General features: G+C 38.7%; 2 protein-coding genes, 1 long non-coding RNA gene and 1 other non-coding gene across 5 annotated transcripts; 1 reads left to right on the top strand and 3 right to left on the bottom strand.

The window, feature by feature from the left end:
* The first annotated feature begins 33,111 nt into the window (after positions 1-33,111).
* Positions 33,112-47,046, top strand: LOC107826709 (uncharacterized). 2 transcript variants are annotated; one of them, XM_075222724.1, is made up of 5 exons: positions 33,112-34,489; positions 41,413-43,925; positions 45,911-45,974; positions 46,204-46,368; positions 46,441-47,046. In XM_075222724.1, exons 4-5 carry the CDS (start codon positions 46,296-46,298, stop codon positions 47,031-47,033), a joined length of 666 nt encoding a protein of 221 aa, XP_075078825.1. In that variant the 5' UTR covers positions 33,112-34,489; positions 41,413-43,925; positions 45,911-45,974; positions 46,204-46,295; the 3' UTR covers positions 47,034-47,046. The 2 variants fall into 2 exon arrangements, 1 of the variants encoding a protein (XP_075078825.1); XR_012695420.1 differs by lacking the exon at positions 46,204-46,368 and having other exon boundaries at positions 33,116-34,489.
* LOC142164615 (uncharacterized) lies at positions 35,943-41,406 on the bottom strand. Its single transcript, XR_012695421.1, has 2 exons — positions 38,079-41,406; positions 35,943-37,849 (listed from the first exon to the last, which is right to left on the bottom strand). It is a non-coding gene; the product is annotated as an uncharacterized LOC142164615 (long non-coding RNA).
* A 7,104-nt stretch (positions 47,047-54,150) lies between the features above and the next one.
* TRNAK-CUU (transfer RNA lysine (anticodon CUU)) lies at positions 54,151-54,223 on the bottom strand. Its single transcript has one exon. It is a non-coding gene; the product is annotated as a tRNA-Lys (tRNA).
* Positions 54,224-56,397: 2,174 nt separating this feature from the next.
* LOC107826708 (uncharacterized) lies at positions 56,398-61,938 on the bottom strand. The gene is made up of 5 exons (XM_075223677.1): positions 61,684-61,938; positions 60,168-60,379; positions 59,088-59,260; positions 57,603-59,040; positions 56,398-57,468 (listed from the first exon to the last, which is right to left on the bottom strand). Exons 2-5 carry the CDS (start codon positions 60,322-60,324, stop codon positions 56,900-56,902), a joined length of 2,337 nt encoding a protein of 778 aa, XP_075079778.1. The 5' UTR covers positions 60,325-60,379; positions 61,684-61,938; the 3' UTR covers positions 56,398-56,899.
* Between the last annotated feature and the right edge of the window lie 10,151 nt (positions 61,939-72,089).

Below are 72,089 nucleotides of genomic sequence, written 5' to 3'. Positions count from 1 at the left end.
AATCTCCCTCTTCAATTCCCGGTTTATTGTTGAATTTATGTTATGGCCATTTTACATAAACAGTCATTCTGAAGAGTTGCATCTCTTCAGTTTTGAGCTCAACATTGGCTATAAATACCAGTCCATTCTCTTAGATTTTCCCTACGATTTTTTTTGAGTTCTCCTCCTTTGTTCTGCATTGTTTTAACTTAAAAGAAAGCAACAATAAGTGTGATTTGCTACCGAACTTTGTGTTCGTTGAAATACTGGGGTTTAAAGTACCACTATACCAGTGTGTAATTCGTTCTATCCTGGAAGAAAATAATCTACAATCTTGGGTACTAGGAGGGGGTTAAATTCCTTAAGGAAACACTGTGAATTCAGTGGGCTCGGATTAACTTCTGTTTCATTTATATTTCTGTTTATATGAATTATTTTACAAATACAGTATACTAACAAGCTTAAGGAATTTAATTTTATTTTCTGTATTTGTGTTATATTCACTGTTCTGGAGATTAAATACTTTATGGTTTTCTACTTCATTGGAGATTAAAATCTACGTGATTTTAACATTTGTTTGTGTCATTCTTTTACAGAAATGACTAATGACAACGAGAACCAAGTTGTTCCGATGGTGACTGTTAATGTATCGACAAGCCGAACATCGGCGTTGACACCGGCGAAAAAACCCAAAAAAAATTTCGGGATTGATATCAAGCGGTGGCAGCAGAAGATGTTCTTCTACTTGACTACTTTAAGTCTATAGAAGTTCTTTAAGGAAGATGTTCCTGTTCTGCTTGATAAAACTCCAGAGAATGAACGCTTTCTTGTGATTGAGGCGTGGGAGCATTCTGATTTTCTGTGCAAGAATTATAATCTTAGCGGACTGGAGGACGATTTATATAACGTCTACAGTGGTGTGGAGACGTCAAAAGAATTGTGGATTGCACTTGAAAAGAAATATAAAACTGAAAATGCCGGGTTGAAGAAATTCGTTGCCGCTAATTTTTTGTAACGACCTGACCGGTTGTTTTGAGATTTTGCACTTCGCTCGCTAGTTCTCGGGATGACTAGCCTAGTGTGATGCATTATGACTTACGTAGATCGTTGGTTTTGGTTTACAGGGTAATCGGAATGAATTTGGAAGAACAGTTCTAAGTTTGAAGCTTAAAATTTGAAAGGTTTGACCAAGATTTGACTTGTTAGTAGATGACCTCGGATTGAAATTTTTATGATTTGGTTAGCTCCGTTAGGTGATTTGGGACTTAGGAGCATGGTCAGAATGTGTTTTGTAGGTCCGCGAAAGGTTTAGGCTTGAATTGGCAAAATTGAGATTTTGACGTTTTCTGTTTGATAGGTGAGATTTTGATATAGAGGTCAGAATGGAATTTCGAAAGTTGGAGTAGGTTTGTTGTGTCATTTTTGACGTGTGTGTAAAATTTCAGGTCATTCGGACGAGGTTTGATAGACTTTGTGATCGAAAGCGGAATTTGGAATTCTTAGGCTTGAATCCGCAGAGAAATCCTTCTTCGCGTTCGCGAGAGGGTTTTGCGTTCACGAAGGGTTAATGAGAGGGGTAGTCAAGTTGTTCTTCGCGTTCACGAGGTAGGTCCCGCATTCGCGAAGGTGTACGAGTTTTAGGCTACGCGTTCACGATTGGTGTTCCGCGTTTGCGTAGGGTCGAGATTTGTGGTCATCGCGTTCGCGTTTGGGTCCTCGCGTTCGTGAAGGATAGGATTTGGTCAGTGAAGCTTTGAGCTTCGCGAACGCGACGGTGATTCCGCGTTCACGATGAAGAATGCCTGGGCAGTAAGTATATATTTTTAAAAACGAGGGTTTAAGTCCAATATCATAAAAGCCATTGGAGAGCTTGGGAGAATGTGATTTGATGGGATTTTCAGTGGAGCAATTGAGGTAAGTATTATTCACTCATATTTGGTTTAATTCCATGATTTAGTCTTGAATTTCATCATTTAATTTGAGAAATTAGAGTGGGAATTGGGAAAAAATGGAAGAAAACTTTGAGAATTCTTTTGGGGATTTGAATGGGAAATTGAGGTCGGATCTTGATGAATTTGATATGGGTAGACTCATGAGAGGATGAGAATTCTATTGATGTGACTTTTATCGGATTCCGAGACGTGGGCCCGGGTGCTGGGTTTGAGCAATTTCGGAATTTTTAATGTAAATTGAATATTTTCGAGTGAGCTTTGTTCCCTTAGCATATTTTAATGGTTATGTACTGATTTTTTGTTAGATTTGGAGCATACGGAGGTCGATTCAAGAGGGCAAATGCATCGTAGGCTAGAGTTTGGACCGGATCGAGGTAAGTAATGATTGTAAATGTTTCTTGTGAGGGTATGAAATCCCGGATTTCACATCGTTGTGCTATATTGAGGTGACGCATACGCTAGATGACGAGCGTGGGGTCGTGCACCATTGGGGATTGTGACTTAGTCCATGCTGAATGATTGTTTTACCACGTATTTGATTGAAAACTGTTTGCTATCATCATGTTTTGGGCTGAATGCCATATTTGGGCCTCGTGCCAACTATTTGAACCCTTAAGGGATTTTTATTGATATTTCCTCACTGTTTTGACTTTATACTTGCACTCAGTCATGCTATATTCTATTGTTTTCATAACTCAGCCATGTTTACTTTGTTTTAATACATTAAATGATATTTTAAATGATAATTTGGGCCGAGCATCATGTTTTACTGTTGCTCGAGTGGCTTATGAGATTCTGACTGTGTAAGGCCGAGGGCCTGTGTTGTGAGGATACACTGATTTATGATTATGAGACCGAGGGCCTGAGTTGTATGCCACAAGGTGGCTTGATATGAGGCCGAGAGCCTTTTGATTATGCCACAAGATGACTCGATATTGCGCTTGCGCCGTAAGGGGTCCCTCCCGGAGTCTTTACACCCCTAGTGAGCGCGGGTACCAAGTGTGTTATGTGATACAGCCCGAGGGGCTGATGTTGTTCGGGTATCCTGAGCGAGTGATATATTGATTATGCCACGAGATGGCTTGTTATTGTGCTTGGGCCGTAAGGGGCCCCTCCCGGAGTCTGTACACGCCTAGTGAGCGCGGGTACCCAGTATGAGATGTGATATAACCCGTGGGCCTGATGTTGTTCCATGTTATTGCCCGAGGGGCGATTCTTGATTTATGTTATGCCCGAGGGGCTGATTACGAGTGATTGTGAGGTAGCCCGAGGGGCTGGTTCTGTTGATATTATACCCGATGAGCGGTTTATGGTACATGTTTTGCCCGAGGGGTTGTTCGCATTTCTATCATGTTTATTCACTGTTTTATCACTCGTTTGAAAACTATTGAAATTTTTTTTAAAAAGGATTTTACCGAAACTGAGCATGATTTACGAAATACATGATTTTTGTACTGTGTTGGAATTATCCTGCTTTTGTTGTAGTGTTTTGACGTGATTTATGTGTTTTCTTACTGCTCAGCTTTCATTTACCTTTACTACTTACTTAGTTGGAGTACTCACATTACTCCCGCACCTTGTGTGCAGATGCAGGTATTTTCTGAACCCGGTAGCGGGTGTCAATTGCTCAGAGGCAGAGTCATCGAAGTTTAGCAAGGTAGCTGCCTGGTGTTTGCATCACAACTTTTCTCCCTCTTGTTTTCCTTAGACTGTATTTAGTATATTTTCAGACTTTTCATTACATTTAGACCTTAGTAGATGCTCATGATTTGTGACACCCCGATGTCGGGCTGTATCTATTTTCACACTTGTTCTATTTCGCTTAATCTTAGGATTTCTTTCTTATCAATGACTTAAATTGACTTATTAAAATTGTTAAAAATAAAGAATTTGGGAATTGTGTCGGCTGACCTTGTCTTCATGAGAGGCGCCATCACGACCGAGTCCTGTTTGGGGTCGTGACAAGTTGGTATCAGAGCCTAGGTTACATAGATCTCACGAGTCATGAGCAGGTTTAGTAGAGTCTCGCGGATCAGTACGAAGACATCTGTACTTATCCTCGGGAGGTTGCAGAACCTTTAGGAAAAATTTTACATTCTTGAATTCTTATCGTGCGTCCTTGATTCAGCTTGAAATATAACTCTTTGAAATCCTTCCACGCGTCCGCATGAGCGCTCAGTATCAGATGTGCATCGATGGCTTGTGATTCCCCGATTGAGGGGCAAGATGTGATTTTTTGTGCGTTGATATTGGGCCAGTCTGGAGGACTTGAGGCCGGGTTTTGCCTGCGGCTTGAGCACCGAGGTGCTGATTGTATGAGTACGTGTTTTTGAACTTATATGTTCGGTAGTGTCCCTATTAGTAGAAGTGATGGCTGGATGGCTATGCAATGAGTATGTTATGACTGCGAGATGTATTCATATGATTTGGAAGCGATGAGAAGGGTCTACTGGAGGATAGAAGAACTATTAGGTGCTTGATTTCCATCTTGATTTATAGCCCCGAGTTATGGGTGTGTGAAGAATCTTTTCATGTTTTCTAGTTGAGGGAGTGAAGTGGATTTCACGTTGTGATATGAATTTAGACTTCGGAAGATCAAGTGACTGTGTAATGTCTATGACGGTGGAGGGTATAAAGAGATGCTAGTTGAGGCGAAGCAGGTGGGTTATCTCATGCGGATTGTTCTGAAGTTTGAGTAATCCTTTATGTCATTTATGGGAAGATCTCTGTTACCAGGGAAATATATGTGTTGCAATTTGAATTTGGGTCGCCTAAGAGAGTGGGTTTAACTGTTACGAGAGTAAATGCGAGATTTGCAAAAGATTTAAAACACTAGATGGTATGTTTTTCACGAGCTTATAAAGGATTGAGTTTAATCTCACTATGGTATTATGGCATGTAATAGAGTATATGCGTTATGAGTTATTGTATGTGTTTTGATCTATGGCTTCCAGCCAAGTGAGGGAGTCTGCTATTGATTAATTGGTTGCACAGTTATGTGCTATGTTGGTTCCAATTTGAGGTGTACGGATGAATCAGTTATGGCTTACGGAGATTGAGACCGAGGATGGCTCGGGTAAAGGAAAATTTTGACAAAGGTTATATTATGCTTCATAGGTGTATGAGAATCACGGAATGTCTTGAGTGGTTATTGGTAAAGGATGTGCGGTGCATAGAGCAGGGAGTTGCTTGGTTGTAGGTGAGGATACATCCTGCGGTGTCAGAGTAAGGAACAGGTTGTTCGGTTCATTTAATCAGTCTAATTGAGGTTTGAGTAGAGTGGATGACTCTCGAGAATGATTCTAATGAGTTCAAGATTTTACATGTAGTAATTGGAGGTTTTCAAGTTGTATATTTGGCTAGAAACTAAGTTTTTCATTGGAGGGTGTCAAGACTCATGATATTTCTATATCATCATGGGATTCTATATATCAGTATCAAGAAGGTGAAGGAAACGACTTTGGGATCGCAAGAAAAACCCTCCAGGGTAGGTATATTGAATGTGGTGCTTTTGGAAATATTTAAGAAAGTATTCAGCTGCTTATGAGCCTTAGATGGTGTGGTTTTATGCCTGGGTCTCATGTGGTGAGTCTGAGTTGAGGAATTGTGGTGTTATAGCAAGAAGAGGTATCAAGTTGAAGGTAAACCAGAAGGAACTTGGATAGATGGGATAGCTTGGTGGTAGGCCGGATCGACATGGTAAAGATATGATTAGTTCTTTAGATGCTTATAAGGTAATGAGTTTCTACAGGTGTTTCGCATCAATTCTCTTGGGTTTTAGTGGCATGTGTAGCTTGGTTGAGTTAGAAGGATTCAGTCCTGACGGTATAGTTTTGTGCAAATGGAATTCGGAGAGTTCTTGATGGTTTCTACCACAGTTAGAGAGGTATATTTTCCTACTGGCGTGAGGAGCATGAGATGCATAGTGATTTTCTTCTAGATAGGATCAATGGAAAGTTCTTGGCTAGTTGAGTACGTAGCTGCTTGTGGCCCGGAAGGGGTATGAAGTTCTCATGTATATCCTAGGATGATATGGTCTGTGCGATATGTTGTATAGTATTGAGATTTGCCTGTGTAAGGTCACGGTTCAGATTTGAAAGGAAGGTCACAAATTCTTAGATAGCATGAGCAGTTTCAGATGACTAGATAAATGAGATCATGAATTGGTGTGGCTTGAGGAGGGTGTACATTTTAGAAAGGGCGATGTGTTTGAGTTGATGATGCATCATTAGTATTGCGTAACCCTCTTGAAGGATCGACTACCGATATTCGAGTTTGCTTGGTGGCACAGAAGAATTATAGTAGTACCTCTCGTGGGATGATTGTGTATTAGAGGTATGTTGTATATTCGGGCAGCGGAGTTGGGATTAGACATGGTGATTCATGTGCTATATGGAGTTGGAGACTGGGAGTTCTCATAGACTGGTTAGGTCGTGGTTGTGGATCGCATATATCAGTCTTTTGTGGTAACTATGGGAGGTTGGAGACCTTAGTATATCTTTGTTGCTTGGTATGTTAGGTTTTGGAGGTGATATTGGGTATAAATTGGTTGTCTCAGTGTTGTATTATTCTAGGCTGTTGCGCTAAAGCAGTGGTGTTGGCTATGCCGGGGATGCCACAGATTGAGTGGCGAGGTTTAACGGATTATGTTCTCAGTAGGGTGGTTCCATTTTTAAAGACCCAGCCGATGGCTGGTTGTCGTTCCTATTTGGCCTTCGTGACGGATGTCAGTGCAGAGACTCCTACCATTGATTCAATTTTGGTGATGAGGGGTTTTCCGGATGTGTATCCTACTGCCGGTCATGTTGCCGAATGGGGTTGTTGATTTTGGTATTTATTTGGTGCCGAGCACCGTAGCGTATGGCACCGGCGGAGTTAAAGGAGTTGAAGGAACAACTTCAAGAACTCCTTGATAAGGGGTTCATTGGTAAACCTTTATGGATGTGTGTTCTGCATTGAGTCGACTTGGTTGACTCCGAGTTGTATTGTTGAGGGATATGTTGATTCAATTGTTATTGAGCTTATTAGTGATCTGGAGAGATTTATGAGTTACCTTTCTGTGTTGCGAGGCATTGGGATTTGTTGGTTGGAGGCACTTGTGGTGCGGTTTTATTGGGGTCTCTCAGTTGAATTCGAGCAGGAGGAGTATTGAGTATTGCTCGGCGAATAGCATATCGGTTGTATCCTTTCGGGTTTGTGTAATATTAAGTCAATTGCTTCGCAATGGCTATGATGATTTGCTTTAGTTCTAGATAGCGAATTGCGCGTGATTATCGATTTTGAGCATAATGACTTGAGGTGTTTCATGTGGACCAGTGTTTGGATAGGGTCGCGCATTGCAACAAAGCTATGTGGAGGTATGACTATTCGGGTTAGATTTGTGTGTTATGTTTCTACAATGTGTGATGGGTTCTCAGCATTGTGTGTGGTGGTACTGGTGAGCTCGCGGTACAGCTCTCTTATTTGAGTCATTTTCCATGATTTGAGTACGTTCGGATTGTTGCTTATTGGTGCGCGGGTTGCATGAGTTGTGGCTTTAGATTGTATTGATGTGTCATGTCACCAGAGTAGTTGTGTTGGATTAGATGAGATCGTTGGGATCTAAGAATACAAACGGATTCGGTTTCAGTATGTTGGAAGGATAATATTGATGTTCGGCTCAGAAATTTGCTAGGGTCCTTGCCAAAGGAGGAGTGGCTTCACGAATGGTTGATCTGAGGAATGGTTTTTAACTTTCTACATGTTTCATTTATTATGGGCAGTATATGAAAGTGTTGGAATGAGACTCTAGTTAATAAGAAGTTTACTATCGGTATTCGATTGTTGTGTGCAACTGTTGTGATTAGAAGTTATCGCTATAAGTGTTTGAGTTATGTGGTATATCATGTAATTGCACCTGAGGTTGCAGGTATGGGTTATTACAGTTTGTTCGGGCTTATTCAGAGTATAGATGTGAGATTCTAATCTTGTGGATGATTTCAGAAGTGGAAATGTGGTTCTAAGTTTTATGGGCTAGGTTGGATTGTGAAATTTTAGTTATATTGTGTTATCGGACCTATATGAGATAGGGTGACGTGGGATCATCCCCGGGTATATGCATGGTAAGGTTATTCAGCGATTGGTTGGCTTTTAGAACAACTCTGGGCACGATCGAGGATGAGCGTATGTTTAAGTGGGGGAGGATGTAACGACCCGACCGGTCGTTTTGAGCTTTTGCACTTTGCTTGCTAGTTCTTGGGCATGACTGAACCAGTGTGATGCATTATGACTTACGTAAATCGTTGGTTTTCGTTTTCAGGGTAATCGGAATGAATTTGGAAGAACAGTTCTCAGTTTGAAGCTTAAAATTTGAAAGGTTTGACCAAGATTTGACTTGTTAGTACATGACCTTGGATTAGAATTTTTATGATTTGGTTAGCTCCGTTAGGTGATTTGGGACTTAGGAGCATAGTCGGAATGTGTTTTGGAGGTCCGTGGAAGGTTTAGGCTTGAATTGGCGAAATTGAGATTTTGGCATTTTTAGATTGATAGGTTAGATTTTGATATAGGGGTCGGAATGGAATTCGAAAGTTGGAGTAGGTTCGTTGTGTTATTTGTGACATGTGTGCAAAATTTCAGGTCATTCAGACGAGGTTTGATTGATTTTTTGATCGAAAGCGGAATTTGGAAGTTTTTGGAATTCTTAGGCTTGAATCCAATGCAAATTTGGTGTTTTAATGTTGTTTTGAGCATTCCGAAGATCAGAACAAGTTTGAATGATATTATGGGATATGTTGGCATGTTTGGTTGAGGTCCCGAGGGCCTCGGGTGTGTTTCAGATGGTTAACGGATCAATTTTTGGACTTGGCAGATTTTCTGGTATTGTGTTGTGGAGAAATCCTTCTTCGCATTCGCGAAGGGTTAAGAGAGGGGCAGTCAGGTTGTTCTTCGCATTCGTGAGGTAGGTCTCGCGTTCGTGAAGGTGCACGAGTTTTAGGTTACGCGTTCGCGGTTGGTGTTCCGCATTCGCGTAGGGTCGAGCTATGTGGTCATCGCGTTCACGTGTGGGTCCTCGCGTTTGCGAAGGAGAGGATTTGGTCAGTGAAGCTTTGAGCTTCACGAACGCGAGGGGGATGTCACGTTCACGATGAAGAATGCATGGGCAGTCAGTTTATATTTTTAAAAACGACGGTTTAAGTTCAATATCATAAAAGCCATTGGAGAGCTTGGGAGAAGGTAAAATTTGAGGGGATTTTCAGTAGAGCAATTAGGGTGAGTATTCTTCACTCATATTTGGTTTAATTCCATGATTTAGTCTTGAATTTCATCATTTAATTTGAGAAATTAGAGTGGAAATTGGGAACAAATGTAAGAAAAGTTTGAGAATTCTTTTGGGGATTTGAATGGGCAATTGAGGTCGGATCTTGATGAATTTGATATGGGTAGACTCGTGAGAGGATGCGGATTCTATTGATGTGACTTTTATCGGATTTCGAGATGTGGGCCTGGGGCCCAGGTTTGAGTAATTTCGGAATTTTTGATGTAAATTAGATATTTGGAGTGAGCTTTGTTCCCTTAGCATATTTTAATGGTTATGTACTGATTTTTGGTTAGACTTGGAGCATACGGAGGTCGATTCAAGAGGGCAAAGGCATCGTGGGCTAGAGTTTGGACCAGATCGAGGTAAGTAATGATTGTAAATGTTTGTCCTGAGGGTATGAAACCCCGGATTTCACATCGTTGTGCTATATTAAGGCGACACACACGCTAGATGATGATCGTGGGGTTGTGCACCGTTGGGAATTGTGACTTAGTCCATCCCGAATGATTGTTTTATCGCGTATTTGATTGAAATTTTTTGCTATCATCATATTTTTGGCTGAATGCCATATTTGGGCCTCGTGCCAACTATTTGAACCCTTAAGGGATTTTTACTGATATTTCCTCATTGTTTTGACTTTATACTTGCACTCAGTCATGCTATATTTTATTGTTTTCATAACTCAGCCATGTTTAATTTGTTTTAATACATTAAATGATATTTTAAATGATAATTTGGGCCGAGCATCATGTTTTACTGTTGCTCGAGTGGCTTATGATATTCTGACTGAGTAAGGCCGAGGGCCTGTGTTGTGAGGATACACTCATTTATGATTATGAGACCGAGAGCCTGAGTTGTATGCCATAAGGTGGCTTGATATGAGGCCGAGAGATTATTGATTATGCCACAAGATGGCTCGGTATTGCGCATGGGCCGTAAGGGGCCCCTCCCGGAGTCTGTACACCCCTAGTGAGCGCGGGTACCTGATCAGTGCCAACCCTGCACTACTACAAAGAAGCGAGATTGGTAGAAGCATCTTTTATCCGAGATGTTCGGGATCGATTTCCACAGAGAGCTAGAAATGGGAATTGTGTTCCTATCTAAATTGGAGATGCGTAATTGCTCTTAGTTGCACTTCTAATCATAATTGATCTTTTGATTACTTCTAATTTTATACTAATAGGATGCTAATTTAAGCTAAGAATAAGATACTTGAAATGTTGTCTAAATAGTTAAGAATGCACTAGGGAAGTGACTTTCACCTAGGTGGATACTTAACGGGTTCTCGAGTCTAAGGCATGGTTGTCATGTTGGGGATTACGGTATAACCAATGCACTAAACTTCTCACTTTATACCTCTCGGTAGTTTGAGTGATTTTACCCTAATTGACTTTCTCAAGACCAATTGGTGATGATAAATTGTGCAAGCAATTAAGGTTCAAGTCGGTATTACTATCTCTAGGTTTAACCCCTTTAATTAAGGCTATCAATCTCTTGAATACGCCCCAATTCCTTGTTGGACTAATTTTCCTAGACTCAAGTTCTCTTTCTCAAGAAGAACCAAAGTCAAATACGCACAAATTAGTGTTTGCAACCACTAATTTAACATGGAAAATACAAATTAGTCCAAATATTAAACACCCATAGATATTCAAGCCTTAAAACTCAAGACCCATCAAATACCCATACCAGGTTTGAGCCATAACCCTAGCTAATGGGTTTATCTACTCATGATAATAGAAGAAAACAAAGAAATAGATGAAGAAAAACCCATAATATTTAATTACAAGCCAATACTTGAAGATTCAATGATAAAACTACTCTAAAATTACTCAAAAAGGTTAAGAAACCCTGTTCACGAGCGCTGCTCCCCGTTAAAATACAACTGATGACCTAAAAATGGGAAAAGAAACTCTTTATACTAGGCCGAATTTTCTGGACAAAAATACCCCTACGGGGGTAGTGCGGTCCGCACAAAATTGAGTACGAACGCAGTGAGGCTTCTTGGCCTTAAACTCTACTCTCTGAACTAGGCCACCATGGGCTACACAATATGCACCGCGGCCGCGGTGAGTTCTCTTGCGGTCCGCACAAAAAGGACGGTGGACTGCATTGGCATTGATTCTCCAAAGTGGCAACTCTATGAACTCCGTCTTTGCGGACCGCACAATATCGAGTGTGGCCGCGGTGAGTCCATTTTTGGTCCGCACAAATTGCTTACTTGGGTCTGCGAAATAAGCACCTCTCTTAATCTCCTCAATGTGCACCACACTAAATGGAGTACGACCGCAGTGGACCTGTTGCACTTTGCTTGGACTTGTTCTTGGTACTTGTGCATGTTTCACTTCTTTTTGAGTTAGTTTTGACAAATTGTCTCCTTTTTGACCAAACCCTGCAAACAAGTACAACATGTAAGCCTTTGGGACTTTTTTGTATACATTTTTAATCAAAACTCAAGTAAGAAGGAGTGTAAAATGAACCATAATCCCTAGTTATCAACTCCCCTAAACTTAAGCTTTTGCTTGTCCTCAAGCAAACAAAATAAGACCCACCCCTTAAGAGTAAATTCGAGAAAATTCAGCTGACCTAAAGTGATCTCATTAAGCATCAATTGGGACTAACAATTGCCCTCAATTCAAATGAATCATTAACAACATTCGACCTTCTAAGCACCATGGATTTAGTGCGACATAAGAGCATCAAGAATTGACTCAACTCATCAAGGGAAACTTTTTCTACTACTTTGGTCATTGTGGAACCCAAACTCACACATCCTCAACTTTTCCGAAGCAAACCTCACTTTTAGATTGTAGCACTCAGAACGAGGATAGTGGATACACACTCATCTCTCTCAAAGAAATGTCACAAGTCCGACTCTAAGTACCATAAACTTGCCCCCTATGTGAGTCACCACTAATGTAAGCTTCATTCAACTCAAGATCATATAGGGTTTTTGTGGAGATATAGTGAAGGCTTTTGGTTCAGGGTAAGAAATGTTTGGTCTAAGTAGGTTCCATCTTCCCTTTAGCACTTCTTTTGCTTCATTTGGCACATATTCTCTTGACTTTTTACGTCATTATCTCCTTTCTTAGGGGTTAGAGAGACACACTGTTACTCTTTCTTGTTCATTTCAAACCTTTTTCTCCTTTATCAACTTTTCACACCTTTTAGCTCTTTACTTTTATTGAATCCCTTCATTCTTTTCTATATTGATCATTCTTTTTGTCTTTTTGATTTTCTTTCTTTTTCATTGCCTTTCCTTTTCTTCATTTTTGTACCTTTTACCACTTTGTTGCATTCCTCGTCTCTCCCCAAACTTATGCTTTTGCCTTGTGCTGAGGAAAGATCGGGTGCCAAGAGAGGAAATTTTTAGAATGGGTAAAGGCTTGTATCGTGGTTTTTAAAAGAAAAAGGTCTATGGCTCAAAATGATTGACTAGTGATATTATCATTGGTAGGCTAAGGAAGTGTTCAAGATATCATTCGGATCAAGGAGAGCCTATAATCACATCTCAATTCAAATTACAATTAGGATTTCGCCTAGACAAACATTCAGGGCAAGTTCTAGACTAATGGCTCGGAACTTGGACTTGCAGTTCAATATCTCACCACACAAGCTTTGGGATTGCTAAAGAGATAGAACCGGGGGCCCACAACAACCTTAGCTACGATTTGAGCAACACAATGGTCCCGAAAAACCACTTGATGATTATCGGCCAACACAAGAGTCTCAAGGTCACCATTTTCACCATCCTATACACAACAATTTGTTTTTGATCATAGGATCAAAGGCAAATGTGTTAGGCTCAAGTGAAGCTTTGTTTGAGGCACCCTTACCAACTAGCTATCATTTACACTAAAAGCAAAAAGAAAACAGACTCAAACCGTTAAGAAGGTTGTCATGACATCCATCATCGGAAAGAGCCATCCGGTTCACACAAATTCCACCTTTGGAAAGAACCGTGGCATTAAGAAGCAAAGGCTTATTGCAAAAACTCAAAATAAGAAACTAAGAACATAAAATAAGAAGCTACGAAAGGAAAAATGCGGAAAGTAAAATGAATATATACAAGAGGGGATTTAGTTGAATATACATAAGGGAGAATGAATATATACATTAGAACGTATCTTTATATACAGAACAAAAGTAAAAAGTGCAAAAAGTGCAATAAAATGATAAAATTATGTATAAACAAAAGGTAAAAAGAAAGCATAAAGAAAAAGTAATGTCATATATACAGTCATCCAAATAGGGCTACCCCCTCAAATGAAAGCTAGCATTGTCCTCAATGCTAACTGACCAAAATAAGCACAAGAAAAGAAAGAGAGGAAAAAGAAACTCCCTATTGGCCCTCCGTCTGCATAGGGTCCTGAGTCTGGGTCCCTGGGTCCTCAGTCTGCTCGGGAACCTATGACTGGCTCCCTGAAATCTCAGTATCCATTGGGACCTAGACCTAGACTGAGTCCTAGGCCTGTACTGGATTCTGGGGCTAGTTAGAGGAATCTCCCTGCGGGTCCTCCAGCTCTATAACTGCATCATCAGTACGGGGAATCACCCCCTTCCTCTTGGATGGCCTCTCTGCCTCCTACTCTAGTTGGGGCTGGGCTGGGCTGCTAGAGCCGGGTCGTGCAATAGAAGATCCAGCGACAAGTGATCAGCCTTCAACCTCTCTACCTCCTACCTTAACTCCTTTACCGACTCCTTTGAAGCACGAGTCTTCCTCATTTTCTTTGCCTCCCTAGCAAGCTCTTTCAGCGCCTTTCCATGAGAATCAACAGCATCCATAATCAATTTCTGGTTCTCTAGGAGCTTCTTCTGGTTGTCCAGAAGCTCCTTGAGAGTGTCCTCCACTGACTGTGGGACCTGCGGTGGAGGAGGTGCAGAATGGGCTGCCACTGAAGTAGAAAGTACAGACAGCTTGGAAGTGGCTGTCTGCATCCAGTTGTTGATACTGGCAAGGGTCTGGCTCAGGCGGTGGGCAGTCAAAGGATATGCTATGGATGATAGTATCTCCAGAACTATAGAAGTAGAGGGTCCTGGGGCCATGTCTGGAGTGGCAGAGGGAGGCTGAGTAGAAGACACTACTACTACTGGCTCTTCAGACTGGCCAATTGAAGTAGTGGCTTTGCCCTTAGGGTCCTTGGGGTTGTCAGGACCCTTGGTGCTGTACCAGGAGAACGGTGCCTTTGCTTTCACTTTCATATCAAATATCCGCTTCTCCACATCTAGGTCTTCAAAGTACATGGTCAGGAAATTGAGGAAGGGGTAGGACCTATCACCTTCGTTCACGACTCGTATAATCACCCTCGACATCACATTTTCGATGTTGATCGGGTACCCCGCCATGATCGATGCTACTAATATAGCCCGGGAGATAGGAAGGGAGTTTTCATGAGTGGTGGGGTCTAGCCGGCTACAAACAAATGTCTCCCACCCCCTTGCTTCAAAGTTAAGGGTCCGCCTCATAATATTTACCCTCGCTGTCAACCATGCTGGGGTGGTTCCTAGGATTGCCAAGTACTCAGCTAGCCACGGCTGGGCATCCTCCCCCAAAGCTACCTTGTCTAAGTACAGGGTCTCATCCTCCTCGGAGAAGCCCAGGTAGTCATTTATAGTTTTGCCATCAAATTTCACTTTCAAGTTCCGCACTTTAGTCACTGTGGTACCCTTTTTGATGTGGGCAACATTAGTGTAGAATTCTTTGACTAAGTGCTCATTGGCATCCTCCACATGTCCTATGAAGTAGTCCCAGCCTACTCTTTCTCTGAACTGCCTCAACACATTGGGGTTGTGAGACATAAGGTCCCAGGTGATGAATTTTTGCTCAGGTATTAACTTTCTCTCAGGCCACCATTATCTGAACTTGTGGTTGGACACTTCACTCACGAACCTGTCCTGCCATGCCTCCGGTTTCCTGGTTCTCTCTACCCCTCCTACTTGGGGCTCACCCCCTCTTACTTCTTCTCCTTCTTCTTCTACAGGCCCCTCCCCAGATAGTGAAGCTGTAAGTGAGGTGGAATATTCATTGCCACTACCTGCACCTGAGCCCTCAGACGACTCAGAAGATATGCGCACTGATGCTTGGACAGTGGGAGATCCCGGAGGTGTATCCCTCAATTTGTTCCTCTTCGGCTAGTCAGGAACATACTCTGGCATGGAGTCTGAGTTAGATGCCTCCCGGGAAGGCTCATATTCACTCCCAGATTGGTCAATAGCTCTATCAACAGCCTTTATGAGCCTTCTAGTGTTTTTGATGATTTGCCGGGCTTGCGGGGTCAATCTAATCATGTCTTGTCCCCTACCCCGGGAGGAATCTCCTTTCCCTTTCTGTTTATCACCTCTGCCTCGTGATTTTACCATGATCTGCAAAAAATTCAGTTGAGCTTTGTTAGTATCAACAAAATCAGTGAAGCATTGCAGATTAATATTGAAGACAGCTTCGCGGACTGCAAAAAATGAAGTGCGGCCGCAAAGAAGCTACCGCAGACCGCACAATAATGCACCGCGCTATGCACTGAGGTGGGGATCGGACTACCCACTCTCTGATTCTAGGCACCGCGTACCGCAACAAATGTGTTGCGGTGTGCATTGAAGCACCGCGGACTGCACAAAAACCATCGCAGCTGTGGTTCTCAATCATCAGCTTTTAGAATTTTCACCACCGCGGTCCGCACAAAATAGCATTACGGACCGCATAAAAGCACCGCGGACCGCACAAAATCCACCGCGGTTTGCGATGAACACCCAACAACAATACCGACCTAGGGTTCACATTTTTCACATTTTAGTTCAATTTTTCACCTATTCTTGATCCCCTAGGTGTTGAATTAGTGTTATTAACTAACTAGTCCTAATTTAAATATGATTAAACAAATCTACTATACAGAATTGAAAGAAAACGGGAAGAAAAATAAAAGTTAAAAGAAAATAGCAAAATTAAACAACTAAGAAGGAATTAAAGTTACCAGAAATGGGATGCAATGTTGATTAACGAGACTTAGCAGTTGAATTCGTGCAATTAGATGATATGAACAATGATTTTTTATCTTTTGAGTGCCAAGGGTCGAAAAGTTTAAGTTGAGGGCCTCAGGTCCTATTTATAGAAAAAGGAACTGGGGCCCATCTCACCTACCCACCGCAGACCGCACAAAATGGCACCGCGGTTCGAGCTACTCAGAAACAAGTGGCACTAGGGATATGACCACTGCAGACCGCAAAAAATGCAATATGGCCGCAGTGGTCCACCTTGGACCGCACAAAATACATTGCGGCCGCGGTGGAAAACTTCAGAGACTCCTCATTTTGTACCCATCAACTCTGTAGTCCGCATTGACTTTTTGCCCCCGCAAAGAGGCCACTACAGTTTGCACAAAATGCATTGCGGCCGTAGTGCAAACTTTAGAGAGTGTGCCAAGAAGCGCCTGATTTAATGTCGCGGCACGATGCAGGTTACCATCAAATCACTTTAGATGAAGTAGTGCCACCATATGGCTATCATCAATCTTACCCAGGTAGTGTTTGACCCTGCACCCATTAACTCTGAAAACCTCCCCATTTTTGTTCTTCAAGTCAAGTGCACCATACGGAGTCACAAACACCACTTCGAAAGGTCCACTCCATTTTGACTTAAGCTTTCGCGAAAACAGACGCAATCGAGAATTGAACAAGAGAACCAAATCACCCACTTTGAACTCCTTGCCACGAGCATATTTATCATGAAGGTACTTTATCTTGTCCTTGTACAAAGACTAAATGGAGTAGGCATGGAATCAGAATTCATCAAGTTCATTAAGCTGCTCCATACGAAGATTTGCTGCCACATCCCATTCAAGATTCAGCTTCCTCAAAGCCCATATGGCTTTGTGCTCTAACTCAACCAGGAGATGGCAAGCTTTCCCAAACACCAACCAATACGAAGATATACCAATCAGAGTCTTGTAAGTAGTCTTATAAGCCCATAGAGCATCATCCAACTTCTTTGACCAATTGGTCCTATTTGCATTGACCGTCTTTGACAATATACTCTTGATTTTCCTGTTTGAGGCTTCAACTTGGCCACTCGCTTGAGGATGATAAGGAGTAGAAATTTTGTGATTGACACCATACTTTGCAAGCAAAGTGTCAAAAGCTCTATTACAAAAATGAGACCCCCCATCACTTATGATTGACGAGGAGTGCCAAACCTTGTAAAAATTCTCTTCTTGAGAAACACAACAACACTCTAGGCCTCATTGTTGGGTAAAGCCACGGCTTCAACCCACTTTGAAACATAGTCAACCGCCACAAAAATGTATGTGTTCCCGCATGAGCTAACAAACGGTCCCATAAAATCAATGCTCCATACATCAAAAATATCAACTTCAAGAATGGTATTCGTCGCAACTCTTCACAAGTTCACTTGATTCTTTGTACAAAGTTGGCCAATAAAACCCGCAACTAAGAACTTTTGAAGCCGTCCTCACCCCGCCATGATAGCTACCATAGGGAGAGGAATGACAAGCCTCTAAGATACTCAATTGCTCCTCCTCCGGGATATAATTTCGGATCACACCATCCGTGCAAATCTTGAACAAGTACGTAAATCCCAATAGGAATCCAAACTATCCCGTTTGAGCTTCTTCCTTTGGTTAGAAGAGAGCTCACACGGGATTATACTAGTCACAAGGAAATTAGCCACGTCCGCAAACCATGGCATACCATTCACCGACACAGAAAGGAGTTGTTCATCGGGAAATGAATCATTGATCTCTAGTCTATCACGAGGCCTCCCCTCCTCCTCCAAGCGGGACAAGCGGTCCGCCACTTGGTTTTCACTACTCTTCCGATCCACAATCTCCAAATCAAACTCTTGAAGTAACAAGACCCATCGCATCAGTCTAGCTTTGGAATCCTTCTTCGTCATCAAGTACCGGAGTGCGACATGATCGGTATGAACTATGACCTTGGAACCCATGAGATACGGCCGAAATTTCTCCATTGCGAATACAATATCCAAAAGCTCTTTCTCGGTCGCCGTGTAGTTCACTTGAGAATCATTCATTGTCTTGCTCGGATAGTACACCACCACATGAAATATTTTGTTCACTCTTTGACCCAAAACCTCCCCAATCGTAACATCGCTCGCATCACACATGAGCTCAAAAGGCAAGCTCCAATTGTGTGCGGTGATAATAGGGGTGGTGGTCAACTTGTTCTTGAGAAGTTCAAAGGCTTGCATACATCTCTCATCGAACATGAACTTGGCATCTTTTTTTAATAACTTGCATAAGGGATTCCCTACCTTCGAAAAGTCTTTGATAAATCTCTAGTAGAACCCCGCATGCCTATCGAACGAGGTTTGATAGACTTTTTGATCGAAAGCGAAATTTGAAAGTTTTTGGAATTCTTAGGCTTGAATCCAATACAAATTTGGTGTTTTAATGTTGTTTTGAGCATTCCGAAGATCGGAACAAGTTTGAATGATATTATGGGATATGTTGGCATGTTTGGTTGAGGTCCCGAGGGCCTCGGGTGTGTTTTAGATGGTTAACGGATCAATTTTTGGACTTGGCAGATTTTCTGGTATTGTGTTGCGGAGAAATCCTTCTTCACGTTCGCGAAGGGTTAAGAGAGGGGCAGTCAAGTTGTTCTTCGCGTTTGCGAGGTAGGTCCCGCGTTTGTGAAGGTGTACGAGTTTTAGGTTATGCATTCACGATTGGTGTTCCGCGTTCACATAGGGTCGAGCTATGTGGTCATCACGTTCACGTGTGGGTCCTCGCGTTCGCGAAGGAGAGGATTTGGTCAGTGAAGCTTTGAGCTTCAAGAACGCGAGGAGGATGTCGCGTTCACGATGAAGAATGCATGGGCAGTCAGTTTATATTTTTAAAAACGACGGTTTAAGTTCAATATCATAAAAGCCATTGGAGAGCTCGAGAGAAGGTGAAATTTGAGGGGATTTTCAGTGGAGCAATTGGGGTGAGTATTCTTCACTCATATTTGGTTTAATTCCATGATTAGTCTTGAATTTCATAATTTAATTTGAGAAATTAGAGTGGAAATTGGGAACAAATGTAAGAAAAGTTTGAGAATTCTTTTAGGGATTTGAATGGGCAATTGAGGTCGGATCTTGATGAATTAGATATGAGTAGACTCGTGAGAGGATGCGGATTCTATTGATGTGACTTTTATCAAATTTTGAGACGTGGGCCTTGGGCCTGGGTTTGAGTAATTTAGGAATTTTTGATGTAAATTAGATATTTGGAGTGAGCTTTGTTCCCTTAGCATATTTTAATGGTTATGTACTGATTTTTGGTTAGACTTGGAGCATACAGAGGTTGATTCAAGAGGGAAAAGGCATCGTGGGCTAGAGTTTGGACCAGATCGAGGTAAGTAATGATTGTAAATGTTTGTCCTGAGGGTATGAAACCGCAGATTTCACATCGTTGTGCTATATTAAGGCGACACACACGCTAGATGATGATTGTGGGGTTCTGCACCGTTGGGAATTGTGACTTAGTCCATCCCAAATGATTGTTTTATCGCGTATTTGATTGAAAATTGTTTGCTATCATCATGTTTTGGGCTGAATGCCATATTTGGGCCTCGTGCCAACTATTTGAACCCTTAAGGGATTTTTACTGATATTTCCTCACTGTTTTTGACTTTATACTTGTACACAGTCATGCTATATTCTATTGTTTTTATAACTCAGCCATGTTTACTCTGTTTTAATACATTAAATGATATTTCAAATGATAATTTGGGCCGAGCATCATGTTTTACTGTTGCTCGAGTGGCTTATGATATTCTGACTGAGTAAGCTGAGGGCCTGTCTTGTGAGGACACACTGATTTATGATTATGAGATCGAGGGCCTAAGTTGTATGCCACAAGGTGGCTTGATATGAGGCTGAGAGCCTATTGATTATGCCACAAGATGGCTCGGTATTGCGCTTGGGCCGTAAGGGGCCCCTCCCGGAGTCTGTACACCCCTAGTGAGCGCGGGTACCTGATCAGTGCCAACCCTGTACTACTACAAAGTAGCGAGATTGGTCGAAGCATCTTTTACCCGAGATGGTCGGGATCGATTTCCACAGAGAGCTAGAAATGAGAATTGGGTTCCTATCTAAATTGGAGATGCGTAATTGCTCTTAGTTGCACTTCTAATCATAATTGATCTTTTGATTACTTCTAATTTTTTATTAATATGATGCTAATTTAAGCTAAGAATAAGATACTTGAAAGGTTGTCTAAATAGTTAAGAATGCACTAGGGAAGTGACTTTCTCCTAGGTGGATACTTAACGGGTTCTCGAGTCTAAGGCATGGTTGTCATGTTGGGGATTACGATATAATCAATGCACTAAACTTCTCACTTTATACCTCTCAGTAGTTTGAGTGATTTTACCCTAATTGACATTCTCAAGACCAATTGGTTATGATAATTTGTGCAAACAATTAAGGTTCAAGTCTGTATTACTATCTCTAGGTTTAACCCCTTTAATTAGGGCTATCAATCTCTTGAATACGCCCCAATTCCTTGTTGGACTAATTTTCCTAGACTCAAGTTCTCTTTCTCAAGAAGAACCCAAGTCAAATAGGCACAAATTAGTGTTTGCAACCACTAATTCAACATGGAAAATACAAATTAGTCCAAATATTAAACACCCATAGACATTCAAGCCTTAAAACTCAAGACCCATCAAATACCCATACCAGGGTTGAGCCATAACCCTAGCTAATGGGTTTATCTACTCATGATAATAGAAGAAAACAAAGAAATAGATGAAGAAAAACCCATAATATTTAATTACAAGCCAATACTTGAAGATTCAATTATAAAACTACTATAAAATTACTCAAAATGGTTAAGAAACCCTGTTCACGAGCGCAGCTCCCCATTAAAATACAACTGATGACCTAGAAATGGGAAAAGAAATTATTTATACTAGGCCGAATTTTCTGGACAAAAATACCCCTGCGGGGGTAGTGCGGTCCGCACAAAATTGAGTACGGACGCAGTGAGGCTTCTTGGCCTTAAACTCTTCTCTCTGAACTTGGCCACCATGGGCTACACAATATGCACCGCGGCCGCGGTGGCTTTTGTTGCGGTCCGCACAAAAAGGACGGTGGACTGCATTGGCATTGCTTCTCCAAAGTGGCAACTCTCTGAACTCCGTCTTTGCGGACCGCACAATATCGAGTGCGGCCGCGGTGAGTCCATTTGCGGTCCGCACAAATTGCTTTGCGGCCGCATTTCTTGGGTCTGCGAAATAAGCACCTCTCTTAATCTCCTCAATGTGCACCACACTAAATGGAGTACGACCATAGTGGACCTGTTGCACTTTGCTTGGACTTGTTCTTGGTATTTGTGCATGTTTCACTCCTTTTTGAGTTAGTTTTGACAAATTGTCTCCTTTTTGACCAAACCCTGCAAACAAGTACAACATGTAAGCCTTTGGGACTTTTTTGTATACATTTTTAATCAAAACTCAAGTAAGAAGGAGTGTAAAATGAACCATAATCCCTAGTTATCAACTCCCCCAAACTTAAGCTTTTGCTTGTCCTCAAGCAAACAAAATAAGACCCACCCCTTAAGAGTAAATTCGAGAAAATTCAGCTGACCTAAAGTGATCTCATTAAGTATCAATTGGGACTAACAATTTCCCTCAATTCAAATGAATCATTAACAACATTCGACCTTCTAAGCATCATGGATTTAGTGCGACATAAGAGCATCAAGAATTGACTCAACTCATCAAGGGAAACTTTTTCTACTACTTTGGTCATTGTGGAACCCAAACTCACACATCCTCAACTTTTCCGAAGCAAACCTCACTTTTAGATTGTAGCACTCAGAACGAGGATAGTGGATACACACTCATCTCTCTCAAAGAAATGTCACAAGTCCGACTCTAAGTACCATAAACTTGCCCCCTATGTGAGTCACCACTAATGTAAGCTTCATTCAACTCAAGATCATATAGGGTTTTTGTGGAGATATAGTGAAGGCTTTTGGTTCAGGGTAAGAAATGTTTGGTCTAAGTAGGTTCCATCTTCCCTTTAGCACTTCTTTTGCTTCATTTTGGCACATATTCTCTTGACTTTTTACGTCATTATCTCCTTTCTTAGGGGTTAGAGAGACACACTATTGCTCTTTCTTGTTCATTTCAAACCTTTTTCTCCTTTATCAACTTTCCACACCTTTCAGCTCTTTACTTTTATTGAATCCCTTCATTCTTTTCTATATTGATCATTCTTTTTGTCTTTTTAATTTTCTTTCTTTTTCATTGCCTTTCCTTTTCTTCATTTTTGTACCTTTTACCACTTTGTTGCATTCCTCGTCTCTCCCCCAAACTTATGCTTTTGCCTTGTGCTGAGGAAAGATCGGGTGCCAAGAGAGAAAATTTTTAGAACGGGTAAAGGCTTGTATCGTGGTTTTTAAAAGAAAAAGGTCTATGGCTCAAAATGATTGACTAGTGATATTATCATCGGTAGGCTAAGGAAGTGTTCAAGATATCATTCAGATCAAGGAGAGCCTATAATCACATCTCAATTCAAATTACACTTAGGATTTCGCCTAGACAAACATTCAGGGCAAGTTCTAGACTAATGGCTCGGGACTTGGGCTTGCAGTTCAAATTCTCACCACACAAGATTTGGGATTGCTAAAGAGACAGAATCGGGGGCCCACAACAACCTTAGCTATGATTTGAGCTACACAATAGTCCCGAAAAACCACTTGATGATTATAGGCCAACACAAGAGTCTCAAGGTCACCACTTTCACCATCCTATACACAACAATTTGTTTTTGATCATAGGATCAAAGGCAAATGTGTTAGGCCCAAGTGAAGCTTTGCTTGAGGCACCCTTACCAACTAGATACCATTTACATTAAAAGCAAAAAGAAAATAGACTCAAACCGTTAAGAAGGTTGTCATGTCATCCATCATCGGGAAAAGCCACCCGGTTCACACAAATTCCAACTTTGGAAAGAACCGTGGCATTAAAAAAAGCAAAGGCTTATTGCAAAAACTCAAAATAAGATACTAAGAACATAAAATAAGAAGCAACGAAAGGAAAAATGCGGAAAGTAAAATGAATATATACAAGAGGGGATTTAGTTGAATATACATAAGGGAGAATGAATATATACATTAGAACGTATCTTTATATACAAAACAAAAGTAAAAAGTGCAAAAAGTGCAATAAAATGATAAAATTATGTATAAACAAAAGGTAAAAAGAAAGCATAAAGAAAAAGTAATGTCATATATACAGTCATCCAAATAGGGCTACCCCCTCAAATGAAAGCTAGCATTGTCTTCAATGCTAACTAACCAAAATAAGCACAAGAAAAGAAAGAGAGGAAAAAGAAACTCCCTATTGGCCCTCCGTCTGCATAGGGTCCTGAGTCTGGGTCCCTGGGTCCTCAGTCTGCTCGGGAACCTATGACTGGCTCCCTGAAATCTCAGTATCCATTGGGACCTAGACCTAGACTGAGTCCTAGGCCTGTACTGGATTTTGGGGCTGGTTAGAGGAATCTCCCTGCGGGTCCTCCAGCTCTATAACTGCATCATCAGTACGTGGAATCACCCTCTTCCTCTTGGGTGGCCTCTCTACCTCCTGCTCTGGTTGGGGCTGGGCTGGACTGCTAGAGCCGGGTCATGCAATAGAAGATCCAACGACAAGTGATCAACCTTCAACCTCTCTACCTCCTAGCTTAACTCCTTTACCGACTCTTTTGAAGCACGAGTCTTCCTCATTTTCTTTGCCTCCCTAGCAAGCTCTTTCAGCGCCTTTCCATGAGAATCAACAGCATCCATAATCAATTTCTGGTTCTTTAGGAGCTTCTTCTGGTTGTTCAAAAGCTCCTTGAGAGTGTCCTCCACTGACTGTGGGACTTGCGGCGAAGGATGTGCAGAATGGGCTGCCACTAAAGTAGAAAGTACAGACAGCTTGGAAGTGGCTGTATGCATCCAGTTGTTGATACTGGCAAGGGTCTGGCTCAGGCGGTGGGCAGTCAAAGGATATGCTGCGGATGATAGTATCTCCAGAACTATAGAAGTGGAGGGACCTGGGGCCATGTCTGGAGTGGCAGAGGGAGGCTGAGTAGGAGCCACTACTACTACTGGCTCTTCAGACTGGCCAATTGAAGTAGTGGCTTTGCCCTTAGGGTCCTTGGGGTTGTCAGGACCCTTGGTGTTGTACCAGGAAAACGGTGCCTTTGCTTTCACTTTCATATCAAATATCCGCTTCTCCATATCTAGGTCTTCAAAGTACATGGTCAGGAAATTGAGGAAGGGGTAGGACCTATCACCTTCGTTCATGACTCGTATAATCACCCTCAATATCACATTCCCGATGTTGATCGGGTACCCCACCATGATCGATGCTACTAATATATCCCGGTAGATAGGAAGGGAGTTTTTATGAGTGGTGGGGTCTAGCCGGCTACAAACAAATGTCTCCCACCCCTTTGCTTCAAAGTTAAGGGTCCGCCTCAGAATATTTACCCTCGCTGTCAACCATGCTGGGGTGGTACCTAGGATTTCCAAGTACTCAGCTAGCCACGGCTGGGCATCCTCCCCCAAAGCTACCTTGTCTAAGTACAGGGTCTCATCCTCCTCGGAGAAGCCCAGGTAGTCATTTATAGTTTTGCCATCAAATTTCACTTTCAAGTTCCGCACTTTAGTCATTGTGGTACCCTTTTTGATGTGGGCAACATTGGTGTAGAATTCTTTGACTAAGTGCTCATTGGCATCCTCCACGTGTCCTATGAAGTAGTCCCAGCCTACTCTTTCTCTGAACTGTCTCAACACATTGGGGTTGTGAGACATAAGGTCCCGTGTGATGAATTTTTGCTCAGGTATTAACTTCCTCTCAGGCCACCATTCTCAGAACTTGTGGTCGGCCACTTCACTCACGAACCTGTCCTGCCATGCCTCCGGGTTCCTAGTTTTCTCTACCCCTCCTACTTGGGGCTCACCCCCTCCTACTTCTTCTCCTTCTTATTCTACAGGCCCCTCCCCAGATAGTGAAGCTGTAAGTGAGGTGGAATATTCATTGCCACTACCTGCACCTGAGCCCTCAAACGACTCAGAAGATATGCGCACTGATGCTTGGACAGTGGGAGATCCCGGAGGTGTATCCCTCAATCTGTTCCTCTTCGGCTAGTCAGGAACATACTCTGGCATGGAGTCTGAGTTAGATGACTCCCGGGAAGGCTCATATTTACTCCCAGATTGGCCAATAGCTCTATCAGTAGCCTTTATGAGCCTTCTAGTGTTTTTGATGTTTTGCCGGGCTTGCGGGGTCAATCTAATCATGTCTTGTCCCCTACCCCGGGAGGAATCTCCTTTCCCTTTCTGTTTATCACCTCTGCCTCGTGATTTTACCATGATCTGCAAAGAACATTCAGTTGAGCTTTGTTAGTATCAACAGAATCAGTGAAGCATTGCAGGTTAATATTGTAGATAGCTCCGCTGACCGCATAAAATGAAGTGCGGCCGCAAAGAAGTTACCGCGGACCGCACAATAATGCACCGCGCTCCGCATTGAGGTGGGGATCAGACTACCCACTCTCTGATTCTAGGCACCGCGGACCGCGCAAAATGTGTTGCGGTCTGCATTGAGGCACCGCGGACTGCACAAAAACCATCGCAGCTGCGGTTCTCAATCATCAGCTTTTAGAATTTTCACCACCGCGGTCCGCACAAAATAGCATTGCGGACCGCATAAAAGCACCACGGACCGCACAAAATCCACCGCGGTTCGCGATGAACACCCAACAACAATACCGACCTAGGGTTCACATTTTTCACATTTTTAGTTCAATTTTTCACCTATTATTGATCCCCTAGGTGTTGAATAAGTGTTATTAACTAACTAGTCCTAATTTAAATATGATTAAACAAATCTACTATACAGAATTGAAAGAAAACAGGAAGAAAAATAAAAGTTAAAAGAAAATAGCAAAATTAAACAACTAAGAAGGAATTAAAGTTACGAGAAATGAGATGCAATGTTGATTAACGAGACTTAGCAGTTGAATTCATGCAATTAGATGAGATGAACAATGATTTTTTATCTTTTGAGTGCCAAGGGTCGAAAAGTTTAAGTTGAGGGCCTCAGGTCCTATTTATAGAAAAAGGAACTGGGGCCCATCTCACCTACCCACCGCAGACCGCACAAAATGGCACCGCGGTCCGAGCTACTCAGAAACAAGTGGCACTAGGGAGATGACCACTGCAAACCGCAAGAAATGCAATGTGGCCGCAATGGTCCACCGCGGACCGCACAAAATACATTGCGGCCGCGGTGGAAAACTTCAGAGACTCCTCATTTTGTACCCATCAACTTTGCAGTCCGCATTGATTTTTTGCCCCCGAAAAGAGGCCACTACGGTCTGCAAAAAATGCATTGCGGCCGTAGTGCAAACTTCAGAGAGTGTGCCAAGAAGCGCCTGATTTAACGTCACGGCACGACGCAGGTTACCATAAAATCACTTTAGATGGAGTAGTGCCACCATATGGCTATCATCAATCTTACCCAGGTAGTGCTTGACCCTGTGCCCATTAACTCTGAAAACCTCCCCATTTTTGTTCTTCAAGTCAAGTGCACCAAACGGAGTCACAAACAACACTTCAAAAGGTCCACTCCATTTTGACTTAAGCTTTCGCGAAAACAGACGCAATCGAGAATTGAACAAGAGAACCAAATCACCCACGAAGCTGCTCCATACGAAGATTTTTTGCCACATCCCATTCAAGATTCGGCTTCCTCAAAGCCCACATGGCCTTGTGCTCTAACTCAACCAGTAGATGGCAAGCTTTCCCAAACACCAACCAATACGAAGATATACCAATCGGAGTCTTGTAAGTAGTCTTATAAGCCCATAGAGCATCATCCAACTTCTTTGACTAATCGGTCCTATTTGCATTGACCGTCTTTGACAATATAGTCTTGATTTTACTGTTTGAGGCTTCAACTTGGCCACTCGCTTGAGGATGATAAGGAGTAGAAACTTTGTGATTGACACCATACTTTAAAAGCAAAGTGTCAAAAGCTCTATTACAAAAATGAGACCCCCATCACTTATGATTGACTAGGAGTGCCAAACCTTGTAAAAATGCTCTTCTTGAGAAACACAACAACACTCTGGGCCTCATTGTTGGGTAAAGCCACGGCTTCAACCCACTTTGAAACATAGTCAACCGCCACAAGAATGTATGTGTTCCCGCATGAGCTAACAAACGGGCCCATAAAATCAATGCTCCATACATCAAAAATATCAACTTCAAGAATGGTATTCGTCGCACCTCTTCACAAGTTCACTTGATTCTTTGTACAAAGTTGGCCAATAAAACCCGCAACTAAGAACTTTTGAAGCCGTCCTCACCCCTCCATGATGGCCACCATAGGGAGAGGAATGACAAGCCTTTAAGATACTCAATTGCGCCTCCTCCGGGACATAATTTCGGATCACACCATTCGTGCAAATCTTGAACAAGTACGTCAATCGCAATAGAAATCCAAACTATCCCGTTTGAGCTTCTTCCTTTAGTTAGAAGAGAGCTCACACGGGATTATACCAGTCACAAGGAAATTAGCCACGTCCGCAAACCATGGCATACCATTCACCGACACAGAAAGGAGTTGTTCATCGGAAAATAAATTATTGATCTCTAGTCTATCACGAGGCCTCCCCTCCTCCTCCAAGCGGGACAAGCGGTCCGCCACTTGGTTTTTCATTACTCTTCCGGTCCACAATCTCCAAATCAAACTCTTGAAGTAACAAGACCCATCGCATCAGTCTAGCTTTGGAATCCTTCTTCGTCATCAAGTACCGGAGTGCGACATGATCGGTATGAACTATGACCTTGGCACCCATGAGATACAACCGAAATTTCTCCATTGCGAACACAATAGCCAAAAGCTCTTTCTCGGTCACCGTGTAGTTCACTTGAGCATCATTCATTGTCTTGCTCGGATAGTACACCGAATGAAATATTTTGTTCACTCTTTGACCCAAAACCGCCCCAATCGTAACATCGCTTGCATCACACATGAGCTCAAAAGGCAAGCTCCAATTGGGTGCGGTGAAAATAGGGGTGGTGGTCAACTTGTGCTTGAGAAGTTCAAAGGCTTGCATACATCTCTTATCGAACATGAACTTGACATCTTTTCTCAATAACTTGCGTAAGGGATTCACTACCTTCAAAAAGTCTTTGATAAATCTCTGGTAGAACCCCGCATGCCCAAGAAAACTTCTAACTCCCTTGACAGAGGTAGGGAGATGGAGCCTTGAAATCACATCAATTTTTGCTTTGTCCACCTCTATACCATGCTTTGAAATTTTATGCCTAAGAACTATGCTCTCCTCAACCATGAAGTGGCATTTCTCCCAATTAAGAACAAGATTGGTTTCTTCACAATGGGCCAACACTCTATCAATATTTTTCAAACATTCATCAAATGAATCACCCACAACACTAAAGTCGTCCATGAACACCTCCAAAATATCTTCCACCATATCGGTGAAAATGGCCATCATACATCGTTGGAATGTAGCTGATGCATTACACAACCCAAAAGGCATCCTAGAGAAGGCAAATGTGCCATATGGACAAGTGAATGTGGTCTTCTCCTGATCTTTTAGAGCAATCAAGATTTGGTTGTATCCAGAATACCCATCCAAGAAACAGTAGAAGGCACGCCCAGCAAGTCGATCTAACATATGATCAAGAAAAGGCAATAGAAAGTGATCCTTCGGGTCACTTTATTCAACTTGTGATAGTCCATGCATACCCTCCAACCGGTGACGGTCCTGGTAGGAATCAACTCATTTTGCGAATTTGTAACCACGGTCATGCCACCCTTCTTCGGCACACATTGCACCGGCAAAGTCCAAGAGCTATCAGAGATGGGGTACACAACCCCGACATCCAACCACTTGATCACCTCCTTTTTTACAACTTCTTGCATTGCCTCGTTCAACCCCTTTGATGTTCCATGGATTTGAAGCACCGCCAATGTGGCCTCAACCTGCATGTTAGTAAGACAAGAAGAAAGAATAACTAGCAAAGTTGAACTAGGGCGTAAGAACTCATACCTAAGGTGTGGAGGCAACGACTTTAACTCCAACACTGGAGGTTCCTCAATTGAAGGTTTTGTTGGTGGAATCTTCTTATTTTCAAGATCCAAAGAGAGTTTCCTAGGCTCATAAAAGTAAGATCCCATTCCATGTAAAGCATTCACGCACTCCACTCGGCCTTCATCCTCGTTTACATCAAGATTCAACAATACTATCTCTAGAGGGTCCTCCACATTGATCATTGCACTGGTATCATCAACTATCACTGCTGTGACAAGGTCCACAAAAGAGCACACTTCAAAACTGTTGGGCTGCTTCATTGACTTGCACACATGAAAGAACACTTTCTCATCACCCACCTAGAAGGTGAGTTCCCCTGCTTCCATAAAAGATAAGGTCTTCCCAGTAGCAAGGAAAGTCTCCCTAATATGATTGGAACTTCATAATCTACCTCACAATCCAAGATCATAAAATTAGCTGGCAAGATAAATTTGTCCACCCGGACAAGAACATCATCAATAATACCCAATGGTTTCTTTGTAGTTCTATCCGCCATTTTCAATCTCATGGAAGTCGGCCTCGGTTTCCCAATGCCCAAAGTCTTGAAAACTGAGTAGGGCATCAAGTTGATACTTGCCCCAAATCACATAGAGCTTTAGCAAAGTCCGCGCTACTAATGGTGCAAGGAATGGTGAAAGCACCAGGATCTTCAAGCTTTGGGGCCATTGAGTGCACTATTGCACTAACTTAGTGGGTCATCTTGATAGTTTCGCAATCCATGGATTTTTTCTTTGTCACCAAGTTCTTCATAAATTTAGCATAGCTCGGCATTTGTTCTAGAGCCTCCCCCAAAGGCACATTAATGGATAAGCTCTTCATCATGTCAATAAAATTTTTAAACTGATCTCATTTTTCTACTTCGGGAGCCTTTGAGGATAAGGTGGAGGTGGCCTTGGCAAAGGAGCCTTGGCTTTAGGCACAACCATTTCCGGCATGTCTATTACGTGTTCCCTAGACGGGTTCACGTCATTCTGAGTCTCCACCTCTGCATCTTGAATATCAATCCTCACTTCTTCATTTATTTTCTCATCAATCGCATTTTCAACCACCAAAGGAATCTCATCTTCTTGCAACTCAACTTCATCACTCAAAATTGCTTTTAGCTTGGAGGCATTCACATCACCGCCTCGTCCACTTCTTGAAGTTACCGCCACAACATGATTGTTCCCACCCTTTCGGTTAACTACCATATCACTTGGTAGAGCCCTCTTAGGTCGAGTATTCAAGGATTATGAGATTTGGCCTAATTGAACCTCCAAGTTTCTGATTGAAGTATTGTGGGAAGCCAACTGAGCATCAGAGTCCGCATTATTTTTCATCATCTGTTCAAACATCATTTCTATTCTCCCCATTTAATTGTTGGAAGAACTCGGACCTTGGGATGGAAATGGGGGTGGATTGTTTGGTTGTTGATACATTGGGGGCCTTTGAAAGCTTTGCCCCCGATTTCCCTGATTGACATTGTTCCAACCTTCCTGATTGTTGTTACCACCCCAGTTGTTGTTGCCATTCCAATTACCCTAAATATTGTTATGATTGCCCCAATTGGAATTTTGGTTGTTGTTCCCCCAATTATTATTCCCTTATTGTTGTTGATTGCCCCAATTGCCTTGGGGTCTCCATTGTTGTTGGTTGGAAGAATTTCCCCTCTGGCCTTGATAGTTGTTCGCGTATTACACCTCTTCATTCTGTCCATCATAACCATCATCTTGGAATCCACTACAATCATAGTCAAATTGATTCGAACTCCCTTGGTTTTGTTGACCTCTTTGTCTTCTTTTGTTCACTAGCATGTTGACACCCTCCATAGCATTTACTTGGTGCGGATTTTGAACCTATTGTAATTATGCCTTTGCTAGATGGTTCATTGTAGTTGTCCGCTCTGCTATAGCCTGCCCATGGTCATGTATCTCTTTATGCAAGTGAGTGACCATGGGATCACCCTATTGGACATTGGCTCTACTTTGCCAAGCGGAGGACGTGTCAGCCATCTCGTCAAGAATGTCACAAGCCTCATCATAAGACAGCTTCATGAAATTGCCCCCAACAAGTTGGTTCACTATGCACTAGTTTGTTGTGTTAATACCCCGATAGAAAGTCTGTTGGATCATTGCCTCAGTCATATTATTGTTGGGGAATTCCTTTACTATGATTCTATATCGCTCCTAAATCTCATGTAGTGGTTCGGTGGGCTCCTGCTTGAAAGCTAAGATCTCATCTCTCCATGCTTCCATGTGCCCCGGTGAGAAAAACTTTGCAATGAACTTATCCGCCAACTCATCCCAAGTAGTGATGGAATGGTTGAGAAGTCGCTCAAGCCAATCCAATGCCTTCCCTATAAGTGAGAAAGGGAATAGTCTCAACCAAAGTGCACCCTCAGACACATTAGTTTGCTTGCTCCCCCAACAGGTATCCACGAAACCCTTGACATGTTTGTAAGCATCCTGATTGGCAGCGCCCGTGAAATACCCACGCTGCTCCAGCAATGTCAGCATCATATTGGTAATTTAAAAATTGCCCACCCGGATCCGGGGTGGGACAATTGCACTAACATATCCTTGGTTTGGAAGCACTCGAGGAGCCACTCTTGGAGGTGGAGGGGAAGGGTCTGGAATATTATTATTGGCACCGTGGCCTCTCCTTTGGACTTGAGGTACAATAGGAACCTCATCATTAAAATTGTCATCTACCTCCTCCCATGGCGGAAGATCTCCAAGAGGTGCGTTGTTTGCTGCCATTTTGTACCTGAAGTTGTGACACACACAAATTAGTAACACAGAAGGAAAGAAAAATAATACACAAAACTATTTAGATAGATAGCCAAAACCGTTAGCTCCCCGGCAATGCCACCAAAAAGTGATCGGTGCCAACCCTGCACTACTACAAAGTAGTGATAGTGGTCGAAGCAGATTTTACCCGAGATGGTCGGGATCGATTTTCATAGGGAGCTAGAAATGGGAATTGGGTTCCTATCTAAATTGGAGATGCGTAATTGCTCTTAATTGCACTTCTAATCATAATTGGTCTTTTGATTACTTCTAATTTTATACTAATAGGATGCTAATTTAAGCTAAGAATAAGATACTTGAAAGGTTGTCTAAATAGTTAAGAAGGCACTAGGGAAGTGACTTTCTCCTAGGTGGATACTTGACAGGTTCTCGAGTCTAATGTAAGGTTGTCATGTTGGGGATTACGATATAACCAATGCACTAAACTTCTCACTCTATACCTCTCGGTAGTTTGAGTGATTTTGCCCTAATTGACTTTCTCAAGACCAATTGGGTATAATAATTTGTACAAGCAATTGAGGTTCAAGTCGGGTATTACTATCTCTAGGTTTAACCCTTTAATTGGGGCTATCAATCTCTTGAATATGCCCTGATTACTTGTTGGACTAATTTTCCTAGACTCAAGTTCTCTTTCTCAAGAAGAATCCAAGTCAAATAGGCACAAATTTGTGTTTGCAACTACTAATTCAACATGGAAAACACAAATTAGTCCAAATATCAAACACCCATAGACATTCAAGCCTTAAAACTCAAGACCTATCAAATACCCACACCAGGGTTGAGCCACAACCCTAGCTAATGGGTTTAGCTACTCATGATAAAAGAAGAAAACAAAGAAATAGATGAAGCAAAATCCATAATATTTAATTACAAGCTAATACTTGAAGATTCAATGATAAAACTACACTAAAATTACTCAAAATGGTTAAGAAACCCTGTTCACGAGCGCAGCTCCCCGTTAAAATACAACTGATGACCTAAAAATGGGAAAAAGAAACTATTTATACTAGGCCAAATTTTCTGGACAAAAATACCCCTGCGGGGATAGTGCGGCCGTAGTGAGGCTTCTTGGCCTTAAACTCTGCTCTCTGAACTTGGCCACCGCGGGCCGCACAATATGCACCGCGTCCGCGGTGGCTGTAGTCATGTAATTTTTGACCCTCCCCAAGACTTTATATAATTTAGTATTTAAATATTTAGTTTAGGTCTAGTATCATTATTTTAATTAGTTTTGACTCTTTTACTTTATTTTAAGAACAAAAATTGAAAATTACAAAAAAAACATTAGTTCCATATTTCTCTATTTAATTCACGCATTATGTATTTTAGAAGGATATATTACTTTAAAAATATTTTATTTTAATATAATCTTTGAAAAAACCAAAAATAGTTTCATATTTTATATATAATTTAGTTTAATTAATTAGATTAATTTTTGCATTATGTAATACATTTATCTTATATTAAAAGGAACTTAAATAAGATTTGGACATTCATTTTAGCCCAATGTTAAAGCCCAAATTTGAAGCCTAACCTCCCTTACCTTTCACTAACCCAAAGCCCATAGCGCCATAAGATTTTATAGGAGAGAAAACCCTAGCTGAACCCTAATTGGACACCCATGGCTGCCTTCTTCTTCTTCTTGACACCCAAAACCCAAAAAATCAGCGGCATCCAACACCCCTCCCAGCCGTGACCCTTACCCAAAAACCTTTCTTCTTTGCGCCACCCAACAATACCAGCGACCATACCTTCTTCCTCACCCCCATCAGCGGCCATCTCTCTCGCACACAAAACCAGAGGCAGACCACCCCCAAGAAGCAACAACCGCTCTAACAGACAAGAGCAGTGAGATGAAACGGACAATAAGAAAAGTCAAGCAGCAGTCTCTTCTCTATTCACTGCCTTAGCGTTCTTCCTTATCTCATTAATCACCATTTCAAGTTAATTCCTCCAATGCCTTTCTTCTGATTGGCAAAACCTGCGTGATTCCTAGACCCGCTAGCGCACAACTTCTCGGGTCTCTAGTTAATGGGTTGCATAAATGTAAGTGGAGGAATATATTATAGTGCTGGGTTTGTGAAGGTCCAAATGCTTGAATTCACGTCAAATTGAGCAGAATCGTTTATGAGAAATTTTATTTGGGAAAGAATTGAGTTAGTTTTCAATTCGGAGATCCGTTGAGGGTCGAAGTTTTATTTTAGCTACTGATTTGTGGTGCTGTTCGAGGTTAATTCCGTGGTTCACGGTCCAAGCTCTTGCTACTATTTCGTTTCCTGGTCAAATTTGGTTCGCCGAAGTTTGCTATAACCGAGTTCTTGTTAATATAGTTGAGGTCTAATTCTAAACTCTTCCTCATTTATTATTTCTCATGTGGATGTTTTGTGTCTGTTTACTACCGTATTCTAGTCATTGTCATGTGGGTAATTTGCCTTCTGTGCTTCATATTGGTTTGGGTAATCTTTATTTTTTTAAGTATAAGAAAATGTCCTGCATATATAAATATGTGTTGAAGAACAAAACTACTTAACGTGCTAATGAGTTCAGTTAGAACATTTTATCAATGTGTATTTGATTGTTTCACTTAAGCAAGTCGTGAGGCCAGTGTTTGGCAAAAAGAGATTCTTGTTAATTGAAATTAAGTGAAATATGAATTTTGATCTCAGTTTATGCAATAAAATGGATTTAACACTAAATTTAGTAATGTTTTATTTTTCAAATGATAGAAGCATGTGTTAGGTCATTATTACTTGGGTAGGCAAGTCTTAGGATTTTTGTTTGGATTTCGAGGTGAGAGGTCGTTCCCTTTAGTTAAATTTATCCGGGGAATGCCCCGAAGGATTTGTACATATTTTATTCTGGGGAAGGCCCCGTAGGATTCTGTAATTGGAGGCCGTGGCGAACATCGTAGAAGAAGTAGCATAGGATAATTTAGAACTTTAATTTTCCTTTTTTTTAATTTTCTTTCATTTAGGTGGGGACGACCTCGAGCCTCGTTTGTGTTTATTTTCCTTTTATGTGATTTTACCCCAATTTGAATGTTTTTAAAGCCAACTAGATCGAGTACACAACTGTGACTTTCACGGGACTTGGGGAGTGCCTAACACCTTCTCCCCGAGTCAAATGAACCTCCTTACCTGAATCTCTAGTGCAAATCCAAAGTGTTTTTAAAGGAAAATCATTTTTGAAAACGGTGACCTGGCACACCGAAACCAACGTCAGGTGGCGACTCTAAGTTATTTCCTTTTGAACACAATTTTGTCACTTTTTAATTAAAGACCCTTTTGAGCTTTACAAAATCTTTTTATTAATATAAGAGGGTTTAGTGAAGTTGGTAAAAAAGGGGGTGTGACAGCTCTGGCGACTCTGCTGGAGAGTTGTAGGTTCGAGTTGATACTTGATCTTGTTGGCTTTTGGGATATTCGGTTGAGGTGTTTTTTTTATTTGCTTTGTTTAGTTGGTTTGTTTGTCTTATTTCCCGTTTTGTTGGTTATTTGTTTATCGTTTTTTCTTATGTGTTTACCGCTTTATAATTGTCATCATTTGCATAACTATGAGTCTTCTTTCTGCAACAAGTCTTCCGGAGTACGTTTGAGCGTACACGACCTTTTGTGAGTCACCCGAGTTTTTAGGGGGTGGCATGGGAGCGTGGAGTGGGCGGACAGCTAGATCAGCTGTTATCGACCACGTGCTGCCCCGAATTGCCTTGTTAGCGAACCCCAAACTTAGGTCAACCTTTAGGTCATTTTTATTTGCATCATGTCATTTACACCTAGTAGGGCTCGGTCCCAGGCACCGCGTCCCTTTGTAGGAAGCCTATCCAAATTTTTTCAAAAATGGGCTCGTGTCCCAAAAAGACATTCAATCATCCCTATGCGATACATGTTGCATTTTTAAGGGTAAAAAGGTCATTTGGCGGACCGATGCTTGGGAAAGAAGGGTGAAAAATAAAGCAAGTAGGGCCCAGTTGTATTTTTCTTTCACAGCTTTTTAAAAAAAAGACCAAAAAAAATGAAAATGGAAAAAATCCAAAAAAAAAGATTTTACAATTTCCCATCATTTTCAAAAAATCAAAGAAAGAAAGAAAAAGAAAATCCGAAAAGATTTTACACTTTCCCATCATTTTCCAAAAATTCAAAAAAAAAAAAAAGAAGAGAAAAGAAAATCCAAAAAGATTTTAAATTTTTCATCATTTTTCAAAAAGACAAAAATATATTTTTTCCAAATTAGTGTCATTTTTTAAGCTTTCTCCCATGTCCAATCTTCCCGAACTACGCATACTTGATTCTCGTCTTTCGGGGCGGGATACGCAGGCAGCCCAGATAGGGTTCACACCTATCTCGACTACTACCACTCAGGTCTCATTGTTTGATCATTCCTATCCACCTGGGTTCAGCCTTTATCCTAACTATACGGCTACAGTTGGAACTTCTATTGCATGCTTCCAAAGTGTGCCATTGACAACCAATCAGATAACCACTACTGTTATGCCTGTTTTCAGCGTCCCACAACCGACGATGGTGTAGAGGAAAACTCACGAGTCACAATTTGCTACCGAGCAAGAACAGTCCCACTCTCCTGAGTACCACTCATAACTATTTGATCTTCCTGCAAAGATTGAGAAGCCTACCTGAAAGATAGCACCGAAAGAAATAACCCAATGACTGAAAAGCTTAGAACAATAGTTGAAAAACATATAAGGGCTGGCAGGTCAGAAAAGCATTTCCTTCAAGGATCTATGTATGTTCCCTGATGTTCGTTTGCCACTTGGTTTCAAGATTCCCAAATTTGAAAAATATGATGGACATGGAGACCCCATAACCCACCTGAAACGGTATTGTAATCAACTAAGAGGTGCGGTAGGAAATGAAGAATTACTGATGGTTTATTTTGGGGAAAGCCTTACGGGTATAGCCTCTGAATGGTTTATGGGTCAAGAGACATCTTGCTAGTATATCTGGGATGACATGGCCCAGGCCTTTGTCAAACATTTCCAATATAACATTGATATTGCCCTGGACTGTAATTCCCTTTCAAATCTGAAGAAGAAACCAACTAAACATTTAAGGGAATATGCCATTAAATGGAGAGAACAAGCAGCTAAAGTTAAGCCATCCATGGATGACCACGAGCTAATCACTGTCTTCCTTCAAGCTCAAGAGCTCGATTACTTTCAAAACATGATGTCCGCAGTTGGAAAATCATTCTCGGAAGCAATCAAAATGGGAGAAATGGCAGAGAATGGCCTTAAGACAGGCAAAATTATTAGTCAAGCAGCTCTCAGAGCTGCAACTCAGGCTATCCAAATTGAATCTGATAATTTTAGTGGCACGAGTGAGAAGGTTGAAGAAAACATGATGACATCAAGGTCGAGAAGAGGTCCTAGAAGAATATCTCAAAGGCATGACCAGCCTCGTTTGTTTTTTGATGATTCCCTTGAGAACCCACAATACTCTGTTACTCCACCCTAGTATGTTATCCAGCCACCAAGATACCCCAGAAGGCGAGCGCCAGCACCGCAAAATCTCCATCAGCCTTATAACCCACATCCAAGCCAGGAGTATAGAGGTAAACAAAGGTTGAAAGATAATTTTACTCCGATAGGAGAGTCCTATGCAAGTTTGTTTGAGAAATTAAAGTATTATGACTTGATTGCACCTATTCCTCCGAATCATGTGGACCCGCGTGCTAGAAACTTTGACCCTTCTAAAAGGTGTGAATACCATTCCAATGCCCAGGGGCACAATGTCAAAAGTTGTCAGGATTTGAAAAGAGAAATAGAAAGAATTATTCAAGAAGGGATAATTGTGATCTAGGGCAGTGACACCTAGAACATCGCGCAGAATCCTTTACCTGTACATGATGATGCACACTTTGTGGGGAGTATGCATGGTGACAAGGAGTATAAGAATCCTCTTGGAAACTTGCTGACTGAAGTTAATGATATTGAGATTGGTGAAGGTCCCAGTAATTTTGATGTGCAACCCAGCGGCTAAGATGTAGAGCTTGGTGAGTGGAAAGACACTCCTTTCCTGGCTAGCTAGGGAGGAGTTTTGGGGGTTTATTTTGTTGTTATTTCCGTTTGTCCGGGTTATTTTAGGGTTGTAATCCGGACATTATCTTGTTGGCTCAAACCCTTCTGCTTCTTATTTTCCTAGTTCGTTTAGTGGTAGTAACTTGTCTAGTGTTATCTAGGATTGTTCCAGGGTTGTAACCCATGTCTATTTTGCTTGTTTTGTTCAAATCCTTTTCACCATATGTCTAATGCAATCTCCTATTTTCTGTTAGTTCTAGTCAGTTTTTGTTTAGGTCACTTTTCCTTTTATAGTTATTTTCATGCTGACTCTAGTGACATGACATGCACAAATAATTCTCAGTTTGGTCTTGAAAGTTAGTTAATCATGAAGCAATGGCACAGTTTTAAATATGATAAAAAGATGCATTTGAGGAAACAAGTAAAGATTCACGCATTCTAAGATAACTTGAAGCTTGAATTGAGTGAAATTGAGGCAATTAGTTTGGGAAATCAAGAGGTTGATAAGAGCATACAACAAGAAAATGTCTCTCAAGTAGTTTGAGGTAGATCAGTCAGTGCTGAAATGTATTCTTCCACATCAAGATAAGGTTGAGTCAAGTCTGCTTCGAATTGGAAAGAGTCATTCATTGGGACAAAGGTATTGCCCATTGACACTTTTTGTTTGTGTTGATGCCATCAATAGATACTATGTATGATTTCTTTGCTCATCTTTGATTGCATGTTTGTACTTGGCATTCTTAAAGTTTGGTATGACGAAGACATTTTATTCTGCTACCCAAATACTTTTATCTTTTGCTACCCCTTTTGAGCCTTAATTCGTTTTGTTTCATACCCCTCTTTTGGAATCAGAAGTAGAGTTAGGAACTAGAAAATAAAAAGCAAAAGAGAAAAAGAAGAAAAAGACAGGAAAAGAAAAAAAAAGAAAAGAAAATAAAGGAAAAAAGAAAATAAAGAAAAGGAAAAGAAAAACAACAAAATAATCCAACATCGTGTTTGAACTACGTTCAACCTGATTCTTGTCACCACAAGATACGTAGGCAGCCTTAAGGTTCGGTCGCACCAAATAAAATATTTCATAATCTCATGAAGTCAAGAGTGGGGTAGTATTTCTTAGAAATTCCCCTCAAAGCAAAAATCCAAAAAAAAGAATTCCCAAACTCCAAGAAACTGGGGCAAAAGTTTTAATTTTGCCAAAAGGACTGATTCCAAAAGTTGTAATTTTGAACCCTTCCATCTTAAATTATTTTGAGCCTTCATGTCACCCATTCTTTCCAACCCTGTCCAAAAGCCTACATTACGATCCAAGAAAGACCTTCCTACTAATCTTTGAGGATGTCAAATCAAGTGTGTGGTGAAAGTATGATCTTCTTGCATCATGGTTAATACTTTTGTTCACAGCACCAAGAGAGAATGATAAAATGAGAGAGTCTTATCAATGAAAACCCTCATGGGCACTGTAAGACGACGGTGGGTTGAGAAAAGAGCAAAATGAGAGAGGCTTGATGGTGAAAACCCTTTAGGGCACTACAAGTCAACTGAGGATTGTGGATCAAATATGACAATTGGAGCGCTGAAGCCCAGTTTCACAACTTAGAGGCATAACACGAGTTAAATATTAGACTCGCTTGACAGATCAGGCCGCTTAATCCAAAATGCATGTCATGGTCAGTGGAGATAACCTTCAAATCGTATTAATTTCTACTTTGTTCTTTTTCCTCGGTAAAAATATTTTCTTGTTAGATACCATCTCTTCTCGTTTTTTCCATTATTTTGTTCCTCTTGTTTTGTTTGAGTCCCTTTGAGTCTGTTTTTGCCGAAACAAGTGAGAAATGATTTCAAAATCTGCTACTAGCTTTTTAATCACACAAGTCTCTAGCAAGCATATCAAATTGGCATAAGACACAGGAGAATATTGTGTGCACTGAGTTGGTGATAGTAAATGTTCTCTGGGATTGATGTGAAATGCAAAGATTGGGTGAATGTTATAACACGAGTGCAATGCATCGGGCATAAGGTATTGGATTTGAATGAATCAGGAATATATCTTGTGATAAGGGTTGTCCGAAAAAGCAGTCAGTCGATAACAAGCACTGTCTTCCAAGTTGAAGTCCAAGTTGATCGTGACAAGTGCAAGAGAAATCGCCCTTGTAGTCAAGGTCACAAACTAGCCACCACATTTTTAAACTCACAAGTTTTCTTTGTTTGAAACAGGAACAAAACAGTGCAAGCAAGTTGGTTCAAAAACACAAAAAAAACAAAAAGAAAAAAGAAAAAAGAATAGAAGAGCGGACAAAGGGAAGTTTCTCAAATCTTTGCCTTTATCTGTCTTGCTAGTGCGCATAAAATGTTGCCATTGTTCTTCGCATTTTTCCCTCCTAGGATAAAAGTCCTAGTCTGATGAATTTTCCTCCCAATCAAACCTTAGTCTAATGAATCTTTTTCCTAAGATAAGAAACCTAGTCTAATAAATTTTCTCCTAGGATAGAAAATCTTAGTCTCATGAATCTTTCTCCTAAAATAACAAAAAATGGACTTAGTCTGATGAACTTTCTCCTAGGATATAAATTTTAGTTTGATGAATTTTTCTCCTAAGATACCAGAAAAAAGAAGATAAGAGACCTAGTTTGATGAATTTTCTCCTATGGTCGAAATCTTAGTCTGATGAATTTTTCTCCTAGATAGAAGACCTAGTCTGATGAACTTTCTCCTAGGATATAAATCTTAGTCTGATGAATATTTCTCCTAAGATACCAAAAAAATACCTAGTCTGATGAATTTTCTCCTAGGATAGAAATCTTTGTCTGATGATTTTTTTCCTAAGATAGAAAGCCTAGTATGATGAATTTTCTCCTAGGATAGATCTTTAGTTATCTTAAGTTATTAATCTTTAGTTTTCTTGAAATCAGGGGTCCCACCTGGAGAATAGAGTCAGTTTTTACTTTAGTCTAGCTTAGTTTATAGTTTTCCACAAGCTCAATCTTAAATCTAGGAGACGCACTTCCTAGTCTAGGTCATTCAAGTTTAATTCTTAGCAGACGCACTTGCTAGTCAAATATTCTTGGTTTGATTCACAGGAGATGCACATCCCAGTCAAGTCTTTAGTTTTACTCTCATAATTGCATCAATAGCATAGGTGATTTACAGTTTTGCTAACAACTCACAAATCTTCCTAGTTCAAACTGGAGCAGAAAATTTTGTTTGTTTTGTTGTTTTGATTGCAGGCACCCACCTGGAGAATGAGGGAATTAGTTTCGAAATTATTTTAAGTTTTGGCAATCAGGCGCCACCTAGAGAATAAGGGAACATAGTTCGATTTTTGGCAATCAGGCGCTCACCTGGTTAACAAGGGAATATAGTTCAAGTTTTGGAAATCAGGCGCCCACCAGGAGAATAAGGGAATACAATTCAAGATTTGGCAATCAGGCGCCCACCTAGAGAATAAGAGAATACAGTTCAAGTCTTGGCAATCAGGCACCCACCTGGAGAACAAGGGAATACAGCTCAAGTTTTTGGCAATCAGGCACTTATCTGGAGAACAAGGGAATACAATTCAAGTTTTGACAATCAGGCGCCCACCTGGAGAACAAGGGAATACAGTTTAAGTCTTGGCAATCAGGCACACACCTGGAGAACAAGGGAATACAGCTCAAGTTTTTGGTAATCAGGCGCCACCTGGAGAACAAGGGAATATAATTCAAGTTTTGGCAATCAGGCACCCACCTGGAGAATAAGGGAATACAGTTCAAGTCTTGGCAATCAGGCACCCACCTGGAGAACAAGGGAATACAACTCAAGTTTTTGGCAATCAAGCGCCCACCTAGAGAACAATGGAATAAAGTTCGAGTTTTAGCAATCAGGCGCCTACCTGGAGAACAAGGGAATACAGTTTGAGTTTTTGTAATCAGGCGCCCACCTGGAGAACAAGGGAATACAGTTCAAGTCTTGGCAATCAGGCACCCACCTGGAGAACAGGGAATACAATTCAAGTTTTGTCAATCAGGCTCCCACCTGGAGAACAAGGGAATACAGTTCAAGTTTTGGCAATCAGGCGCCCACTTGGAAAACAAGAAAATACAGTTCAAGTTTTGGCAATCAGGCGCCCACTTGGAGAACAAGGGAATTCATTTCAGAGTTACTTTCAATTCGCAAACTCAAGAAGCATCAGGAGCTCGCCTGAAGAACGGGGTCCATTTTCAATTTAATGTTGAAGATCAAGTAGAGATTCAAGGAAGATTCAAGACAAGAAGTAGATAGGATCTTGTATTTTTTTTACTTTTGCTGTAATTTTTCCTTTTATTTTCGGTGTAATGGCAGGAACCGCGGACCGGAACCTCGACAGAACGGCACCTCGACTGGCTCTCCACCTCAGTATACTCCATCATCTCATTCACTTCTGAACTACACGTGTCCTGATACCTTTATAATCAAGGATATGTAGGCAGCTCAGATACCAGGGCTCAGTCACACTCTCTTCCTTTCTCTTAGTTTTTGGTCTCTCTAAATAAGGGTCGGGTCAAAAAAATTGTCTTGTCGTTCTTTGTCAGAAAACTCTTCGTGTTTCCAGTCAAAGAGGGGCAGCTGTAGACATGTAATTTTTGGCCCTCCCCAAGATTTTACATATTTTAGGATTTAAATATTTAGTTTAGGTCTAGTATCGTTATTTTAATTAGTTTTGACTCTTTTACTTTATTTTAAGAACAAAAATTGAAAATTACAAAAAAAATAGTTCCATATTTCTCTATTTAATTCACGCATTAGGTATTTTAGAAGAATATATTACTTTGAACCTATTTTATTTTAATATAATCTTTGAAAATATCAAAAATAATTTCATATTTTATACATAATTTAGTTTAATTAATTAGATTAATTTTTACATTATGTAGCATATTTATCTTATATTAAAAGAAACTTAAATAAGATTTGGACATTTATTTTTAGCCCAATGTTAAAGTCCAAATTTGAAGTCTAACCTCCCTTACCTTTCACTAACCCAAAGCCCATAACCCCATCAGATTTTATAGGAGAGAAGACCCTAGCTGAACCCTAATTGGACACCCATGGTTGCCTTCTTATTCATCTTGACACCAAAAACCCAAAAAACAAGTGGCATCCAACACCCCTCCCAGCCATGACCCTCACCCAAAAACCTTTCTTCTCCCCCCCCATCAGCGCCCATCTTTCTCGCACACAAAACCAGAGGCAGACCACCCCTAAGAAGCAACATCCGCTCTAACGGACAATAACAGTGAGATGAAACGGACAATAAGAAAAGTCAAGCAGCAGTCCCTTCTCAATTCAATGCCTTAGCATTCTTCCTCATCCCATTAATCAGCATTTCAAGATAATTCCTCCAATGCCTTTCTTCTGATTGGCAAAACTTGCGTGATTGCTAGACCCGATGGCGCACATCTTCTCGGGTCTCTAGTTAATGGGTGGTACAAATGTAAGTCGAGGAATACATTATAGTGCTGTGTTTGTGAAGGTCCAAATGCTTGAATTCATGTCAAATTAAGTAGAATCATTTATGAGCAAAAATTTTGGGAAAGAATTGAGTTAGTGTTCGATTCGGAGATCCGTCGAGGGTCGAAGTTTTATTTTAGCTGCTGATTTGAGGTGCTATTCGAGGTTAATTCTGTGGTTCGCGGTCCAAGCTCTTGCTACTATTTCGTTTCCTGGTCAAATTTAGTTCACCGGAGTTTGCTATAACCGAGTTCTTGTTAATATAATTGAGGTCCAATTCTAAACTCTTCCTCATTTATCATTTCTCATATGGATGTTTTGTGTTTGTTTACTACCGTATTCTAGTCATTGTCATGTGGGTAATTTGCCTTCTGTGCTTCATATTGGTTTGGGTAATCTTTGTTTTTTTAAGTATAAGAAAATGTCCTGCATATATAAATATGTGTTGAAGAACAAAACTACTTAACGTTCTAATGAGTTCAGTCAGAACATTTTATCAATGTGTATTTGATTGTTTCACTTAAGCAAGTCGTGAGGTAGTATTTGGCAAAAAGAGATTCTTGTTAATTGAAATTAAGTGAAATATGGATTTTGGTCTCAGTTTATGCAATAAATTGGATTTAACACTAAATTTAGTAATGTTTTATTTTTCAAATGATAGAAGCATGTGTTAGGTCGTTATCACTTGGGTAGGCAAGCCTTAAGATTTTTGTTTGGATTTCGAGGTGAGAGGTCATTCCCTTTAGTTAAATTTATCCGGGGAATGCCTCGAATGATTTGTACATATTTTATTCTGGGGAATGACCCATAGTATTCTGTAATTGGATGCCGTGGCGAACATTGTAGAAGAAGTAGCGTAGGATAATTAAGAACTTTAATTTTCCTTATTTTAATTTTCTTTCATTTAGGTGGGGACAACCTCGAGCTTCTTTGTGTTTATTTTCCTTTTATGTGATTTTACCTCAATTTGAATGTTTTTAAAGCCAACTAGATCGAGTACGCAACTGTGACTTTCACGGGATTTGCGGAGTGCCTCACCTTCTCCCTGAGTCAAATGAACCTCCTTACCTGAATCTTTGGTGCAAATCCAAAGTGTTTTAAAAGGAAAATTATTTTTAAACCCGGTGACCTGGCACACCTAAACCAATGTCAGGTGGCGACTCTGAGTTATTTCCTTTTAAACACAATTATGTCACTTTTTAATTAAAGACCCTTTTGAGCTTTATAAAATCTTTTTATTAATTTAAGAGGGTTTAGTGAAGTTGGTAAAAAAGGGGTGTGATAGTGGCTTCTATTGCGGTCCGCACAAAAAGGATCGCGGACCGCATTGTCATTGATTCTCCAAAGTGGCAGCTCTCTGAACTCCGTCTTTGCGGACAGCACAATATCGAGTGCGGTCGTGGTGAGTCCATTGCGGTCCGCACAAATTGCTTTGCGGCCGCATTGCTTGGGTCGCTGAAATAAGCACCTCTCTGAATCTCCTCACTGCGGACCGCACTAAATGAGGTGCGGTCGCAGTGGACCTGTTGCACTGTGCTTGGACTTGTTCTTGGTACTTGTGCATGTTTCACTCCTTTTTGAGCTGGTTTTGACTAATTATCACCTTTTTGACCTAACTCTACAAACAAGTACAACATGTAAGCCTTTGGGACTATTTTGTATATATTTTTAATCAAAACTCAAGTAAGAAGGAGTGTAAAATGAACCATAAGCCCTAGTTATCAGTACCGAGTGTGTTATGTGATATAGCCCGAGGGGATGATGTTGTTCGGGTACCCTGAGTGAGTGATATATTGATTATTCCACGATATGACTTGTTATTGCACTTGGGCCGTAAGGGGACCCTCCTAGAGTCTGTACATCCCCAGTGAGCGCGGGTACCCAGTATGAGATGTGATATAGCTTGAGGGGCTGATGTTGTTCCATGTTATTGCCCGAGGGGCGGTTCTTGATTTATGTTATGCCCGAGGGGCTGATAATGAGTGAATGTGAGGTAGCCCGAGAGGCTGGTTCTGTTGATATTATGATCGATAGGCGGTTTATGGTACATGTTTTGCCCGAGGGGTTGTTCATATTTCTATTATGTTTATTCACTGTTTTATCACTCATTTATGTATTGTGTTGGAAACATCCTGCTTTTGTTGTAGCGTTTTGACGTGATTTACGTATTTTCTTACTGCTCAACATTCATTTACCTTTATTACTTACTGAGTTGGAATACTCACATTACTCCCTACACCTTGTGTGCAAATGCAGGTATTTTCTGAACCCAGTAGCGGGTGTCGATTGCTCAGAGGCAGAGTCATCAGAGTTTATCAAGGTAGCTACCCAGCGTTCGCAGCACAGCTTTTCTCCCTCTTGTTTTTCTTAGACTGTATTTAGTACATTTTCAGATTTTCATTGCATTTAGACCTTAGTAGATGCTCGTGACTTGTGACACCCCGATGTCGGGCTGTATCTATTTCTGCACTTGTTCTATTTCGCTTAATTTTGGGATCTATTTCTTATCAATGACTTAAATTGACTTATTAAAATTGTTAAAAACAAAGAATTTGGGAATCGTGTCGGCTGACCTTGTCTTCACGAGAGGCGCCATCATAATCCGGTCCGGTTTGGAGTCGTGATATTTTTGGACTACAAAATGGTAGATAGCAAGTCTGTTATTAGCCAAGTCCAGGAATTGCAAGTGATTATTCATGATCTCCTTGCTGAAGGTATAAATTGAATTAATACTGATGTTGAAAGTAGTAATCTTAGTATTTTTACTAACAGAATTTTCATTGAAGGTCTTGTCATCAATGAAGCATTCCAAGTAGCAGCGATGATTGAGAAATTGCCTCCTTTGTGGAAAGACTTCAAAAATTACTTGAAACACAAATGCAAGGAGATGTCGCTTGAAAATCTCATTGTTCGGTTGAGAATCGAAGAGGACAACAAAGCTGCTGAAAGAGAGGCCGTTGAAACTCAACAACAATGGGAGCAAACATTGTTGAGGATACTCCTCAAAATAAGAGAAAGAGGAAGCATGCTTCTGGACCAAAAAGCAACCCAAGCAAGAAGCGACTCAACGAAAATTGCTACAACTGTGAAAAAGCTAGACATAAATCTACAGATTGTCGTGCTCCGAAGAAAGTCAAGAAGAAGGGTCAAGAAAACATGGTTAAAAAGCACGAAGATGTTGATGACTTGTGTGCTATGCTTTCTGAATGCAACCTGGTGGGAAATCCTAAGGAGTAGTGGATTGATTCTGGAGCCACTCGCCATGTTTGTGCTGATAGGGAAGCTTTTGCTACATATGCTCCTGTTGGACCCGAAGAGATGCTTTCTAAGTATGTTAAACATCCTTATAAGTCAGTTGAAAGGAATTCAAATCCTTTAGACTTAATTCACACATATATTTGAGACATGAAGTCAATACCATATCGCGGTGGAAAGAAGTATTTCATAACTTTTATTGACGATAGTACTCGATATTGCTATGTTTACTTACTTAATAGTAAAGATGAAGCAATAGACGCATTCAAGCAATACAAAAATGAAGTTGAAACATAACTTAACAAGAAAATCAAAATGATAAGAAGTGATAGGGTTGGTGAATATGAATCTCCTTTTGAAGAAATATGTTTAGAATATGGAATTATTCATCAAACAACGGCCCCTTACACTCCCCAATCCAATGGGATTGCGGAAAGAAAGAATCGTTCATTAAAGGAGATGATGAACACATTGTTGATAAGTTCTGGTTTGCCACAGAACTTGTGGGGGGAAGCTGTTCTTACGGCTAACCATATACTAAATTGAGTACCCTATAGCAAAACACAATCCATTCCATATGAAAAATGAAAAGGAAGGAAACCCAACTTAAATTATTTTAAAGTGTGGGAGTGTTTGGCAAAAGTGCAAGTTCCTAAACCTAAAAGGGTAAAAATAGGACCGAAAACCGTTGATTGTGTTTTCATAGGATATGCGACCAACAGTAAAGCATATCGATTTCTAGTTCATAAATCAAAAAAATCCCTACATTCACAATAATACGGTTATAGAATCAGACAATGCTGAGTTCTTTGAAAATATATATCCATATAAAAAAGAATGTGAGTCGATTGGTGAAGGATATAAACGACCTCGGGAAGAAACAAAACAAAGTACATTTAATTAGGAGGATCCAATACGTAGTAAACGTCAAAGAACGTCTACTTCATTTGGACTAGATTTTGTGACTTTCTTATTAGAAAATGAGCCTCGAACATTTATAGAAGCTATATCTTCTTTGGAATCATTATTTTGGAAAGAGGCAGTCAATAGTGAAATAGAATCCATATTGAACAACCATACATGGGAATTAGTTGATCTTCCTCCTGGAAATAAACCTTTTGGTTCTAAATGGATTTTTAAGAGAAAAATAAAAGATGATGGCACTATTGATAATTTAAGACAAGACTTATAGTCAAAGGGTATAGAAAACGAGAAGGTCTTGACTACTTTGATACATACTCTCCAGTTACAAGAATTACGCCCATACGGATGTTAGTAGCATTAGCTGCAATGTATGGTCTTAAAATTCATCAAATAGACGTTAAGACGGCCTTCTTGAATGGAGATTTGGAGGAAGAAATCTACATGGAACAACCTGAAGGGTTTGCGGTTCCAAGTAAAGAAAGAGAAGGTATGTAGACTTGTTAAATCCCTTTACGGACTAAAATAAGCACCCAAACAATGGCATGCGAAATTTGACCAAACAATGTTGTCAAATGGTTTTAAGATAAATGAATGTGATAAATATGTGTACATTAAAAATATTCCAAATCACATAGTCATTGTTGGCTTATATGTGGATGATATGCTGATAATGAGTAATGACATTGCCAACATAAATGCTACTAAGCGTATATTAACTAGCAAGTTTGATATGAAAGACTTGGGAGTTGGTGATTTAATTTTGGGGATTAAGATCCATAAGACTCCTCAAGGTTTGGAATTGTCACAATCTCATTATATTAAGACAGTACTTGAAAAATTCGAGCACTTAGGATTTAAAGTTGCAAAGACTCCAATTGACGTGAATCTTGCATTGGCAAAGAACAAAGGCCAAATCATATCACAATTGGATTATGCTCGTGTGTTGGGATGCTTAATATATATCATGAATTGTACACGACCAGAGTGCTATAAGTAAATTGAGTCGATACACGAGCAATCCAGGTCAATATCATTGGATGACAATGAAACGACTTTTGGGATATTTAGAACATACCCAGGGCTTTGCTTTGCACTACAGTAAATATCCTGCGGTGATTGACGGATATTGTGATACAAATTGGATCACCGGTTCAACTGATTCTAAGTCCACAAGTGGATATGTATTCACTATTGGTGGAGGAGCGGTATCTTGGAAGTCGTCCAAACAAACTTGTATTGCCCGCTCCATAATGGAGGCTGAATTCATAGCCTTAGATAAAGTCGGTGAAGAAGCTAAATGGGTCTGAAATTTCTTGGAAGATATTCCATTTTGGCCCAAACTGTTGGCACCAATATGCATACATTGCGATAGTCAAACTGCAATTGGAAGGGCTGAGAGCGTTATGTATAACGGTAAATCTCATCATATACGACGAAGACATAAAACCGTTAGGCAATTACTCTCTAGAAGAATTATCACGATTGACTACGTAAAGTCAAGTGATAATGTGTCGGATCCACTTATAAAAGGCCTAACTAGAGAGGTAGTTGAGAAATCATTGAGGAGAACGGGACTATGACCAAGAACAAGTCATTGTGACTGTAACTCTACCTAGAAGACTGGAGATCCCAAGATCTAGGTTCAAGGAGATCAAACAAAGTCATTAATGACGGTTCAACATTGTCAACTACAATTTAGGTCCATTCTCGTGATGAAACAATGTTAAGTACCAAGGATAAAGTATTAAGGCTTTTTAATGATTTTTAAATTTGCTACGGGGTATATCGAATAGTGTATCTACGGGATGACACGTTTAGGAATCACCTATGTAAGTGTGAAGTGTTAGCCGCTTCAAGGAGAATTTTGTCAGGTCAGTTCTCTACGCACTTATGAAACCAGGCGGTGTTCATGACTGAAACGAACACAACAATGAGAACCAAAGACGGTTAATGGTTGATTGTGTGACTTATGGTTGTCTAGGTATATACCAAAGTTCGACGGTTCAAAGATATCAAATCTACCGATTGACCGAGTATATCCGACATAAGTTCACTACGGATAGTTCAAAGGGAAACCTACTTATTCAGATGCAATTAATCCTTGCTTGCGAATCACACAGTTTTTCATGCATATTTTCGTGATATAACCATTCCCCATTCATGTGGGGGATTGTTGAGGTGATTTTAAGCTAGATAGGCTTAAAAGAGGGTGAATGAAAAATGGAGGGAAATAAAAATTTTAAGTGAAAATTTAAGTTTTCCCCTTGACAAAGGGGCATTGTCCCATATTGGAAGAGGAAAAGATTTTTGATGGGTATATATACAATTGCTCATCTTGTAGCTCTTAAAGAGTGAAAAAGGAGGCAAGCCTCACGCCGTCATCGTCGCTCGCTCGCTCGGCTCGACTTCGGATTCAGATTTGGATTTGGTCAAATGATCGATTGACTGATTAATTTTTTGGACCAAATTTATTTGTTAATAGCAAATATTAACAAAAATTCAACGGAATATTAATATTAAATCCAACAGAAATATTAAACATTTTATTTCCCTTTTTCAGTTTTTCGATTTTGTAACTGAAAATTAACCTCCCTCTTCAATTCCCGGTTTATTGTTGCGTAAATAGCCATTTATGTTATGATCGTTTTACATAAACAACCATTCTGAAGAGTTGCATCTCTTCAGTTTTGAGCTCAACATTGGCTATACGATTATGGTCTATTCTCTCAGATTTTCCATACAATTTTCTGAGTTCTCCTCCTTTCTTCTGCATTGTTTTAACTTAAAAGAAAACAACAGTAAGTGTGATTTACTATCGAACTTTGTGTTCGCTGAAACACTAAAGTTTGAAGTACCACTACACCAGTGTGTAATTCGTTCTATCCTGGGAGGAAATAATCCATAACCTTGGATACTAGGAGGGGATTAAATTTCTTAAGGAAATACTGTGAATTCAGTGGGCTCGAATTAACTTCTATTTCATTTATGTTCCTGTTTATATGATTTATTTTCCAAATACAGTATACTAACACCAATTTCTTTATGTCGATAAAAATTTCATAATTCAGAGACATGAAGTCAACTTTGAACTTTTTTTCCTTTGTAGATTTAATAGTGGTGTTCCAAAGCTAGAATAATTTTAGTGGCCATAAAGAGCTCAATATTCTCTACGCAAGTAGCATAGAAGCAAATATCTATCCTTCAAAAGCATGAATGAACAAGAGACCACTCTTTTACTAAGGTCCATAGAAAGATTTTCCCCTTTACAAGAAAAGAATTCTCTTAAAAATTCGGCAAAGCATAAAAAAAAGAAGAGTGGCTTTTCTTTAGGGCGGATCTAGTAAAGGAGTTACAGTTTCATTTGAACTCAGCAACTTTAGATTAAATTCTATATGTATGTTGAAAAATTTATTAAAAACTAATAATAACAGATTTCAAATCTAGTAAATTAAATAGAATATAATAGGATTCTGAAATCGTACCCATAAAATTTAAATTCTAGATCCATCTTATAGTAGTAGCGAGCTACCAATCTCAAATCATTAATTTGTATTCTATACCATATATAGACTAATTCATGACTATAAAGTCTTTTATTTTGTGTGATAATAGGTGCACATTTAGATAAAATATGTTTTTCAAAAATTTAAACTATATATATAAAAAAAAAGACAGCCCGGTGCACTAAGCTTCCGCTATGTGCGGGGTCCGAGGAAGGGCTGGACCATAAGGGTCTATTGTACGCAGCCTTACCTTGCATTTCTGCAAGAGACTGTTTTCACGGCTTAAACCCGTGACCTCCTGGTCACATAACAACGACTTTACCAGTTACGCCAATCCGAAGCTATTCATCCGCCATTATATCAAATTAAAACATGGAAAAAGAAGGAAAAAGAAAAAAGGAATTAATGGAAGATAAGAGATTTCTTTATTTGTCACCACATGGGAAGGTAATTGGCAAGGGTCCTACATCTCAACTTTTGAGCCTTGGCAAGTGACCTTTTATTTTATGCAACATCAAATCAAATGGAAAATTATTGAGGCGTAGTGAGATGGTTGAAATTCCGTTTTTAATTATATATGTTCGTATTTTTAAATGTTTTTTTTTTGAGAATTTTATCCACTTAATTTTTTTTACTTATGCAAATTTAAATTATTCGATCAGTAAATTTTAAATACCAAATAGTTAAAGTAAAATCAAAGAGAAAAGGCTTTATGGTGTCCAGTTTAATTTAAGGAATTTTTATCTACAATCATGGTGTGGGGTAAAAATGCACTTCCTACGTCGATTATGGATGTCGAATCTTTTAAACATGGCCTACATAAGTGAAATCTTCTTTTCCTTTTTGCCTTTTCTTCAATCATTTCATCAATACATTTTAAACCTATGAATTATTGTTTGTTAGTGCTTTTTTGGTACCATCTTCACATGTTTTCAAGGTAGTACCAAAATTTTAGTTTAGTACCAAGTTATTAGTACTGCTGATTCATGTGATTAAGTAAAGTGTACTTCATTAGTTAGTGGAATTCATAACACAGTAACTTTTCAAGTCACAATATCATTTCTCCTCGTTTCTTACAAAAGAGTAACTGTGAAAAGCTTTGACGTTGAATTATGTGTATAAAAGTAAATATAAATAAAGTTTGATATAAATTTCAAAATTAATTATCTTAATTTAGAATCCATAACGTCTTAATTTTGGATTTACCGATAAAAAAATTGATATTTGAAGACTTTAAGCTTTTAGGTTACTTCATTTTGGTCGCGGATCAGCTAAAAGTAGTAGTTAAATGAGGAAGTATAAAGGAGATATGTGATAGAAAAAATAATATTTTAATATCTCAAAAAGAAATATTTAAATTAATGTCTATGTTCATTCCTTGATATAATATTAATTGCTCTTTATTATACAAATTACTCTTATTATTTATAACAGATTGTACAATACAATTTTGAAATATTAAAACTGATTTTGAATACCTATATGTATATATGAGATTTGAATGTTTGACATTTTGTAGCCTTAAATAGTTTTACGTTTTGTTATTAAAGCCTTAATGGCTTTTTGGACGTTATTCAGTCAATAGTAAACTGACTATTTAGTAAATGACTATTTAGTCATTGTATTGATGTTTCAAAACATTTTAATTCTCAAATGAAAACGTCTGTTTCTTTTGTAACAGTCATTTTGCTTTGAAAAGCCATTATGGCTTGCACGTTTCGAAGCAGAGAGTCTATTTTGGTTTGGACTATATATAATTCTGCTTTCAACTTTTAAAGTGTGTGCAAAAAGTTTAAAAACTTTTCTTCCTATTTTTTTGGTGCTGGTTTTCTTCTCATAAATTTTTGTTGTTTCTGCTCCTAGTTATATTAGAAGAGCCTGTTGAATCCTGGGGATATGACTAATATTATTCATCTTGGTGTGGGCGAAATATCCTTAAAAAGAGTGTCCTTGACACGCCTTAAGCTAACCTTTTATTCTCCATAGCCATTCAATTTTTCTAACAATATGTTGGTAGTTGCTACCCTTCTCTTAGGCAAAAGGTAGTTTGGCCATGGGAGGGGAGGCGAATATCAGTGACGTGCGCAGAAATTTTTGTAAACGGTGTTAATATTTGAAAAGTAAATAAATGAATAAATTACTGTGATGGCAAGCGATGTCATTTTTTATATTTATACCCAATATTTTAATTTTATTTATTATTTATACATACAAAATACAAAAAAACTTCGATGAAGCGGTGTCACCGCTTCAAACAAGGTGCCTACTCTCCTGGGAATATAGACGTGGGGTTGTGCATTTCTTTGTATTTTAGACTGAGAAAGAGAAAGAATAAAGAGGGATAACAATGTTCTTTTTTTTTTCTTTTAGAAAGGGAGGGAGGTTTTTGAGCTAAATTACAAGGAAATGAAAGGCGAAGAAGAGAGAGGAAATTATATATGCAATATACCTTCTTTTTTCTCATTTCTAGTTTGTTAGGTGCCATATGGCCCATAAGCACATGACGGAAAGCAAGAAGGTAACTATTGATCCATTAATTGGAAAGGGGAAGAACTAAAATATTGTGGAGAAGGCAAAAAATATAAACTAGAGTCTAGAGATAAAGGGGTTGTTTTTCTTTAAAAAGTGAAGCATTATGTACAAAAAATGTAAAACTAGAGATAAAGGGGGTTGTTTGATTGCTATTGTATATAGGACCTTAGAGCACTATAAGTTGAGAAGAAGAGGCCACAATACATAATAACAAAAGTGTTAGGACAAGGCTAAAAGAGAAAAAGAATAAAGAAAGGAGATACGGATTTTACAAAAGATCTACGCCCACCGTGGGGCTCGAACCCACGACCACAAGGTTAAGAGCCTTGCGCTCTACCAACTGAGCTAGACGGGCCTTGTTGGTGAAGTTTTAAGAATAATAAATAAAGTCTAAGACTAATGTGCAGTTTATACTAAAGACATTATGAAATAGCAGAAAAAGTTAGATGCTCCTCCTCCATGCAGGAACAGCTCAGTGATGGTAAAACCACCACTAAGTCTTTCAAGTTGATATATATGAGTTAGGATAAGTGGCTTTATGCCCATCATTTTTCCATTTATTATACATAGGAGTAGGGGAATAGCGAAAATATGTTTTACAACAAAGTGAAATTTTAGGCAACTAACCTACTTCACTACTAAGATTCACCTAGCTTAATGTCCATTGGTTCCCCTTCTCCTCTGTACAGGGCAGCCCGACCAATTTCGTGGCCCTAAAACCAAATTTTATGAGGGGCCTTAATTTTTTTATTAATAAAAAATATTTTATTTTTATTTGAAGTCTATTTTTTAAACTTTTTTTTTAGATGCAAAGTTATTATTAATTTTTTATAATCAATTTCTCCTAACAAGTCTTTCTCAATTGATAATATAGCTAATTCATTTAATATCTTTGAAATGTTGTTGATCTTAAGTAAGGTTTTATCAATTTTAATTTTGAAACAGTTTTTTCCACTGAAGCAACGTTAATAGGAGTTATCAATATTATTTTATAAGTAATATAGGCCTTTGGAAAATAATCAAATCCTTTTATTTGATTGTGTATATCAATTATATTGTTATCTTCTAATTGTACTATTTTTCTTAATATTTTTAATTCAGAAAATAAATCTAAACTATCAATGTCGGGTTAATTATTATGATTTAAGGAGCATTCAAGATGAAGACAATATTTTTTCAAATTTCCATCATCTAGTGATCTCAGCTTTTACCGCTAAATAGAAAACCAAAAATATTTTCATGTGCCTCTAATTATTCAAATCTATTTTAAAGTGAAAAAATAACCTTGTCTACTACTCTCTGTGGTCCATAATAAGTGACTTTTCCGGCTTTTATTTTGGTCCAAAATAAGTGTCCTTTTATATAATCGAGAAGGAATTAACTTTATTATTTCAAAATTTGCCCTTATTTATATATCTCAATGTGTCAAGTTAACAACATATAAATTTTAATTAAGGATAATTCAGTCAAAATATATTTTTGTTCTAGGTGTCAGTATTTTCTTAAGGGGCACATCAAAGGTTAAAAAGTCATTTATTATGGACATGAGGGAGTATGTATAAAAAGTAATCAACTCTAAAGGACTCTTTGAGAGATTTTGAGATTTCACTATTAACATTCTCCTCAAATTATTTCTTCCTATATACTACATGTTTATTATAAAATCCGGGTTCAATATTAATTTCAAATGCAATTTCCTTGACAGAAATCAAATCAGTTAAAAATCCTTCTTCTCTTTATTTGTTAAATAAAGAAATTAATTTTTTTTTAAATTCACATAAAAAAAATTAAAATTTATATATTTCCTATTAAATGTAAAAAAAAAAGGGATCTCCACAAATATGAGGCCTAAGGTAGTTGCTTTACCTGCTTTATGGACGGGCCAGATTTACAACTGGCCGTTCAAAAATAACCCAATTTTAAAAGTAATCAAAATTTAGCCACTTTTCATGTAAAGATAAATCTGAGCGAAAATACTGTTCAAAACCCGGAAAATACGTCAGTATATTATACTGGAGTTCCAGCATAAGTATGCTTGAACTCCAGCATATTATACCGAAGTATGCTTGAACTCCAGCATAATATAATGGAGTTCCAGCATAACTACACTAGAACTCCAGCACAATATACTGGATTTTCAGCAAGTATAATTGTCCAGTATAATATACTGGAGTTTGGAGCATCGGTGCTCCAGTCTCCGGTATATTATACTGGAGTCAGCAAAGTATACCGGTCCAACATAATATGTTGGAGTTCATACACAGGTGCACCGAACTCCAGTATATTATGCTGGACCGGTCTTTGTTGCAGCAAAATAGTGGCTATTTTTTATTGACTTTGTAAACGCTGACTATTTTTGAATGACCAGTCCCAAAACTGGCTATACCGTGCTATTTTTACCTATATTTTATGTAACAGGGCCCAAAAATCCAATTTGCGCTCGCAAGCCCGAGTCAGAACTTCTTGGAATCGGTTCAAATTCTCCTAGTAACATATAGTAATCCTTTAATTAGAAAATATTAGTAGAAAATGAGGCCATACAGTACATGTGTCAATTCTTTAGAAGGGCAGAAAATTAACCCTGCTGGCTTTGTTAGGAGAAGCTTTTTCCAGCTTCTTATAGTACAAAAAAATATTGGGTATGCTGTTGTTGTCGTCGTCTTTGTTGTTATAGGACAAAAAGCCCCAACAATATTCTACATCCCCAAGCTTTACTGCCTAATCTACCAAAATCTGTACAGTCTCAGAATTTTGTGAACAAATATGTGCTCAAGATTCCTTCTGTGTAGAAAAACACATGATCCTCCGAATAGGCTGCGAGCAGAAAGGAAAGAGTTTAGTGACCGCATAACAATTCATTCTTGAGTATAGTGTGTCACTCTATGTGCCCATGGCTCGGAACGATCATAGTCTAACTGCTCATCTAATATAAAATCAATGAGTAGATCTCACCTCTCCTTCCCGTACCACAGCCAAAAATTATGGGCTATAATTCTAGAGCATTAATTTGACCAAGCAATGTCCGAATGTGTCAAATGAAAATCAGTTCTTCTATAAGATCATCTAATATGAGATCCTCGAGCTCCAGTCCAACACACACAGCATCAAACTGAAGGTTCATCCAAGTTTCATCTTTTGCTAGATCGCGACTAACAGCATCATCAATTGGTTGATCAATCTTCATTTCAGATTCGAGACACGAGTTTATATCAGTCCAAACCTCCCCAAGGACATGGTAACCAACAGGCATTGTATGGATAAAAGAACGACATGTTAACGACTTTGGCCAATAGGAACATGATCTCTCGTAGATTTGTAACAAGACCTCATTGACTAAATCAAACAAAAGCAGTTGATCACATGACATATCAGCACAAATTTCCAATTCCTCAAATACTGACGGATTCACTGGATGGTCAGTAGAATGCCACTTTCCTAGAAACTGATCATTTCCACTGAAGCCAGATAGTTCTAGTACATCTTTTACATAATTGAATTCAGGTTTATATCTCTTATCAACCTGAATTTGCAAATGAATTCTGTTTAGTTCACTAGCTGAAATTCCTTTTTTATCGGTGTTCACTGTATCCTCTTCTGCACCTGTAGAATATTAGTCAACAATCAACATTATAATGTTTGTTAGCCAATGACTAAGCAGGGTAAATTATACATTGATGGCTCAAAAAAAATGGAAAATATAAAGAAGAATGTAGAGATTGTTTCGGATAAGATACCTTGAGATGCTGAGAGATTAGCTGGGCTAGTAGCATTCTGAAAAATAATATCCGGAAGAGGAATTGATTTATCTAATGTTGAATTAAGAGATGAAGTGACTCCATTAACATTTTCAACCGAGGAAGAGGTCTCGTCTGTCTTTAAGCCACCAAAATCATCAAACGTCTCATTGACATCAAGAAAAATTGTACTCTTGGAATCCGAATAGTAACCTTCTTCAGTTTGGTTTTCTGAACCTAAAGGGATATTGAAGGACTTCTGTTCGTTGGACTTGGTACTTCCGACACTTATGTTGTTGCTCGATGCAGCTCTAGCTAGTTTATATGATGAGTAACCGGGTTCAGGAGAGTCGTCAAATTTGAAAGAAGAGTAATACCTGAGATCAGGCATAGAAAGAATTCTCTCTAGGCTGCCTATAGGGCTTCTACTTCTAGCTGGTGAAGGTGATCGAGATGCTCTAAAACTCGACCTATCAAAAAAATTCTGTTTTTCTTCCCTATAGAAGCAGGTGTCAAGTAATTGATTATATCTGTCCAATGATTCATTGACAGATGATGTTCTCCTAAAATATTTCATTTCACTCTTGCTAAACGGAGAACTGCAATGAGTACAAGTACTTCCCGGGAAGTATTTCACATGTCTATCTGTAGTTTTCTCCTCAACTATATTGTTTCCCTTTTTGGATGATCCACGACCGTGTGGAACCTTATGAAGGACAGCATCCATGATAATTCGCCTGTCCTTTCTACTCTCCTTAATTGCGTGCCTTATTTTTCTCCGTAGATTCTTAAAACGATCGAGGATGAGTTTACTCTCGTGATGTTTCTTTTCTGCATGAGGTGAACGTGGAGAGACGTTGTTAAATGATTCAAGTCTTTTCACCACATGTTGTCCAACATCATCATCTTCGCTACTCAAATCTGTTGATGTCACTGAATGGCTATTCAATTGTTCTGCAAAACCGGACTCATTTTCCCCTTTTGCATGATAGTCACATTCCAACTTGTTCTTATGATTCCTTGACCTAGCAGATCTTCTTCCCCGTGATCCACGTGAAGGAAACGAAACCGACTTGATAAAGTCAAACCTTGATTTGGAAGCCTGAGTGCTATGTAGCTGCAGTGAAGATAAGTCCTTTCTCATGTTTTCTGATTCAATAGGCTCGCGTGTCTTTTTTGTCGGAGGGTCTAATAGACTGGCAACAGAATAATTCTCCTTCTCCAAAGTCTTGTCACTTAAGGGAATTTCATGAGAAGATTGTAGATCAGCAAGATCTAGATGATGAATAGAATTAGTTCGTTCGAGCTGTATAGGACACGATGAGCTTCTGCGATGCCTACCCTTTTTCTTAGTTGTCTCTTCAGTAATCAAAGATCTTATCCGAGATAACATTGAACTTTTGGACACTTGAGCTGGTTCTATAGTTTTCACTACAATCTGAAATGTTATGGTTGATGACATAGTCAGTTAGTGCACAAATGTACATAATGTAGCAAGAAGTTAGAAAAGAACAACAGCAGAAAAATACAAAAGCTGTTAGCAAGTTCACTCATACTATCTTGTAAGCTTACAGAGGAATTCTCCAATCTGCCTTCTACTCTTTCTTGCATATCACCAGAATCAGTAGTTGTTGCATTATCCCCTACATCTTCAACCACTGGAAAAGAGAAAATAGTTAATGCAGGAACTTCGTATGGTTCGGAAACAAGTTATACTTGGATTATAATGCAGGAATAGCAATGCACAAATTATTTCCTGTTGGGCGTTTGGTTCACAAAAATTGGATATGCAAGATATCGTTTAATAAAAGGGCAGCCCGGTGCACAAGGCATCCCATTCACGTAGGTTCGGGAGAAGGGCTTCACTCTAAGGAGTGTGATGTAGACAGTGAGTTTCAATTATACCCTTGGATGCTTCACTTAAGGCTTCTAGAAAAAAAGACAAGGATAGTTTCGTCCTTTTAATGCTTATCCATGTACAAGTTACACATAAATTAGTTATTCTAATGTTGATAGTGGTATAAAGTTATAACAAATTTGGTGTATAACTTTATACAAGGATTAACCATACATGAATAGAAAAGTAAACCAAACATTTTATAACTATTAGTACAACTTTTTTGGAAATCTAATATTGAGAAATTGTTATCTTCACTTAAATATGTTTCAATATAGTATTCAGACTTGGAAGCAAGATCTTCACCCGTCTTAATCACTAAGAACCCTACTGCGCAAGGAGCATGAACATCGTCGTACAAAGCAGCCTTTATATCGGCAACAATAAATGGGCTCCTTTTTATTTTCTTAATTGCACTTTGTACCATAATTATTTCTTGCTAAATATACATCAAACCAAACGATCCCTAATAGTTATTCAATCCAACATTAAACCTATAGTAGTTGTACACAAACCAACTCTCCTTTTAGCTGAAAAGCTTTAGTAATAAAGACAATAAACTGAGCAACTAACATGATATGCTTAAGAGATTAATTATCATAATGTAGAACTGGAAAACTATATTATGAAAAATTAATTTATTTTTGGTTTCTTTATTTCTTTCTTACCAGCAATCTGCTTTCCACAGCCCTGCCTTTTATGTGGAAGGTGTTTCCTGACTTGTTGCCATCGGTTGTGATTCAAATTGTGAAGTATTCCCCACATGCATCCCTTAGGATTTTCTGGACTAATACTAGGATCTTGATGTTTCAAGCTCTTTCCCATATAGTAAAATCTTGTTTACTACTTAATCAAATTATAATCTTCCTGCTTCCAATACCTGAACCACATATAAGAAGCCAATTTAGCCAAAACCAATAGATCAACCAAAAGAAAAAAAATGCAGCCAGTGCACAAAGTATTCCACGTTGACGCTGGTTCTGGAGAAGGGCCGCACCCTAAGGGTGTGATGTAGCCAGCCTACCCTAATGCAAGTTTTAGTGGCTGCTTTCATAGTTCGAACACGTGACCTATAGGTCACATGGAGACAACTTTTTTTTTTTTTGGTTTTCCACCCGGTGTCCGGTACCCACATTGGAGCCCGACTACATCCGGATTCGCGCCAGGTAGGGCCCCAATTGGGGGGTAGCGCGCCATACCACGGATTTTTCCATACCCATGGCTCGAACTCGAAACCTCTAATTAAGGGAAGAGTAGTCCCATCAGCTGCACCACATCCTTTGGTGGCTGCATGGAGTTAGCTTTACCGTTGCTCCAAGACTCCATTTCTAAGAAAATTAACTAAATAATGGACCTTTTTTACGAAAAGAAATTCCCCATTTCAAATATGAATTCATGATGCATCAATGTAAAAACTTAGAAAGAAAAAGAGAAGTGGCAAAAGGAAAAGAAATGAATAGCAGCAAATAGTGAATTGCCTTTGTTAAAATCAAAGATATATATTCAAGGGTAAAATCACATGAGATTCATTCAAACACTTTCCTTTACACGAAACCCCCATACCATACAAATACATGGAGCAAGATCTATAAAATGAATTGCATCTTTAAATTTTCCAATTCATATTTAGGGTAACATGGCATCAAATTTTGACCAAACTTTTCCCATTTCATACAACTCCCATGCAATTATCATATAGTAAGATCTGTAAAATGAGTTTCACCTCTAAATTTCATCGTATGTGCATCTCAACAAAATGCATCAAAATGGTAGGCGAACCTACATTGTAGGCAGAGGGTCACCGGCACCCGAAAAATTCGATAAAAACTTTCAAAAAATAGTCAAATATTAACAATGCCCCCGTACCAATCTCTATGAGTAGTGATAAATTAATATTGAATATAATGGTGTCCCCGTGACTATCGAATTTTGGGCCCGCCTCTGATATCTTTACCGGAGACCTCCCATTTGAGCCTGGGAATGGAGAAATTCCTGAAAGGAAGCACTTTTCTCTTAACTAGTTCTACGCAGCACGAATCCAAATTAGTCGAGCTGGTGGGTTTTAGATACCAGATGATTAAACAAAAAAAAAAAAAAAAACACTTGATGTCCATGCAATAAAGATAAAAACAGAAAAGGTGAAAAAAATTTTAGAAGCAAATATTAATTAAATGATATACTTACGAATTTTAGATTCTGGATTCGTCTCTGACATGTGTTAAGGGAATTCTAAGGGTAACATTATCATTAATGTACATTAGGAAATTCCAACACTAAGGTTAGCACATTATCGTCATAGTACCCTAAGTATATTATGTAGAGGGAATATGGAGCTTCACAGACATGGTAAAAAGGTTGAAATTTGCAGAGGGAAGAAAAAGAGAAAGTGAAGGAGGAAGAAGAAGAAATGGATGGAATAGAATGGGGAGAGAAAAGAATTTTCTTTCTTTACTTTTGGCGCCATTTATCTGCCAACCGTTTTCCGTTTCTTTCTCAATTCTCTCTTTATATATATCTTTTCATGTGAGCATTTCTTATTTATTGTTTTGCTAGACTTATATATATCGCTTCAATGCTTCTTATATATATCTGCCAACCGATATACGTGTTGCGCATGTATTTTATCTCGATAATATAATTTTTTCTAAAATTATATAATTTTTTTAATTTAAAAATGCGAATGACATTTCACAATGCTCTTTGCGTGTGTATATATATCAATGAGCATACAATTAAAAGAATATTATTAAATAATGTATTATAGTTAAAAAAAATAAAATTAAAAAGTATGAGTTCTTAAAAAAAATTAATGTTGATTGTATTTTGATATATCAATAAAGGAAGAAATTCTGCCATATAGAAATTTTCATACATATAATGCGAATACTGATAGGAGAAATTCTAAAATAAAATAAAATAAAATATTGTATAAAAATATATTCGATAACACATATATTTAACTTAGATTTTGTTCAACCTATAGCTTCTTCCTTTGCGGCTCACTAGAATGCCAACTTAAATTCATAATCAATTTGAATACGGGAAAGGATCATATATGCTAGTGAACTATGCGAATTAGGACATATATGTCCATCGTTAATAGTTTGACACAGATATGCCTAATCCGTCTAATATTTGCTCATTCATGCCCTTAGTTTAACGAAATCACTATTCTTCGTTCTTAAATAATTAATAACCGGACCCAACCAAAATCTGCTGACCCGATCCATTAGGACCCTACCCACCCTTATTTCAAAGATATTTTTTGATAAATTATTTTTGTTTGATTTAGAAATTGTGTGATAATCATATTTATTTATTTGATAATCGATTTTTTTTGTTATACATCATTTCGGAAAGTAATCCTACTAAAAGTAGTAATTGATATTTATTTATTATTTTAATAATTTAATATTCGAATTAGGTTGTGCTTTCTTCTAATTTCTCCATAATTTATTTCTATAATTAATTTATATATAAACCTACGTGTGCAGTACTCATTCTTTCTTAGTTTAAGTATAAAATGTAATGATTTTACAGATTAAATCTCACAACCTAATCAACAGTGTCCACGAGCTGATGTAGTACTTTCTTAAGTAACTCCGTACCAGCTGTTTCCAATAAAAGAGAGACATGTATTGAATAATTATAATTGCAAGGTTATGGTGATACATTTCTTTTTAGAAATCTGAAAACCATAAAAAAAATGATCAACAACCTCCCAAAAAGAAAGAAAGAAATAAAGAAAGAAAGAAAGAAAGAAAGAGAAAAAGAAAACTATAGCTAAATAAAAATAGATGGTAAAATAGTTGAAGAAAACAAAAATTAATTCGAATATTATATTATTAAAATAATAAATAAATATCAATTACTGCTTTTAGTAGGATTACTTTCCGAAATGATGTATGAAAAATCGATTATCAAATTACTCAAATAAATAAATATGATTATCACACAATTTCTCAATCAAACAAAAATAATATATCAAAAAATATCTTTGAAATAAGGGTGGGTCGGGTTCTAACGGATCGGGTCAGCAGATTTTGGTTGGGTCCGGTTATTAATTATTTAAGAAAGAGAAAATAGTAGTTTCGTTAAACTAAGGGCATGAATGAGCAAGTATTGGACGAATTGGGTATATATGTGCCAAACTATTAACGACGGACATATCTATCCTAATTCGCATAGTTCACTGGCATATATGGCCTTTTTCCGATTTGAATATTAAGAGATATAATCCATCACTGATTTATCAAAATTTTAAGTGAACATAATTCTAGTTGAATTCAAATATCACTATAAGCTAACACCTAAATATTAGTACAATAAAAATAAGATAGTCTCAGTTATTTTACTTGCCTAATAATTATATCAAAATTTTTAAATGCACCTTTTATTTAATTGTAAGTAATGAACTATTATCATCATTCACAAAAAGCTTTAACTTTGATATGTCTTTGAGTTTGTTACCTTAATCAAATTTTCAAGAATAGATAAAATTTTATATTCAAATATTTGGCCTTTGATCAAACTTATCTTTCTATATAGTATTTTCTCTAAAACAATTAAATTTTTTATCAAGTATCTCTTCATATAAAAATTCCAGGAAAAAAGTATTATTTTTCCTTTAAAAAAATGTAGATTCTCTTTTGTGTCTTTGGTTATTAATTAATATTACAATGAACTTTAAAATGGTAGCACTAATGTTCGTGACATCTAAAATGATATTTAAACATCACATATATTTACAAAGCAAAACAGAGTTTGAGAATCTAAAACATCCTTGAATATAGAAGGTATGAGATTGCATACAAATATTCGTAACACGCAGCGGAAGACAATAATATTTCTAGACAGATCTTTTTGTTTTAAAACGTACCTTGTAAAGACAACCTCGTTTAAGAATTTTTTAGAGAGTGCGAAGACTCACTACAAGTATTTTTTGTGTGTGTGTGTGTGGGGGGGGGGGGGGGGGGTTTGGTCAAATTGTGACAGTTTTTGACCCCCACAAAAAGAATTGTGGCGATTTTTAGAAGTGCCACATTTACATTTGCCACGAGCATTATTGCGGCGGCTTTCTAAAACCTCCATGACAACCGCCACAAAATGAATTTTTAGTTTGTGGGGGTTTTGAAAGATAATTAGTGCTAGTTTAAAGTCCCCCAATATGATTTTGATGTGTCAAAAAAAATATTGCAAGAGTTTATAACCCCCTCAATATGATCATAATGGTTAAAAAAAAATATTGCGTGGTTTTAAAAAACCCCAAAATATAATTTAAATATTTTTTTAAAAAAAGAAATAAAGTTATGTGGGGGTTTTGAAAGACAATTAGTGCTAGTTTAAAACCCTCGCAATATGATTTCGACGTGTAAAAAAAATATTGTGAGGGTTTACAAAACCCCATTAATATAATCATAATAGTTCAAAAAAGATATTGTGGGATTTATAAACCCCCAACATATGATTTAAATATTTTAAAAAAAGAAGTTATGTGGGGGTTTATAACTGCTACAATATAATATTAGTGTTCTAAATAAAAAATAGTGGCAGTTTATTTTTGCCACCATCCTTTCTTTTCAGTCAATTTTCTACTGCTGCTTACTGATGAAACTCGTTTACCTTTATCGCAGATGACAGCCAAAGGAACGAATTATAAGAAATAAAAGCATGCAATGTACAATGGACACAGATATGTTTTGGTTTAACCAATCAGATCAGCCTCGAAGGTACAGTTGTGTCTTCAGAACAGTGACTCTTAACAGATTATATACAATATGGCTAGACCATTTGAGATATGGAAGTCTTTTATGTATGCACGGAACCTTTAGATAGGCCTCTGAAATTATCATGCTGGATGATTAGGTAGAAAGTGCAGCTCCTTCTGTTGCTCCTCCATTGATCTTGTGGAAATGGTATATGGTAATCAATATGCTGTCAAGAATGTAATATAAGAATTAGGACACTTCTACAATTATTAGTCGTACTAGCACACTATACATTACACAAGTAACATAAGCAATGATCAGGAAAAACACTCAACATCAGTTTCTAAAGCAATTCCCTGAATCACTATCATTTGTCGCAACTTAACTTCAACAATCTCAAGAAACAAATACAACTACCATAAGATCCTTATAGAAAAAGAGAACAATTGATGAACCACTTTTGCTGGTGTTGCTAACCATATCTACTTAGCACAAGAATAGAAGCTATCCTAAGATCATTGAAGAGAAAAGGATCATCCAAACCTCGACAACACTTCTGCACTCAACTCATTAGAGAACCAATGAACTAACGGTCCATGTCATGTGATGAGAACTAATAGAGAACTTCAACCATCTCTTCTTCTCAATAAACTTATGGCACGGTTGCAACTCATAGGTGATTGTATTGTAGGAGGCAATTGTGTAATAAAATAAACTTTAACAACCAAAGTATAATCAACTAAAGTCTCAACATCGTCTCTAACTTTTGGTACTGGACAGTTGTCCGGATCCAGAATAACAACTGAAGTTTCTCAAACCATTAAGTTAAGCTTCACAATCTTGTACAAGTCTGTCTCTTATATAGAGGTACGAGCTTTGTTAGATCCAGTTAAGATTCTCTACAAAAGAACAAAATTCATGTGCAGAAATAGAACTTACTTGCAGTAAGAGCATATCTCTTGGCATTATAACATCTTCTGGAGAATGGAAAACTCTTTCCAACTTGATGACCTCCAGCAACTACTGAGCATAAAAGAGATTGTGATCAACATTAATGATGAGGAATCCATCCTATATTATCCAAAGAAGACAGAAAGGAACAGTTTTAGGCATGCCTACATTGATTTAAATAGGATCTAAAACACTTGCCTCTTCATGTTCATCGGTGTGTGCCAGTGGAAATATCACTTGACCCCCAAAATTATAGACTCGGGCCCCAGGTAGGCACAAGGACCAACTTTAACAGCTGCAGCTGCATAGGCATCAATATCGTTGTCTATCCATTCTGATCGATGCTCGCGCAGAAACCTAAGAAGTACTTAAAGGTATTTATCGGGCGGGCTGAGACGGGCTGGACACAAAAATGGTCAGCCCGTTAGGGTTACGGGCGGGTCGGGCTTTCATATTTTTTTTAACTATCTTATATTTTTCTTTTTCAATGTTATTGATAGTTAAGTACTTAAGTGTTTTCAAACTTTTAAGGGTTAAAATTAAAGATTAGAATTGAACTTTTAAGGGTTAGAATTAAAAGAACAAACTAAAAGTGTAAAACATAAAACATATTAACATAAATGCATAAGTCTATATAAAAAATATTGAATAAGAGTATAAGACATTATGCAATATAAAAAATTCACAATATTTAAGTAACTTTGATATTTTTATTGAATAATATATAGTACTTCTAATTAATTTGCAAGTTATTTTTTGATTTTTTAAATATTTGAACTTACCCATTAACCCCCTAGTGACCGGGTTAAGTTTTGGTTGCCCAGCTTCATCGCCTACTCCCCAATCAATAGGATTGAATTTCTCCCATGTGCCTACGAAGTTGACCCGTTCCCCCATTCTTACCGGGCTCGTGTTTATAAACTTCATTACATATTTTACATTTTACATAATCTTTCTCATTTTCAAGTCTATCAAAAAAATTCCAACACTTACTTCTTAATCTTCTATTCTCCTTAATAGGCAAAGGAGGCTTACTTACACTTCCACCTCTAATATTTTGACTAGCATTACCGGGTATAGGTGGTGGTGTTTCAAGATTATCGGGTGATTGAATATCATCTAAAATATCATCTAAATCATCATCAATACCAAAATTTTCTTGAAGTAGCTCATAATCTACATTTACGTTTTCGGGTGAACTTTCAGAAACATGTGTTGCACTACTAGAAGAACCACCTCTTACTCTTTTGGAATTTTTCTTACTACCACCTTTACTAGTGCAAGCTTTTTGGCCGCTCTAAGTAAATCCATTATCTAATTTAAAACAAAAAATTCAAATAATAATTCTAAATAATAAACAGAAAGGGATGGAACGAGTGTACCGGGATTCCGAAATCCGAATGCCACACTAAATTTGATATAGAAACGAGAAAGTAGAAACTCAAACTTCAAATCTTCAATTGATATTTGATAACTTGATAATTAATGTCACACTTCACTTGAATAATTGAATTAGAAATTTATGATAATAATACTTTTGTAATGAAAGTATGAAACTTGTAAGCTGAAACTTGAAAGCATGAAATAATGAGCAATTGAGAGTATTATCAAGAGAGAATTGAGAGATAACTGTGAGGAATAATGAAAAAGAAAGGGAGTATTATAGTTTTTTAAAAGTATTCAATTGCAATTTACAAATTATATATAAAGGGGGGAGGGCTAAAATATAAATAAAATACCAAATTTTGGCTGTTTTTGACAGATTTGGCCGTTGGCCAACGGTCATTTTTGAAATTTGACCGTTGGCAACAGTCAGATTTAATTTAAAAAAAAAATTAGTCGGTTTAGCGGGCTGTCGCGGGCTGAGGCCCGTTAAGAACCCGTTAAGGGCTTAACGGGTTGTAGCGGGTTCGGGTACCCGTTTGGCGAAAACTTAACGTTACTAGCCCTCCCCCCCCCCCCGTCCAACCCGTCCCAACCCGCACACATATGAACAGTAACGGGCTGGACCAGGCTGAACCGGGTTGAACCGGGTTGAACCGGGTTGTTAGCGGGTCAGCCCGGCCCGATTAACACCTCTAGAAGTACTGCAGGAGTCGCACTCTGAACAATAGAAACAGGAAGATGTCAAAAATCAAGATACGAATATGGTCAAGTCAAGATAACGTACATAAGGAGGAGGAGGAATTGTGACAAGAAATTGATTGGGAAAAGCAAGCAACATCACTGGTAATAGCAGATCGGAGTCCTCCATTTTACCATTTCACGTTTTCAAGCAATTAAATATCTACAATTTGGGCGGTCTATCTTGCACTATACAAGACGACCATATCAACATAAGTCATTGTGAAACCAATTTTAATTTTCTAAGGGGTTAAAAGCACCAAAATGTATTTATCTACATTGCATAGGAGAACAACTAAATGAGTTTTAGTAAAGCCAAGCCTATCTAGATTCTAGATACACTATCAACTTACCAAAATGGCCTTTTCTTTTAATTTGGTTGTCTGAGACTCTAAGTTATATCCCTGCCATGAAAATTAGTCTTTTCGTAGCCCAAATACAGAGATTGAGAATAAAATAGAAAGACCAAGTGATCCAATTTACTTGACTATTCTCATCAATATTGTTTACTATAAACTCATCCGGATTATATGGCATCTCGCATTTGCAATACCTTCAGAGAAACAAAAAAGTATTAAGAGCATAAAGAACATTGCTCAACTTCAATCAGCAACCATGCGGAATTTCATACACTTACATTGGAACCATATCTTGCACAAAAGCTCCAGTTGCCATTTTATACTTGAACCGACAGTAGTAATACTCCGGACCAACATTCTCAAGCTTAGTATAGTTCCTAAAAGAATGAACATTGCATTTTCCTACTATATTGTGGGAAATTCGAACATCGTAGCAGTCCGACAATAATAATTCCTTTGCTCCATGAAACTTTCTCCGCCCTCCCATTGATTCCTCTAGCGGGTAATACCCTCTAACATGATAACAAAATTGTTCTTCCAACTATTTTTTTTGTCCCTTACTTTCTCTCTCTCTCTCTCTCTCTCAGTTCTTCCAATACTTTCATCTTTTTTCCAAGAGATACTCTTATGGCAAACAAATATGAATACCACAGATTAAAAAGAGGTAAATCAAATATAAAAAGGTGAATCAAATATGAATACAACAATCCAGTGGGATTCCACAATTGGGGTCTGGGGAGGGTAATGTGTACGAAGACCTTACCCCTACTCTGGAGGGCAGGAATACTGTTTCCAAAAGACCCTTGACTCGAGAGGAAGAATAGGAACAAGTAAATAACAACGTTATATGGATAAGACATTATAAAAAATCTTTATTGTTTAGTTCGCCTATTTAAGATAAGCCTATTTTGTGCCTAGCTTCAGCGCCTAAGCATGCTTTACGCGAGCTTGACAACACTTTAGGCTGCAGATTTAGGAGTAAAATAAGCTTTCCAACAGGAATATCACTACTCAGAAAAATTCAAAAAGTTGACAGACCATGGATAATTGGTGGATCAATTAAAAACGTCCTAGTGGCTAACAACGTCCTAGTGGCTAACACTCATTGCTTCGCCATGGATAACTTTTTTTTGGCGTTTTGGGGTTATGAAACAAGAAGTATCATAGGATGTAAATATTAAGGCAAGCACAAAAGGATGCAAAGCTATAGAAATAATCTAAATTAGTGATATAGTTTTGTATAGTAGAATTATTACAAAATAAAAGGGGAAGTTGGCTCCCTTGCAACTTGTCTTATTCCACTAGCAGTTTTACTCCTCTCTGGGGCCTGGTTTTCAATCATTTGGTGGAAGGCTTGCCTATGAACCACTAATTCTTTGTATACATATATGTACACGAAGCTTATTTGTGTACTATATAACTGAAATCATAGTGGGCTATGGTGTTCAAGATGCTGTACAACTTCTTCAATCCTTAACCCGACCTGCTGCTTTCCTGAAACTTATGAAATTAAAGGTTGCAGAGAAGCAAGAAATTTTCAAAGCTTTGCTCTATGTAATCCAAGTATATTTGTACTGAAATTAATAGATTTTGGCTCCATTACTTGCCTGTAAATACCTTGCTAATTTCAGCTGCAAGTAGCCTCCACAGAGAGTTTCTTAGAGGTATTTGGACATGGATCTCCTCCAAAGACTTCAGGCACTACATTTACTGAACAAGATTGCCGTCCAATGTAGTTCTGTGATATCCCATTTGAAAATTTGGAGGAAGTACAAAATAAACAGGTCAATGACATTATACAGATTAGCCAATGATTAATAAGTGAGATTAATGCAAGGCTGAACTAATGCTTTTAGACAAGACTAAAATACAACATTTTGAATGACGCCAGAAAATAGTAGTCATCAGTATGCAGAAAAAGTTGACAGACCATGGATAATTGTTTAGTTCGCCTCTTTAAGATAAGCCTATTTTATGCCTAGCTTCAGCGCCTAAGCATGCTTTACGCGAGCTTGACAACACTTTAGGCTGCAGATTTAGGAGTAAAATAAGCTTTCCAACAGGAATATCACTACTCAGAAAAATTCAACAATACTGTGAACTATGCAGCTAATATGTTATAAGAATCAAGGTGCACAACCTGATTTGACCGGGTAACTGGTAGTAAAGGGCATAACTATACCTCCATGTGATGCTATCAGCCTATAACACGGTCTCACTGTCTGATTTAGTCTCAAACAAGGAACTAACCAAGTAACATACTGGACCTTGGCTTCCTATCTTCAGCCATATGACTTGTAAGTTGCAACCTGGCCAACAATGTGTTCAACATAACTACTTCATAAGAGGATTTATTGACAACTCTTCAGCATAATGAAAAAGATACTTATGAAGTCAAAAAGTTTGATCATAGGAGGAAAACAATGCCAGAAAGTAATTTCATTTAAAGCTGAGGTTTGACAGGTGATGCCTCATCCGATGCAAAGGTAACATTCATGCGAGAAGGTGAACACGTCCAGAGAAACTTATCTGGTTTCCAGTGAATCTTAAGTATGGAGTTTGAGTCATTAATTATGAGATGAGAACAAAGTAAAAATATTAATGTGGTACAAGGAAAAGAAATCAGTACATCTAATATATAATGACAATATAATAAAAACAAAGCTCCCAAAAACTAAAGATAAAGTAAGATAACTAAGCTTAAGAGCCTGTAATAAAATTTAATCGTTGTATGCTTGGCTGCAATTTAAAGGTGAAAAACCATCCAAAACAAAGTTAGCTATAACATACAAGCATACCTTAAGGTATCAGTAAATGAGTGTACAACTTTGGATGCACTATAAGCACCTGACCATGGTCCCAGATCCAAAGCAATGCAACTTCCAACATTTACGATTTTCCCTTTCTTCTTGGATGCCATGTGAGGAACAACAGATTGAATTAACCTTATCATTTCTAAATATACCTTCAAACCAATTATGAATTGCAGCTGCGTAGAAACTAGTGATGTTGTCAGACATATTTGTCAGACAATCAGCTAGCTAGGATCTTCAAACAATCCCCAAAGACATTAATCCTACCTCGTACATATACCCTGAGTAACAAACCAACAGCATTCAAGTACACCTGCATGTTTCCAAGAACACTGTTAACTCTCATCAAGTATTATTGAAAGAAGTTGGTTGACTACAAACCACTAACTTACTTCGGCTGGAGAGGCATCGCTTCTTTCCAACTCTTTCGAGATGTTCTGGTCATACACGTCTCTTACTTTTTCCATCGGAGAATGACCTTCAAAACAACAAAGCGCGACATGCCACCAATTGTGTGTATACCTGCAAATATCCTAGTGGTTAGCTTTTAAAAATTACAAAATTCAAAGCTGAACTAGTATGGAATTCTGCGGATACATAAAAGATGACAAAGAACTCCAGGTTCTTGAGAACTT

The sequence above is a fragment of the Nicotiana tabacum genome, chromosome 10 (assembly GCF_000715075.1).
Source record: "Nicotiana tabacum cultivar K326 chromosome 10, ASM71507v2, whole genome shotgun sequence".
Lineage (NCBI taxonomy): Eukaryota > Viridiplantae > Streptophyta > Magnoliopsida > Solanales > Solanaceae > Nicotiana > Nicotiana tabacum.
The sequence above is the reverse complement of the archived record's forward strand: the minus strand, read 5'-3'. Positions and strand labels throughout refer to the sequence as shown.

What these genes read in the sequence shown, in the direction of transcription:
- LOC107826708 (XM_075223677.1), bottom strand. Translation starts at nt 60,324, where the DNA reads ATGGGAAAGAGCTTGAAACATCAAGATCCTAGTATTAGTCCAGAAAAT. An exon ending in CTAACTTCTTGCTACATTAT is followed by an intron (nt 59,041 to 59,087) that starts GTACATTTGTGC and finishes ATAACATTTCAG; the next exon opens with ATTGTAGTGAAAACTATAGA. An exon ending in TAATCTCTCAGCATCTCAAG is followed by an intron (nt 57,469 to 57,602) that starts GTATCTTATCCG and finishes AATATTCTACAG; the next exon opens with GTGCAGAAGAGGATACAGTG.
- LOC107826709 (XM_075222724.1), top strand. Translation starts at nt 46,296, where the DNA reads ATGGTAGATAGCAAGTCTGTTATTAGCCAAGTCCAGGAATTGCAAGTG. An exon ending in TCATGATCTCCTTGCTGAAG is followed by an intron (nt 46,369 to 46,440) that starts GTATAAATTGAA and finishes TTTTCATTGAAG; the next exon opens with GTCTTGTCATCAATGAAGCA.